Source organism: Nansenia antarctica (assembly GCF_963989245.1).
Source record: "Nansenia antarctica genome assembly, chromosome: 1".
NCBI classification, from domain to species: Eukaryota; Metazoa; Chordata; class Actinopteri; order Argentiniformes; family Microstomatidae; genus Nansenia; species Nansenia antarctica.
The window spans coordinates 59,456,580-59,528,268 of NC_137674.1; the positions used below are offsets into that span (position 1 = coordinate 59,456,580).

General features: G+C 44.2%; 5 protein-coding genes across 7 annotated transcripts; 2 read left to right on the top strand and 3 right to left on the bottom strand.

The window, feature by feature from the left end:
* Positions 1 to 9,437: 9,437 nt before the first annotated feature.
* rab15 (RAB15, member RAS oncogene family) lies at positions 9,438 to 19,120 on the bottom strand (the record flags this gene model as incomplete). Its single annotated transcript, XM_080544304.1, has 7 exons — positions 9,438 to 9,596; positions 9,943 to 10,008; positions 10,136 to 10,225; positions 10,708 to 10,785; positions 10,882 to 10,942; positions 11,227 to 11,287; positions 18,997 to 19,120. The coding sequence occupies 7 exons, from the start codon at positions 19,118 to 19,120 to the stop codon at positions 9,438 to 9,440; spliced, it is 639 nt and encodes a 212-aa protein (XP_080400430.1).
* An 838-nt stretch (positions 19,121 to 19,958) lies between these two features.
* Positions 19,959 to 27,996, top strand: fntb (farnesyltransferase, CAAX box, subunit beta). The gene is made up of 12 exons (XM_080544198.1): positions 19,959 to 20,105; positions 20,427 to 20,491; positions 22,020 to 22,101; positions 22,334 to 22,425; positions 23,420 to 23,566; positions 23,872 to 23,955; positions 24,182 to 24,268; positions 24,538 to 24,667; positions 26,187 to 26,319; positions 26,554 to 26,665; positions 27,034 to 27,148; positions 27,790 to 27,996. Exons 1-12 carry the CDS (start codon positions 20,007 to 20,009, stop codon positions 27,913 to 27,915), a joined length of 1,272 nt encoding a protein of 423 aa, XP_080400324.1. The 5' UTR covers positions 19,959 to 20,006; the 3' UTR covers positions 27,916 to 27,996.
* Positions 27,997 to 28,786: 790 nt separating this feature from the next.
* On the bottom strand, positions 28,787 to 35,791 carry max (myc associated factor X). 2 transcript variants are annotated; one of them, XM_080544283.1, is made up of 5 exons: positions 35,660 to 35,791; positions 35,080 to 35,106; positions 32,160 to 32,267; positions 30,478 to 30,616; positions 28,787 to 30,222 (listed from the first exon to the last, which is right to left on the bottom strand). In XM_080544283.1, the coding sequence occupies exons 1-5, from the start codon at positions 35,693 to 35,695 to the stop codon at positions 30,035 to 30,037; spliced, it is 498 nt and encodes a 165-aa protein (XP_080400409.1). In that variant the 5' UTR covers positions 35,696 to 35,791; the 3' UTR covers positions 28,787 to 30,034. The 2 variants fall into 2 exon arrangements, with proteins under 2 accessions (XP_080400409.1, XP_080400408.1); XM_080544282.1 differs by having other exon boundaries at positions 32,118 to 32,267.
* Positions 35,792 to 43,376: 7,585 nt separating this feature from the next.
* Positions 43,377 to 47,838, top strand: slc10a1 (solute carrier family 10 member 1; the record flags this gene model as incomplete). The annotated part of the gene is made up of 7 exons (XM_080524519.1): positions 43,377 to 43,454; positions 43,698 to 43,784; positions 44,616 to 44,728; positions 45,786 to 45,990; positions 46,148 to 46,332; positions 46,551 to 46,750; positions 47,774 to 47,838. The coding sequence occupies 7 exons, from the start codon at positions 43,377 to 43,379 to the stop codon at positions 47,836 to 47,838; spliced, it is 933 nt and encodes a 310-aa protein (XP_080380645.1).
* A 3,542-nt stretch (positions 47,839 to 51,380) lies between these two features.
* Positions 51,381 to 57,690, bottom strand: srsf5b (serine and arginine rich splicing factor 5b). 2 transcript variants are annotated; one of them, XM_080544262.1, is made up of 8 exons: positions 57,607 to 57,690; positions 57,010 to 57,141; positions 56,376 to 56,446; positions 55,367 to 55,516; positions 55,001 to 55,070; positions 53,382 to 53,455; positions 52,932 to 53,039; positions 51,381 to 52,731 (listed from the first exon to the last, which is right to left on the bottom strand). In XM_080544262.1, exons 2-8 carry the CDS (start codon positions 57,133 to 57,135, stop codon positions 52,356 to 52,358), a joined length of 975 nt encoding a protein of 324 aa, XP_080400388.1. In that variant the 5' UTR covers positions 57,136 to 57,141; positions 57,607 to 57,690; the 3' UTR covers positions 51,381 to 52,355. The 2 variants fall into 2 exon arrangements, with proteins under 2 accessions (XP_080400388.1, XP_080400387.1); XM_080544261.1 differs by having other exon boundaries at positions 55,001 to 55,073.
* Between the last annotated feature and the right edge of the window lie 13,999 nt (positions 57,691 to 71,689).

Consider the following 71,689-nt stretch of genomic DNA (forward strand, 5'->3'; position numbering starts at 1 on the left):
TCATTGCATCATTTAATTAATCCATTACATTTTCTCCAAGTAGGTTTGCCTACAACTGCATGTATAGTCTCTCTCTCTCTCTCTCTCTCTCTCTCTCTCTCTCTCTCTCTCTCTCTCTCTCTCTCTCTCTCTCTCTCTCTCTCTCTCTCTCTCTCTCTCTCTCTCTCTCTCTCTCTCTTGCGCTCTCCAAGCATTTATCAGTGCTGACTCCACAGGAAGATAGGCCCACACATTCTCCCTATCTATTCGATCTAAGACAATGGAGACAGATTACCCTAATTAAAAGACCACTAGTCCAGTATAACTGTGGATATTGCTAACACCCACTTCAATCTGTCATGGCAGAAATTTGTATGGGCGGTTGTCATTGTTCTCTCTAGAAAACCCCCTTCTCTGGATAAATTAGAATAAGGTATATCCATACGATATCCATAAAGCATAAAGGGCACATCTCAAAGACCTGCAAGAGTTCTATATAGAATTCTCTATTTGTTTTGCAGCAAAAACATTGCAGTTTCAACCTCCTGAATGGTAATCTAAAGATCAGGAAGCAGCAGATCAATAGGCAGAGTTGAAGACTTTTAACATGAATTCATCTTCCTATAGGATTATGACCTATGTTGTAACTTATCTCACTTTATTTATTATTGGAAGGGCAGTTTACACATTCTACTCAAACCAACTCATCCACTCCATGACACATAATAACAATTTGTCCCTCTCATCTTCTCAATTGTTGCTGATCCTATGGATGTGTATTCCAGTAGTACAATGTGGACACACCTTTAAGCCACAACGAACAAGTCAAGTGCACTGTGTGATCAATATGTCAACTTTTTCCTCACAAGACTGAAGCAGTTTATGATCCAGTTAGTCGGACTAAATACTAAGCCACACTATACGACTTACAGTAGTAGCCACAGTAGCCACAGTAGCCTTCCTTTCCCTCCTGGAGGATATATGACCAGAGTAATACAGGAGTGACCTCATAGTATGGAATTCCTGGCAATGGTTGCTCCTGGATGCAGTGGAATGGGAAGAATGGGCCCCATTCACAGAGTTCCCCTTGAGTGGCTCTCTTACACTAATAGAAATGGACATGAAAAAAGGGCGACAAGTTGTTTTTGCATACACAAGGCCCTTTGTTCCCCTCACCAAGGGGGACAGTGTGTCCTCAAAATAGACCATATGATTAGCTTCTTTTTTTGTAATGGTATGTAGTAACATAGTATTTTCTTACACAAGACAGTAAGTTTAGAGAAGCTCTTTGTTAATAGATTTCTTTGACTGTGTGATTGTGAGATTTACATATCCAATAAGAAGATTGAGGGTTTATTTGAACATGACGCATCGGATTTGAAATTCACTCGTTAGCATCACTGTCGAAGACAACCACTTGACAGATTGTAACGACAATGACCCAGTCATCATTACACTGCATAGCAGAAAAAGGGACGGGACATTGCAATCAAAACGCAGCACAGTATTCAGAGTTAGGTCATAGTTATTTAAATAATGCCACCAACTTTATAGGTTGTGCAATACCCCATGGTTGAAACAATAACCAGAGGCATTGATTGATTGATTGAAAACTTTATTAGAAGATTTGCAGAAGTAGGTACATGAAAGTACATATTACATACAAGGTCAACTAACAGGATAAAAACCCAAGAAAGCCACTGGCTTATTTCAATTGGGGTCCTTGATTCTCAATTCATCGTTACATGTAAGACAGACAAAAAAAACCTAGTACTATCTACAAGATAATACAGACAAATAACTAGTACTGTCTACAAAATAAACATACATCCATCATGGGAAGAACAATACAACAAAACATAAGGTATGTACAGCGGGTAGGACAGGTGGGGACATACACCACAGGTGGGGGCGGGGGACAAAACACAAAGTATGTACAGTGGGTAGTTCGGGTCTTTTAATCTGATTTTTGATTTAGAGGGTCCAGTTACGGATTGCAGCCTCCTGTAAATGTTTTTTGAGAGTGGTTTTGAAGGTGGGCAGTGTTTTGCACTCCTTTAAGATTATAGGAAGGGCGTTCCACATTTTTACTGCATAGTTTGCAAACGAGTTTAACCCCTTGTTTGTGGTGCAACGCGGTTGAACGTGGTTCGTGGAGCTTCCTCTGGTATTGTATGTGTGGACGTTGTTCACTTTTTGGAAGTATGTTGACAGGTACTTGGGTGTCTTTGTGGTGTAGCGTATCTTGAAGACCAGGCCCAGTGCAAGCTGCTGCACTCTGTCAACTACTCGTAGCCAATCAAGGCTCAAAAAATGAGCAGCGGTTAGATGTGTCCTAGGGTTGAGGCCTAGCAGAAGCCTAACCAGTTTATTTTGGGCTGTCTGGAGTCTTGTTTTATGGGCCTTTGTGGTTCTATAGTACCATGATGTTACGGCATAGTCGAAGTGACATTGAATGAGAGCTCCTGATAGGGTCCTCAGTGTGTTTTTACTGACAAGTGAGGATATCCTGTACAAGAATCTAGTTCTATGGTTCACTTTTTTGATTACTTTTGCTGCCATTTTATCTCCGGAAAGATTTGCCTCTAAGATGGAGCCCAGGTATGTAATATCCTCTTTTCTTGTGATATTAATGTTACCCACTTTTATTTTGAAATTTACAGCCTTTCTGAGTTTAGATGGGGATCCGTATAGGATGGTTTCAGTTTTACCTAGGTGTATTGATAGTTTATTGTCAGCTAGCCAGATGCAGATTCTACTCAGTTCAGTGCTTAGCGCTTTTTCCACCTGCAATATGTCCCTGTCAGAGACCAGCAGAGCCGAGTCATCCGCGAACAGGAACAAATTGCAATCACATGCTGATGACATGTCATTCACATATATTAGGAACAGTAAAGGTCCCAATATGCTTCCTTGTGGAACGCCGCAGGTCACTGGGAGGGGGGGGGACAGTGTTCCGTTCACACTAACCACCTGTTCCCTCCCCTCTAAGTAGGATTGCATCCAGCTCACCGATGTTCTATCGAACCCAATTGCTTTCAGTTTATCTAACAATATGTGGTGATCTACTGTGTCGAAGGCCTTCTGGAGGTCCAGCATGACCATGCCGCAGTACTTGCCCGAGTCCACCTCATGGTTGATGTGGTCGTTCAAATAGAGAAGGCATGTGTCAGTGGAATGGGATGTTCTGAATCCTGATTGAAATTCATACATCAGATTTTTTTCGGTAAGGTACCTATCAACCTGTTCATAAACTATTTTTTCCATAAGTTTCGAGATGGAATTAAGAATAGAAACAGGTCGGTAGTTGCCTGGGTCTAATTTGCTTCCTTTTTTATACAGTGGGGTTACCCTTGCTATTTTAAAGTCAAGGGGGACGTGTCCCTGTTTGATGGAGAGGTTTATTATGTGGGTGATGATTGGGGTAATGGAGGCAGCTGAGTCTTTTAGAAATCTGGCTGGAATATTGTCATGGCCCGTGGCCTTTTCTGAGTGTAGAGCGCCCAGTTTTTTTTAAACACCTCATCGTTTGACACCATGGAGAGTTTAAAATCATCTTTGCGTACACCCAGTTTATTGTAGAACGCACGGATGTGCTCTACACCATAACGCCCTGAGTGGGGTGGTAGATTGTTAACTAATTTAGTGGCTATGGTTGTAAAGAAAGTGTTTAAGCACTTAGCCACATCCAGCTTGTCTGTAAAGAGAGAATCTCCAGATTTTATGCTGATGTTTGTAGACCTGGTTTTGAGTTTTTGACTGCAACCTAGTTGGCTATTAAGTAGCTTCCAAAGGTCACGTGGTTTGTTTAAGTTTTCTTCGATTTTGTTATCGAGGTATTTTTTCTTAGCAGATTTGGTCATGGTAATTACCTGATTGCATAGTTTGTTGCATTGTTTTTTAATTTTCTCAAAGTGGGTTTTGAGATCTTCGTTTAAGTGTTTCACTAATTTTGATTTGCATTTTTGAACTTCAGAGCATTTTAGGTCTCTGACTTTCATAGCATTTAGAATGTCCGAATTCATCCATGGTTCCGATCGGGCTTTAACCCTGGTGGTTCTCATGGGGGCTATACTGTCAATAATATTTAGGAATTTGGTTTTGAAACCTAGCCATGCCTCCTCAACCTGTGTGCTTTTTAGTTCATCTAACCAGTCTTGATTCTCCAGTTTATGGTTTAAGGCCTCACTAGAATAGGATTTAAGGGATCTAGTGGTTACAGTTTTACAGGATATCATTGGCTCTGACTCAATTAGCTTAGAGCAGTTGGAGCTAGACAAATAAACCCAGTCATAGAGAAGGCCTATACATTTTTATTTGAACACGCCTCAAACTCTTACACATGAAATAAAACCTGAGTTGCCGAAACAAATGTTTGAAAGGGCAAATGCAGAACAGTGGGTAAGTAAATGATCAATTATCTACCATGGCTGTGTCTTCTGGTTGTAGCTGTGTAAATGTTAAATGTTATACGTATGAGAAAAATATGATGAAGTAAGGTAGAATGGGTCCTTCTCGCCTGGCAATCGCTCAAGCCCAGTTGTTCTCTGTGTCACCTTTTGACACCACTTTAGAGCTCTCTTTCTCTCGCCCTCTCTTCCCCCCCTCCCCCCGTCTCCCACTGTGCACCTGTCAGTCTGTCTTCCTTTCTACGCTACTCTCTCAATTTCCCTCCACCTCTCCCTCCGTTGCCTGCCTTCCTCTCAACCACAGACTGACAGAGATCATTAATTTAAACCAGATTATAATCCAAGCCTAATCATGCCAGTGGACTCCCATCCACATTCTGTTAACAAGCAGCCTGAGATTTGCAGCTCTTAATCATCCATAATTAATTTTGCCAAACACTTCACATGCGCTTTGGCTAAATTTGATGTTTTTTTTAAACCATTAGCATGTCTAGCATCTCTCTCTCTCTGTCTCTCTGTCTCTGTCTCTGTCTCTGTCTCTCTCTCTCTCTCTCTCTCTCTCTCTCTCTCTCTCTCTCTATCTCTCTCTCTAGAAAAAAAAGATCATCTAGAAAGCTCCAGTAGTGAACTGTGTGTTCAACTGGAGTACAGCAATTGACACTCAGACAAAAAAACAGCCTTTTACTTATTAAACATTTGCCTGCTTTGAGCTCCCTTATTTGTTGTAATTGGATAGTTTAAGAAAAGACCCTGGCCCGTGGCAGGCAGAGAAAATAAGATGTTTGTTTTTACAGAGAGAATAGAAGATATAAATGTAGCTCCAACTCTGTCCTGTTCTGTTTCCTGTTTGGCATTCCGCAGTGCACACCTCCCTGCAAGCTCGGAGGAGCCGGAGCTCCGAGTGACTCATACTGGTGTGAAAGCAAGCACAGCAGAGAGGTGGGAGGATGACATCACAACACTCGACAGAAGAGTGCCTTGAAGCTGAACCCCCCCCCCCTCCACATACACCCCACCTCCTCTCTACCCCCCACCTATGCCAAACTCCCCCGCCACATGCGCGCACATTTAACCCCCCCCCCCTGAACTGTGCCTCTCCAAAATAACACAGAACATATTTTTCTGGTTGTTCCTGAGGAGACGTCACAGTTGTTTTGTTTCCGATTTGTCGCCATGCTAACTAGGGGAGAGTGGAGAATGCTTTGCCAATGGTTGAGCAGGATATGGATATGGTTTGACATGATTTTGGGGCCTGAGGTGGAGGAAGGGGGGCTTCAAGCTGTGGCCTGTGTTGTGAAGGCGATAGTTCCTTAGATCTGTGTGTGTGTGTGTGTGTGTGTGTGTGTGTGTGTGTGTGTGTGTGTGTGTGTATGTGTGTGTGTGTGTGTGTGTGTGTGTGTGTTTGTGTGTGTGCTCGAGTGCAACCCTCCTTCACAGCACAGCTTGGGCCCAGCGCCAGGCTCTGGGGTGCCACGATATTACAGAGTGACAATAGCAGTGTGATTAATCTCAAACCCCTCCACACACACGCGCACACACGAACACACACACACACACACACAAGCACGCACGCACACACGTACACACACACACACAAACACAAACACACACACACACACACAAACACACCCCTCCTACGGTTTCAAAAGCGATTGAATGTAAACTGATGAAAGCGGTTTGGATTAGTGCTGGATCTTTGAGATGAGATGATGCCGTGTTTCTTGAAAAAACACCCTTTTTTTAACATTCAATGATGTTTCTCTGACATTAATGACTGTGAATAACCCATTGACACTAATCCCATGGTTTCTGGTTGCACTGGCGCGGTTCCCCATAGCAACCACTGCTTATAAACTTCTATCAGCCCTGTTATAGCCCTCTCACTATAGGCCAGATCCACAGACATAGATTAGTCCTGGTCCAAATAACATTACATTACAGTACAATAGAGAATCTTCATTGAAGACGTATTTTAGTCTACGACTAGGCTTAATCTGAGTCCAGGAAACCACTTAGCTTCCCCTAGCCACTGTGGTAGGGTTGTTCAGCATTGGTAAACCCCAAATGGTTTATGTTAGGATAGAGTCAGGATAAGATGATCCAAGATCTGTGCCTACATGGAGGGTGGTTATTAGCTCTGTGGTGGGCCTGTGACAGAGACAGGGGAGAGGGCTGTTTTTGGAAAGGCAGGCAGGAGGGTTTTTAATTAAAGTTGCTGGACAGAAGGACCTGGAGTGGGTGTAGTGTGAGGACACACACACACACACACACACACACACACACGCAAACACACCTACACACACATACATGCACACAGACACAAACACACACACACTCACTCACTTAATCACTCACTCTCTTTCTTTCAAGACACTCTCTACACACACACTCTCTCCCATCCCTCAATCTCCCTCAGGAATAGTTTTGGCTGGTGTTTGAGTGTCTGGGTTGAGGTTGGTGTGTGAGAGTGATGATGGGGCCTGATCATAGCAATACTGCAGTGTTCTGCCATGATATGACTCACAGAAATCAACTGCAGCCCTGGCCCAGTCACAGAGAGCTGTGTGTGTGTATGTGGGCTTGTGTGCGTGCGTGCGTGCATGCTTGTGTGCGTGCGTGCATGCTTGTGTACGGGTGTGTGTGTGTGTGCGTGGGTGGGTGGGTGTGTGTGTGTGTGTGCGTGTGTGTGTGTCTGTGTTGCTCAGAGCACAGAGATAGAGCTGCCATTTCTGTCACAGGAACACATCTCTGACACATGCATATGCATATTCATTATGCAGATTCATATGCCCCTCATTGAAACCTCAGTCCGTGATGATTAAATAAAATGCTCAGAGACTGTTGATATCATTGTGGTCCTCAAACTTGCCATTGTTCACAAGGAAAAGGAGGACAAATTAAAGTGTTTGAGGGTTCATAAGCTACATTACAGTATACCACATCAATAAAGCATGGCCATATTCATAGGACTTCCACCTGTACATCTATATATCTGTAGAGCAGTTTCAGTTGTGCTGTAATGTGTAATATATTTGTAAATAGTGCAACTCTGCTACCTAGTGGTAAGTAGCATAGCCTAGCCAGAACGTCAGGGAAAACTGCGACGTACGTTATATTCCTCACTGCAACATAGGATGAATAATGTAGGTTGTTAACTTCATCACCTAGGTCTAAATAAGTTACTGGAGGCACAGAGCTGTGCACCCATGCTCTAACTTCTTGAGAAAATAGACTTTAACTTTGGTCTTAGTACACACACATGCACACACACACACCAAACCAAATATTTTTTATATTTCATGTAGAAATGTTACCACAACATAATGAGTCATTTATCTGCAAGTTTATTCATAAACATTTGACTTTATCGAAAGAATTACAATGTTACGTTATATATTTCCACAAATGCAATTCAAGTAGTCTAAAAGTTTTTTTTTTCATCAAACACAGAGATACATTTTGTATCGAGAGCATAGTCCAGTATTTCATTCAATACAACATACCATAATATCACTTGCACACATAAACATTTTTTGAGTAGCATTGGTAACATTAAGTCAGTTGCAATAGGTAGCCAAGTTAGTCCTATGATCAGTCCAAATAGGGATCAAACAGGCCACTCTGGTCAAATACTGTTATCGTATCATGATAAGTTGAATATTAACTTCATTGAAGTTGCAAGAAAAAAGAAAGAAAAGATGACAAGCAAAGTTGGACGCATGCAAAACTCTTGCTGGTCCCTTGCTAGTCTAAAAAAAACACACAAAAAAAACATGGTAACCTTTCCATAGAGTCATCCCTGTACTCACAGAAGCTAACTAGTGGAAAATATGTCAGTAAAACTAATGAGAACACAAGACGTCATAATATAATCACAGAGGGAAAAGTTTATACCATCAATATTAAATGTTAACACTTTTTACAGCCCTGTATTGGTAATACATTAACTTCATGTCTCGTGGTTCTCTAAACTATAGAATGCACTATGGAATATTGTATGTACATTATCAGTAGTTAAATGAGTGCTAGTCTGTCTGGATATGGAGTATTGTAGAGGACAGTATAACCATTCATTCTCTCTAGATGGCTATCACTGCATCAGCCATTGAGAGTAGGAAGTAACCCAATGAAACAGTTTGGTGGGGAAACATTGGACAGTCATTTCAGAAAAACCTGCGTGTCCATGTTACGTAGGTGGATTGGATTTCCTTCATGATCAACATATTACATATGATCTTACATATGATTATTGATATGCTGTGTATGATATATACTATATGTCTATATCTAGAGATGGCTACCCCCTAAATCAGAAGAGGCTAGTGGAGGTAGAGGACTCAGGGCTCATTGTAATGCAATGCCCATCTTCTGATTTCTACCTCCGCCAGCCTCACCTGCCCTAAATGAAGTGCCTGTGTTGTCCAAAATGGAGAAGTGTAGGGAAAACAACGAAAATAAATATAGGCCTGCTTAAGTCAGTCAAAGATACAGACAGCATATTATCTCTTAACCACAGTTAATTGTAACTGAAATAACAGTGTAATGTCATCATGGACCACTTCGTCAAACTGCTCTCCGGTATCTGCTTTTTATACAATGCATGTAGCACCCTCTTGTGGTAAAAAAAAAAAACACAACTCACACAGAGACCATTGCCTACGATGGTGGAGAGAAAAATAGCTACGATCAATAGGTGGATAACGGATTAAAAACAGGTTCAATCAGTTGGTTACAAGGTGCTAAGGCCTATGACAAAAGCCTTAATACAAAATCAAGATGAATACGGATGAAGAGTTTTCAAGAGAAGATTGCCCACTTTCAAATCAAACTCTAGTGCCTACCTCTCCCAAGGCACTTCTTACAGATTGATTGGATAAGTGTAAGGGATATGATGTCACTAGTTCCACCTAACCTATCAGAAATGAACACCGTACTGCTAACAAACGGCTGATCTTTAGAGATCCACTGCATGTGAAACAGACAAATGGGGGGGGTTGATTTGTGATCGGGACCACTATGTTCAGCAGGCAGCGATGGAACTTCCTGTCCTCAACACCAGCACCCCTTGCGTGAGTCGGCCTCTCCGTCACAGAGTCCCTCCTCCTCCTCCAGGGCCGTAAGGTTGAGCTCGTCGGTGATGGACGCCCGCAGGACATCCAGGTCCTTCTTATTGGCCACCAGCACCTGCTCTGCCAGTCGTGTGAAGGACTGATAGGGGGGCCATGGTTATAGTGGTGGGACACGGGTACAGGGAGGGATAACAGAGAGATGAACCGTAAACAACAGAGGTATCAACTCATACTCACTAAAAGCACAGTTACACTAAGCCTACGGCTCTTTTCTAACATTACTTTATCGCTAGCATACTACGGCTAACACGGGTCGCTCGATACCATTCCTCATTCCGTGAATGAGCCCATCCTCCCATTTCTACCTCCACCAGGCTCCACCGATGTCTATTACTGGCTACAAATGTTTTGACATGTAGATGGGAGGTTAAAAAGACTCCCAGGGGACGCTTTGTTTTGATCAGCCCCATTATCCAATAACTCACCTCTGTGATGTTCTGGTTGGTAAAGGCACTAGTCTCAAAGAAGTCCATTCCATAGGTCTTGGCCAGCTGCAGGAAAAACAACAACAACAGCAACAACAACAACATCAACAGCAAAGCAGTCAAACTAAAGGCCAAATAGATAACCTTAATTGATGACTGTGGATTGGAAGATCAGAGCGTGTCCCAGGCCCACCTTGTTGCCCTGCTCTGTGGCCACCTGTCTCCTCTGTTCCTCATCTGACTTGTTGCCTACGAGTATCTTCTGGATGTTATCTGGAGCATACTGACAGAGAGCGTGTGCGAGAGAAAGAGAGAGAGAAAGAGATAGTCAGAAAGAGAGGGGAAGAGAGAGGGGGAGAGAGAGAGGAAGAGAGAGAGAAACAGTGTGGAGGAGAGAGGTTAACAGCAGGAGGCAGTGAGAGAATAGTAACAAAGAGAATGCCAGGAGATGGACACTCAGAGAAACTATTTATTTCAAAACCTGTTTGATATAAATGAAGGGGATGAGAATGAATTCAGGCAGGTTTGAAATTAGACGATGCTATTGTGCATCTGTTGTATGACAATCCTGTTTTGGAATAAATGCCACATTGAGTCGTCTTGACAACAGTGCAGCAAAAATGTCCATCTGAGTGTCACAGCAACATGCCATTTAGCTGACGCTTTCATCCAAAGCACATACATTTTTCAGTCTATATGGTCCCAGTGGCAACACTCCATCTCGATCCATAACCTCCCTCTGACCCCTAAAATCCCAGACCATACCTCGTCCACATCGCTGGCCCACTTCATGATGTGTTGGAAGGAACGCTCGCTCGTGATGTCATAGACCAGGAAGATGCCCTGAGGACATGAAGAAGAACACACACCTCCGTCATCTGATTCAGAACATGTCGTATTGTGCCAGCCTGTGTTGAAGGTAGAGGAAAGGTAACATACCTGTGCTCGTCTATAGTACTGCTTTGTGATGGTCTGGTATCTCTCCTGGCCTGCAGTGTCCCTGGGGGAAACACACACGCACACACGCACACACAGACACACACACACACACACACACACACACACACACACACACACACACACACACACAGGGTTTGAGGTGATTACATTTGTTAGGACATGACATTCATTGCAAGGGGAGAAAATGTCTTTTGTCAGAGCTGGTTTAGTGTAAAAGGTCATCGGAGTAGGCAGCACAGCAGGGGTAAAGACGACATCCCTGACGACAGGAAATCCTCCTGTGCATCGATAGCAACTGCTCTGCTACGGGCTTAGCCTACTTACCATATCTGTATGCGTACTTTGATGCCATCTATTTCTAGCGTCTTCATTTTGAAATCAACTCCTGTAAGAGAGGGACAAACACAGTTACTAGCTACATAGGCTGATACATAGCTACATATGTTCCCCGGATCTATGTTCCCCGGATCCTATGTCCCCCGGTACCTAAGTTAGCTCCCTCCCGAAAAAGGGTCACATGTTCCCCGATCCGAAAAAGGGTCCTATGTTCCCCGCTCCCTAAGGTTCCCCGCCCCCGAAAAGGGGTCCAATCGGGCAGGGCAGTCAGCATGTGGAGGTGCCTACGGTTGTTCTATATGGATGATCGATGACATTATTCTCTCATCCGACTTCGGAAGCTAACCAGGGTTGGGCAGGGTTAGTACCTGGATGGGAGACCACATGGGAATCCCCGGTGCCGTAAGTTTTTACCGGGTAGAGAGACACGCAACGGCCGGGGGAGAGGTGAGCCTGCAGTGGGCAGAGACACCTACAGAGACACCGGCAGAAACAACTTTGCTTCTTGGTCAGTCTCGATAGGAGAACCGGATCGAGTCCATTCAAGGCTGGTTATCTCACCCATTTTCATATGGTCACTGAGGTGTGTCGTTTTCGACGATAGCACCCGGGGGAAGTTCGCATCAAAGCGCAACTCCCCCAAGTAGCAGGTGCAGGGCCGCTTGGGAGATATGCGAGGCCCTGTGCGAAGTCAGATTTGCGAGGCCTTTAAAAAAAATAAAAAATAAAAAAACTTTGATAATGATGTAGGCTACTGTTATAACCGCGCGACACGCAGGCACCGATATATTGCAAGAAATGCGCTCACATGCTGTGCTGATAGACAATAGCATATCTACTTATTTAGATAGTTTACAACCATGTTTGTTTCATTTCAAACCTTTTATACTCGTAAACGATTAGGATTTAGGATAAAGCAGTCATCATACCCAACATTAAATACGCACAAGCCATTATTGACATGAATAGAGATGTTACTCACCATGTAGGCCTATCCTTTATGTTGAAAAGCTTACAGCAAAAGCAAAAAGACATGTCCCGTTTTTGAGAGTACAAGCCACTTTCTTTCTATTTTTTCTTTCTATAAGTTCCTGTTCTCATTATTTTTAGGATAACTAAATCCAGGTTTCATCTTTGGGGGACCTCTTCTAATGATCACTTCTGTAACTGTAGAGTCCATATGTACCGGCCAATTTACCAGGATCATCATACATGACATATCTAACACCGTAGGCTCGTCTTGCGTTCCATCACTCTCAGCCCTGCTGCTGCTCTGAGTAGCTCCATCTTCCGCCTCCGTATCCTCTACTTCGCCACTCCTGACCATCATCACCTGGGGCTGGGCAGCCCCACTGCTGCCGGTGTAGCAGTTGTCCTCCTCCACCTCAGAGACATCATCTTTGCCTCTCAGGGGGGGCTGTGCCGTGCTACTACTAGCATTGCTAGTGCTAGCAGTAACGTTAGCTTCTTCGGTGCTAACGGGAGCCTCACTTGTTTTTAGAAATGTTTCGAACGAACCTCTAAGCGAGGCCCTGAAGCCTTCCTTTCTTTTATTTGTATTTCTTTTTTCAGCACCCGATTAACATGTTCTTCCTCGGTCTCGTTCCCTCTGCATTTTGTCCGTTGCACTAAGCAGTCACTATGCACAACAAGTGTCAACGTGCGCCCAAAAATTCTTTTCACGTTTCACGTAAGGTGTCATAGGGGGAAATTACTTTTTTCTGTTGCTAAGAATCTCCCTGTCCTACAGGTATGCTAGATTTTAGATGTATGATTGACTATGATTATCACATGTGTGAACATTTAGAAATGTATTAAAGGCAAAAATAATAATATGGTCCCTTGTCTGGCGCTTTGGAGGGCCTCGCCAGCCAGGGTACCAAAAAAAAAAAAAAAAAAAATAAAAAATATTTTTTATTTTTTACCCTGCCTCACGCGAGGCCCTCCAAAGCGCGAGGCCCTGTGCCACCGCCCCAGCTAGCCCCCCCTTAAAGCGGCCCGCAACAGACGCACCTCTCGGGGCTCTGAAAGAGCACACCCCCTCGCGCCCATTACGCGTCTCACTACTGGGTAAAAGCTTATGGCCCCCGGTATTCCAAGGTGGTCTCCCATCCAGGTATATTAGTTTCCGAAGTCGGACAAGAGAATAATGTCACCGATCATCCATATTGAACAACCGTGGGCACCTCCACACGCTGCCGACGAGCGAGACTGTCCTGCCCCATCGGACCCTTTTTCAGAGCGGGGAACATAGGACATAGGACCCTTTTTCGGGAGCGGGGAACCTTAGGGAGCAGGGAACATAGGACCTTTTTTCGGGAGGGAGCTACGGTACCGGGGAACATAGGACCTTTTTTCGGGAGGGAGCTAAGGTACCGGGGAACATAGAACCCGGGGAACATAGGTTCGCTCCACCAGACACTATATTCTCTGGGGATGCTCTGCCAGACCTGTATTGCAGCAATCTTCAGTTAGAGGTCTTGTTTGGCTAAACTTTTATCATCACAAAATTAAATGTATGTTCAATTGGATTTAAATCTGAAGATTGACTTGCCAAGTCAACAATTTAGTTGAAAACGTCCCTTGCTATGGCTGTATGTTTGGGGTCTTAAAATATTATATTGTCTTACTGTATGAAGAAGCACCATCCAAAGTTTTGCCTATGTTTCTGAAAGAATTTCAACGTCATTATTCATAAGAACTCCTTCAGCCGGTTTCACAGACACGGCTTAAGCCTAATCCTAGACTAAAAAACATCTTCAATGGAGATTTTACATTGAAAGTGTGATTTAGTCCAGGACTAGGCTTAAGCCTTGTCTCTGAAACCGGCCCTATAGACTTTCATTGACGTTTCTTTGGTCCTCATGTTGACATTACGCCAATAGCAGACTCCAAAAGCAAAGCCTAGAATCAATACTAGCCAATTTTCAAATACTTTTGGTGCCCTGAAATATAGGGACTATGTATAAAAGGGTTGTAATTTCTAAATGGTGAAACCAATCTGAAAAAAGAAAACACTGTTGTATGCATTTTACACTCACAATCTGCGAACCTCTTGTTAATGCAGGAAGAGCCCCGCTGTAAACTGTCATCCAGACACATTATCTCAGTTTGAGCTTTTTAACACAAAAGATACTGAGAGAGATTTAATCTAATAGCTACCAGCCCTTTGAAGATAGGCCTAATGGTCTTGAGATATGAGAAGGAGGCAGAGAGAGAGAGAGAGAGAGAGAGAGAGAGAGAGAGAGAGAGAGAGAGAGAGAGAGAGAGAGAGAGATGAGAGATTGTTTGTAATGCTCCAGTGATCTGTGGGCCGATGTATCATTATAAGGTCACTATACGAGATTGAGGAGTCAGGCTAAGCAGTGAGACACGTATTCCTTTTATCCCCTATCTGTATCTCCATCTGTAGTTAATTCTAACTGTGATCTAACTGTCTGCTAGACTAATGGGTAGTGGTAGAGCAGCAAACATACATGCCATTTAAATTGATCCCAGTGAGATCAATATCCAGTTCAACCTAATTAACCAGAACCTCAGCAGCTAAAAGACACAAAACCCATTATTTACACGACAGCCCAGTCAGTCAAATGGTAACTGTGGCAAATCAATACCCAGTCCCTAGCATGGACTTAGATTAAAATGCCTGCCATGTGGCATTTTACAGTTCTGTTTCTTTCTGCTGAGCTGGAGTCCCAAGAGAGTCGACATAAGCAGTTGAGCTGACAGACTGCTTTTAAACTGCATTGTGTTTATTCAATGTAGGCTTCAGCTCTTATCTGAAAATATCGCTACCACAGGCCCAGACTGGGGTTCACGCCACTCCCAGCGAGAGGCCCACTGATGTGGTGAAGCGACCTCCTCTTTGACTGGAGCATTAAGACGGTGACACTCTGAAAGGCCGCCCTTGCAGTCAGTGGCTTCCCTTGCCTGGGGCTGTGAGGAGAGAGTAGAGGGATGAAAGCACAGCCTCTCTCTCTCTCTCTCTCTCTCTCTCTCTCTCTCTCTCTCTCTCTCTCTCTCAGTGTTCATGTGTTCTGTATAAGGACGAGGTCAGAAGTCATCCACGCATACAGAAACGGAGAGTGAAGTGCAGCTCAAAAACAAAGACTTCACCTTCATCTCGATCAGGTACATCTCGACTTCAGGAAATACTAGCAAAGAGAATTACAATTTTAAAAACCCACCACGTCACTCTAAGCTGTTTCAAAGCCGAATACAATTTTCCTCTGAGATAGTGTCAGCTAATTCGACATGGCAGCATTTTCACAAATATGCAAGACGGAAAAATCTGTGTAGAGGCTAATAGGTACAAACCCGAAAGTGTCTTATCTAATTACCTTGAAAGCAGTCTACGGGTGTTTGGAGTTGATTAGAGGAATGACACATGTCATAGAGTGCAGCAGGTAATGGTGACAGGCCTGTTAATGAACGCATTCCTGCATGCTGCTATGACAATGGGGACACAGTCACAAGGGAACAAACCTGTCATCAACAGCTTTCCTTACTAACGTCACACTCACTCACAACAGTCTTTAGGGCTCCCTAAGACATACAGAAAACCTTTATCGATTATAAGCTCCTAGAATAGCTATACAGAATTAATGGTATTATACATATACAAATAAGGAGAGAGGAGGGAGGAAGGAGGGACACACACACACACACACACACACAGTAGCATCTACTACATCATCACCAAGGGGGATGGAAGCAAAGAGAGAGGCTGCTCTGAATCTGACAGACTATGTGTGTTAATCATAATGGTTCTATATCACAGTATACTTATAATATACTTTTCATCAACCTATACATGCCCAACTTTGGCCGTTAGATGCATACGGACAACAATGTTGTCAGTTGGTGGGACTGACAGTTCTATGCATGGATAAGTACTGTATCTGTGTCTATGGGGGCCGTTTCCTGTCCCATAATGAACACTTAAGCCTTTGGTTGCTGGGTCTGTGACAGGTCTGGGTCATAGTAGTATATGTGGGTCAGGAATGTGGCCCGTGAGGATGGCTGCTTATTGAGCCATGATTTAGGACAGGGCCTTCTGGGTAATCCCTCACAGCCAAAGTGACAGCCAGCGGCTCTGAGAAGTCCATTTAAAACCTGCTCAGGTGAGGAGAGGAAGATTAAAACTCACAGCGTGATTAGATATCCTAAAACTAAATCATCCCTACAGCTGCCGTCTGTAGTGGGGGCCATTTGTAGTCAGAACTCGTCAGACACTCGTTAATGTTATTTTTCATGAATTTGTGACCATGAAACAACATGTACCCCAACCTGGACTGTGCTGGTTGGAGACATCTCTGTCAGGTTATGAGAGCAAACAGGGTATAGACAGGGTTGTTATTGATCCATCAATAAGTCTGACCTTGCACTGACCTAGCCATCATTCTAACCTTTTAGTGTTTTCCCATAGTAAGGGTCTTGGACTTTTCCCAAGTGTAGTCTTGAAATAAACCCTGTTTAGAGAAATAATTGGGTACATTATTGCTAATTGGCAACACCATTTAAGACATCATTAACTACTTGAGTATGAGGATTGGAAGGCAAACTGAAAGAATTATGGATCTATCGTTGACGGAAATGTTGTTCTAAGTCCCCAGAATGTCTGGTGTTGATTAATGGATTGATCTCAGTGTGGTGTGGGCTGGCCTTGGTCACTCTTGATCTTTACATCTCTGTGGGCCTTCTTGGGTTTGTTTGCACTCCAAGAGAGGCTCTGAGTTATTGCAGGCACATTAATGGACACCTACAGGTCAGCCTGTGGCCATAAGCGTGGATACAGACTTTCTCAACCATAACATCCTATTGAAATATTTTGACAGCAGCTTTATTTGACCTTATAGCACATTCTAGAACGGCACAAAGAACACTCTAAAGCGGATAGATATTTGCTTCTCTTCTCTGACAGCCTGGAGGGCAGAGAACAGTCATGAATGTTGGTATACTGTATGTGTGAGACTGCAGGAGGGAAGTCTCATGTAAGGGCTCCATAGGCGCACCATACCCCACTCACTGTGTACAAGTAGGCCAACTGACTGAAAATACAACAAGAAAAAACGGTGTACATGATGTTAGACATGCCTAGCAGAAGTGCATAGGCTACCGTTATGAACTCACAAGTTCAATCTGAAACCTCAAAATGAACTCTTTAGTCATGATAATGGTTGTATTGGAGGCTGGTGGAGGTAGAAATTGGAGGACGGGCTCTCTGTGTTGCATTGAATGGAATAAGGAATGGTGTGTTTGACACCATACTATTTCTGATTCCATTCCGTGCATTAGAATGATCCCATCCTCTGATTTCTCCTTCTACCAGCCTCCCCTCCATGGTTGGGCTTATGGTTAGCCAAACATTAAGAGCCCAAATCATGGTTGTTAGCAACATTGTATATGTTGTTAGTAATATGGAACATTTCTAAATATCTACATTCAGAATCAATGGCATAGCAGCAGAGGCCTAATATGACGACCGTGGCTAGTTGCATTCAAGGTAGATTTGTTATTTGTTCACAAAAGATTAGGCCTACATGACCAGTGATTCAAGATCATGTCTCTTCATATTTTTTCAGACGTCCTTGTCTAGAATAACAAACACTTTCATACAACTACATCTGTATCCCTTTCTCTATCCAAATCTTAGTGCAGAGGTATTAGATGCTCAGGCTTTTGTTTTCCCCTTAGTCCAAGCAATTACTTAAAACATAATAAATAAATAAAAAGTAGCTTCCCATTGGAGAGGGAGGCCGAAAATGTCTCTGAGATGATTTCAATGAGTAGTGACAGATAGTAAAAACCTGTCCTCAAAGACCCATTACAGAGACTGAGGAAAATACTCTCCTCACATCTTTTTCACTGGCCTTGAAAGCATTGAAGTGAAGTGCTTTTCGTGGTGGATGCACTGAATTATAACTATGGAGATAAGACAGTCCATATTATCTTAATAAGTTAGACCTATAGGAGGAGAGACTGCCTGGTTTAATACTCTCTCCAGTGGAAGGACTAATCCATGACAAAGGATAAAGGCCAGGTGAAATTATCCTACAGTACTGAAAAGGCTTTGATGTCTGGGATGTTTGATTCATAGAAATTAGGTGATGTGAATAAAATTAATGATTTTAAATGTAACTTAATGGTGATGCAATGCTTTCATGAAAATAAAACACATAGATATTCACAAATACTGAGTAACAAATGTGACCTAATCATCTTTGATATATAATATATTTAAAGAAAAATATGTTCAAAACATTCTACTAACAATTGAAATTATAAATGTTTCTTGACAATTTCCCATTTAGATCATTTGGGATATTCCAGCCATCATTCTGTAGGTGGCCAATAGTGGCAGTGTCATTTAGCCTGCATATCACAAGTAGGCTATAGTTTGATCTTGGATATACACACTCAGTTGGTTTTGTTTATTCTGCAGCTGCCCTTTACATTCCCATGAATTAAATTATAATTTCCCATAGTGTATGGAGGCAATATATAGTCTACATCAATAACAATACAAATAAATAAATAAAACAGCTCCCTATATGGGCCACACCACGTTCAAATACACATAGTTGTTTTGTTAAGGTTATTGAAAAATGCTACATTTGCACACAGGCAATGAGGTGCATACGATATGAGCATTTCAAAAATGATAAGGATACAGTAATCGATTGTTTAGACAGCCAGGTGTATAGGTTAATTGCCCAAAACAATGTAGCGCATGCATTAGAGAAAACCCGGTCTTACCGATTGTAGAAATGTGAGACGGGTGGAATGCGTTGTCCGTGAATCTGCATAATAAACATGTTTTCCCCACCCCAGAATCCCCTAGAAGCAGGAGTCGGAACAGAACATCATACTGCTTAGCCATAATGTCTTAGAATTAAGAACTGCCAGCTAACTCAGCAACACATTACCTATCCCACCCCATGTACATCCCATGTCTGCTCAAATCCAAATTCAGTCTTTAGCCTACTCCCTATTTTTGAGAAATTGGGGAGCCCAGCTATCTTGTTTATATTTTATAAACAAACCAGATGCTGTCTCTTTGGTAACAAAGCGGTCTGAAGGAGAACGGTCCAGATTCCTCCCAGCCAGCTTCCGATGGGTGCGGTGGCGAGGATGCGCTCAGCAGCAGCATCCGCCTTCCTCTCCACATCATCGACAACGCACGGAATGGGTGGGGATAAATAAAGTGAGGAGAAGAAGAACAAGACAATGTTTTCGAAAAACGGTTTTGTTAAAAGCTATAGTCTAGCTCATATATCCCGTCCTTTATTAGCCTGTCAATCAATTTGAAGTGTTAAGTGTTAAGTGAACACATCAAGTTGCAGTTTTACTTGTTGGCAGAGTGGGATGAATTGAGGCATTTCCACGCAAATCTTTTGATTAATTTGTACAAAACGTCACATCTAGTAAACGCATTACAATTCTATAGCAGGCTTTATAACTCTCTACAATCTCTCTCTCTCTCTCTCTCTCTCTCTCTCTCTCTCTCTCTCTCTCTCTCTCTCTCTCTCTCTCTCTCTCTCTCTCTCTCTCTCTCTCTCTCTCTCTCTCTCTCTCTCTCTCGCTTTTTACATTTTGGACTAGCTAGATTGTCCGATCTGACTTGCCGTATGCAGCGTAGTAACCACGCCCACGAGAGGAAATATCTGTCAAACTCTTCGTGGTTTCATTTGTTGTTCTAACAAAATATAGTTGAGGGATAATTACAGGACACTTTTCAACATACTTAGACAATTACCAATACTAACATGGAGAGGGTACCGCCGCCTCTACGGTGCTTTGGCGAATGTCACGCTGCCGAGTTATTCACAGACGACGGAGTTGAGACGGTGACTTCAGTGGAGCAGGTGAGCCTCTCAGACTGGCTACTTTAGTTAGCCAGCTAGCTGGCCACATGAGCTCACAAGTGAGATAGCTAAACACACAACACTTGTAGATGTGCTTTTATTGTGTGTTTTTTTTTTGCTCATTAAATTGCAATTGCTTAATAAGAGTAGCCAACTAAACCATGGTTGGCATTAGCCGCTTGTAATGAGCTCCTAGCTAAGAACATGAAACGAGAGATTAAGGGGGTAGTCTTAGCTGGATGTTGATTATCATGGCTGTTGGAAACTCTCCTTTTCTGTTTTGATTTGTCTTTCACTCCCACATCTTTTTATGTTATCCAGAGAAAAGTCGAACGAAGTATTCGAGAAGTAATCAGTTCTTACCAGCAACTACACAGTTTACCACAGTAAGTCATGTTCGGCGTCCTCTGGTCTTTGGCATGTTCACTAAGTTAAGTCCTAGCTGTGAGAATCTGTCATTGCTTTGAGTTTGATCTTACCATCTTTCTTAGGTAACGTAGTAACTAGCCCAAATAGACCAGTAAAACAGTGGCATTTCAAACTGAACCCTCGGATCAGATTTGGAAGACAGTCTTGGCCTTATTACACTCACTCACTTTCAAACGATGTTCATGGAGAGCCTTATAACCGTGGCAGCATGGGATTGACAAAGCAATATCTTGTTTTTTCTCTATTTCAAACACCTCATGATATTACCCTTAAAATGTGCACGACCATATAATTCATAGCTATTGGGTACTGTCAAATTAGTTAAGGCATTTTCATTTCTATGAAAAGTGTAATATCCATTTTCGGTGGGTATGCAGGCTATTGCTTGTTTTATTGCGGCCTTCAGACAGACCCCTCTATAATGGATGTCTTGATCCTCCGCCCACACACGATTGTTTTCCCTTGCTCCGTGCCATCAGTTATCACTCAACCAATAACAGGTTGACTCACCGGTTTCCATGACAACCACTTGGATACTCTACGGCAGTATAACATTTGGATGGAATTATGTCGTTTTATATTTGTTCACATTTGATCGCTCGCTAATATTGTGAGTCACCATTGTCATATCACATCAGTGCACTGTATTCCAGTAATGCCCAAAGTGACTGCCCCCTCGCTGCTTGGATACTGTAGTAGGGCTCGACCTACGTCCTCACTCGGAAAAACCGCCAGCCGTTCTGTACAATCCAACCCATAATCTACCCTTCTCCTCAATATCAAGGTAGACATCTGGACAGCAATGATGGGAGGGTGACTGAACTATCATTCAGATGAGCCTAGCAGTATTATTACCCGGCCTTGTCTGTCCTTCACTACCACGGTCCCGTCTACTTGAAAGGCTAGCCTAATGGAACACCTGGAACGTGCTGAGCCCCCTTGCTGAGACTGCGGGGGTAATGATTGCATGCCAGTTGATCTGGGACTGACTCAGCGCAGGTAGACTCTAATTACATGAGTCTCTGCACACCTCAGAGAAAAGGTTATCTACGGGGAGAGAGGAGTGAGCGTCACAAGGTTCTCTGTGACTCATGGTTACGCAGACACAGTTGCACACACACCAACACACCAACACACTACACACACACACACACACACACACACACACACACACACTGTTGGCGCTGGAAACTAAGGTAATTGGTAGAGAGGAGAGTGAATGTTTTTTGAAGCCAGAGGAGCCCTGAGAACAATCTTACACGTATGAAACTCTTAAGACATCATTAACTACAAAGAAAAAGTCTTTGTGCCTGGAAGAGAAACGCTTTAGTCGACCTGATCTACTCCATGTTATAATAATGTCCATTATTGGCATTTATTGTTTCAGTATCTTAACATGTGTATTTCTTCTCTATTATATCTGCTAGCAACCACATGTACATGTATTAATGACGTTAATCATGTCTACTCTATTACGGGAACCAGGTTAACCAGGCCTACTCTATTACGGGAGCAGCACTACCAGTATCTCAAGAAGGGCTTACGTAATCTCTCAGATGCATATGAGGTAAGTAACCATAAACACATTCAGATATTATGAAACTGATAACCACTAAACCACTTTGCAAGAATGTCTGAGTCACTTACAGTAGCTAACCATTAGTGGTAAAGTTCTACCATGCGTGTGTGTGTCTGCGTGCGTGCGTGTTGGCCTGCCTGCCTGCCTGTCCGTGTGTGCGTGTGCGTGTGTGTGTGTGTGTGTGTGTTGGCCTGTGTGTAATACCTGTGTGGTCCTGTAGTGCCTGGATGCCAGCAGGCCTTGGCTCTGCTACTGGATCCTGCACAGCCTGGAGCTGCTGGAGGAGCCCGTGCCTGCCGCCGTTGCCTCTGAGTGAGTACTGCTGCCGTGCTGTCACCCTGCTACCACACTACTACTCTACTGCTAATATACTGCTCATTTACTACCCCTTGTGTACTTCTACTGTACTGCTCATTTACTACCCCTGGTGTACTGTTACTAAATAGCTAATATACTGCTTATGCACTGCTAATATACTGCTATTTTACTACAGCTGGTGTAGTATTACTGAATAGCTAATATACTGCTTATGTACTGGTTCCGTAATGCTACCGTGCTGCTAATGTACTGCTACAGTACAGCTACTGTACAGCTACTGTACTAATGTCAGCCCACCACACTGTACCACAATCCAAACGCCTCACTGCTGGAACAAATGCCAACCCACCGGCACTGGCATCTGTTTCCTGAGAGTCGGTACTGTCAGGAATGCCAACCCACCGGCTGGCATTGCCCCTTGCCAACGTGAGGGCCTCGTGCCTAACCCGAGCCGCAGGTCCTGTTCAAATACGAACGTGTGTCTCTCCCTCTTGCCTCTTTCACGGGGTCATCATCGCTGATCTGCCCGTGAGGGTATGAGTGAGAGTACGGTTTCCGCGCCCACCCGCACTCCACCCATCCAGTCCTCTCAGATCTGTGGAGGGAGGGCTGTGTTTGGTGCAGTGTTTGAGCTGGGGCAGCAGACTGGTGTTAGGACTAGATGGGGGGGAAACCGTGGTTTAGATGCTCTTCCCTTATGCCACGTCAGCTTCTGTGACTAGGCGGTGGACAGTGAGCTCTCTGCACTGCGGCGGTGCTCACAGTGTGTCGCTTGCTAGTGCGGACTCTCTTAGCACACGAGATGGACCGCTTTTTGTTGTTGTTCTCAAATAAAGATGCTTTTAAGTCTAAAGCGGCCCTGTGTGTATGACGTTTCCTGGACTCGGTTTGTGTTATAGCTTGTCTGTCTGTCTTGTCTGTCTGTCTGTCTGCCTGTCTGCGTGTGTGTGTGTGTATATAACTTAACTCCTCCTCCTATGCCCTGCAGTGTGTGCAAGTTCCTGGCCCGGTGCCAGACTGCGAAGGGGGGCTTCGCTGGAGGTCCTGGTCAACATGCCCACCTGGCGCCCACCTACGCTGCGGTCAACGCCCTCTCCATCATCGGCACCGAGGAGGCCTACAGTGTCATAGACAGGTAACATTCCGGCACTGATGTTGCTAGGTTACCTGGCTTATGATGGATATGACCCCCCCAGGGACGTATTGACCGCACCTCTATTTTTTACATACACACACACACACACACACACACGCACGTCCCTGGCAGATTCACTCTTTGTACATGTTTCCATTTTGGTGCCTCAGAGCCTAGACTTAGTGATTGCGTTTCCTCCTGGATGTGCCTGAGGGTGCTAATTTTTGTTGTTGTTGTGTTGATTACTATCTGGTGTTCATAGTAACCCCGACAGCCTCTCTCCTCTTCCCCCCCCCCACCCTCAGAGAGAAGCTCCTTGATTTCCTGTTCTCTGTGAGACAGCCAGATGGCTCCTTTGTGATGCACGTAGGCGGGGAGGTGGACGTCAGGTGAGAGTCATCGCCATGGTTTCACTGGAGCCTTGGTGATAAGAACCTATCCTACATACCCTCTCTGTCTGTGTGTCTGTGTCTGTGTCTGTCTGTGTGTCTGTGTGTCTGTGTGTGTGTCTGTGTGTGTGTGTGTGTGTGTGTGTGTGTGTGTGTGTGCGTGTGTGTGTGTGTCTATCTATCTCCTGTGCATTAATAGCTGTGTGTGTCTCTCCCTCTCTCATAGGAGTGCATACTGTGCTGCATCAGTGGCCTCTCTCACAAACATCATGACACCCACACTGTTCAAGGACACACCTACGTGGATCCTCAGGTATGGAGGACACACACACACACATACCCCCCACCCCTCACTCGTCATCAACACCAGTTCATAGATATCTCTTTATTCATTTCCCCTTTACTTCACAAGTCATTGAGACTACATTCTGTTACAACAACAACCTAATTTCGTCAAAAATGTGAACAGCCTCACTAGTCGTGTTGGTTTATCATACGACGGCATTGCAGTGAACGATAAGACTGTGCTGTGTGTTAACTATCCCCCCCCCTTCGTGTGGTGTTTTCTTTCCCCCCCCCCAGCTGCCAGAACTGGGAGGGGGGTCTGGGGGGCGTGCCGGGGCTGGAGGCCCACGGAGGGTACACCTTCTGTGGCACGGCAGCCATGGTCATCCTGGGCAAGGAGCACATGCTGGACCTGAAGTCCCTGCTGGTGAGACACCGGCCATACCACCTGTTTACCTCACACTTGTCACATTACAGTTTCCAGGTTCTCGCGGTGGCATTAGGAACCATTCCGATATCCTCTATGATGGGGATGGGGGGGGGGGGGGGGGGGGGGTGTAGTGTAAACTAGGAAGACTACCTGACAGGACACTTCCCTAACCCTTTTTTCTTTTCTTTTTTTTTTTATCCCAAATTTCCACTTCTCTCCTTATTCTGTATATGGCATTCTGGCCTCATTCAGTCATATGGCCTACTGTTCAGGTAAGCCTAGCTAACGTTGCTCAGCAGCATCCAGACCACACATTATATCAACCGTTCACTGCAAGATACAGGACGACCTCTGCCGATGTGTCCCATGTCAGCGGCCCCCCGGGGACCAGCAGCATATAGATTTCTGTCGATAGAGGAGGCGTACAGGGTAAGGTCAGGGTCTCAGATAGGACTATAGGGATGAAAAGACACACTGGGTGGGTGGGGTTGGGGGGGGGGGGGAGGGGTCCTGATGTAAGAGGCCTAAAATACCCCTTCGTCGCCATCAACCAGCATCCTCTGGTCCCAGAACAGGCGTGACGGTACATTCGCAACAGCCTACGTGCAGCGGACGTCATTGAAGGACTGTGCCGAGGTCAGATGTAACCGTCACGGAATTCAGACTCGATCTGACTTCAGTGCTGTGTCATTCAGCGATAAGCAGCCCCCCCCCCCACCCCAAAGACCTTCAGGTCAGCCCCTGGAATTCTTCCCAGTTTTAATTTCTAGAAATACTGTGAATCAGCTGAACTCACTGAACCGATTTCCAATTGAAAACTGAGGTGAAAATGAAATATCGGTGAGTCAGGTGATTTTACTCATTGTCATCGTTCTCAATGTGAAATCAGGACGTAGAGCTGAATTAATTAACAGCATTCCACCCAGCTCCTCAGGACCACCCTAGCCCACAGGACACCAGATGGTATTTAAGCCCCTTTGATAATGATTCCGTTCGGCCTCATGGTTTTGGAGAGAGTCCAATTAGAAGTTGCCATGGCAACCGCTATTCCAACCCCCCCCCCCCCATCAGCAAATATCAATTAATTTTACCCTCTCTGATTATGGCCTCATGGGATCAAAGTGAAAGGCTAAAGGCCCCAAAGCACCGCACTGTACAGCTGGTTGACGGTGTTAGTTGTACCACAGAGAGCTTCCGTCTTCAGGGTTGATAAGGGATACACGTGCAGATGTGGGATGTTACGAAACCTTCTTATGTGATCACAGAGTACTGAATAGTAACATTCACAAGACGACGCCACGATAATATTTCCCTCTTGTGCACAATAGGGGAATATCAGTCTCCTGGCCACTGGGCTGTGAGGTCGTGTTTCACGTGTTTAAGCGCACGGAAGCCTCTCTTCCTGTACATTGTACGATCTACGATCAGGTCATTAGGACCCAAAATAGCCGCCGTGCAGTGCCTTTCACCAGTGGGACAGTTGGTCACCATGGCGCTGGTCTGTCCTGCTCCTCAGAGGTGGGTGACCGGCAGACAGATGCGCTACGAGGGGGGCTTCCAGGGCCGCTGCAACAAGCTGGTGGACGGCTGCTACTCCTTCTGGCAGGCGGGGCTGCTGCCCCTGCTCCACAGAGCCCTCTACAAAGAAGGTACCCCGACCCCCCCCTCCCCTGCCGCCAGATTGCCCTCTCAGACCACTCATCCATCCACACTGGGAGTTCTTGTTTGCTCATTTGCATTCACGAACACCCACGCGTCTTCACCTATAAAATGTTTGCATAACATCTATGCAAAACACGTGTAGTGCTGTTTTCAGATTGATTTTGCGTGTGCGTGTGTGTGCGCGTGTGTGTTTATGTGTGTGTGTGTGTGTGTGTGTCCAGGGGACTCGACACTCAGCATGCAGAGGTGGATGTTTGAGCAGCAAGCCCTGCAGGAGTACATCCTCCTGTGCTGTCAGAACCCCGCTGGAGGCCTGCTGGACAAGCCCGGCAAGTCAGTAACACACACACACACACACACACAGTGTACTGACCACAGTTGGAGGCTTTTTGACAAGTCAGCAAGACACCATTTGTCAGTAAGACACAAGTCAGTAAGACATACACACACCATACTGACCCCAGCTGGAAGCTGGTTTGACCTTGTTTGACAAGCCTGACAGGTCAGTAGTAGTCTACCTCACCAACACCAAATCCATACAACACTCATCGATACTTTCTTATACAGCACACATAAAACACACTGCGGTACACTTTATTAACACCAAACACCTTACCAAACCTTTATTTGACATAATGAATGTTTCATTGTTTGTGATCTTCACAAAAAAAAAATGTGTTCCTCTTCTTTCCACCCTCCAGGTCCAGAGATTTCTACCACACCTGTTACTGTCTGAGCGGCCTCTCTATAGCCCAGCACTTTGGCAACATGGACCTCCACCACGAGCTGGTCCTCGGCAAGGAGGAGAACCGTCTGGTGAGACCCTAGCAGGAATGGTTTAGCAGAGAGAAATGGCCTTTCAGATAGACAGGGGTTTAGACTTGGAGTGGGCATTTGTATAGTGAAATAAAAGTAGGGAATCAATTGATAAAGGATAATAAAGTTCTTAACAGTTCACCCTAGGCAACGGCCCTGTAAATGTCATTCAAAACTGATTTGACATAACACTAATGATATGATATATTGTTTTGCATGTTTTACGGCATCTCTGCTTTATTGGGATAGAGACCATAGAGATTGACAGGAAGGGTGGGTGAGAGAGAGGAGGGGATGACATGCAGGATAGGTCGATGGCCATTACGTGACCTGCTCCTTAGTGAGCCACCAGTGACCCACCCAGGTGCCCCGAGGGCTTTTTAAAGGTTTTGTTCTTACGTCACATTACGAGTGTAAGAGAGTAACATTCTTAGGCTTCGGGTCCTGACATTGCAGCATAAGGCAATAGGCATAATTCAAGATTAAAAAAAGACAATAGTATAGGACATAAGTGACAAATAATACAGGATACAATTAGCAGTATTCAGACAATTGGCAGGCAATAAGGCAATAGGAAAAGGAAAAGGAAAACCATGTTGTGTATTCACCCCCAGAGCATGTGTTCCTCTGCTCCCCACCAGGCCCCCACCCACCCTGTCTACAACATCTGCCCAGAGAAGGTGGCCCAGGCCATCCAGCACTTCCACCAGCTCCCTGTCCCAGGCCAGAAAACTAAGGCTAACGACACCACCGCCGACCAGTCCTAGAGAATAGAGAGATGTGTCAGTGCTTTGATGTCTGAATTGTGTTGGACATGGGTGGCATGTGTGTGCGACCGAGTTATTAATCAAGGCAAATAAAACCAGTACTGTTGGCGCTTTGTGGTTCTATCAATGTGCATGAAATGAAGAAGTTGGTCTCTACTGGTAGGGCATTCAGGCTGAGTAGAACTATGACGAACAGGGTTGGGATCAATACTAAAGTGGAAGGCAAATTTTTTTATTTATTTTAATCTATATGAATAGAATTGCAACTGAGCACCTCTTATTATTATGTGATTTTATGAAAGGTAATAATAGGGACAAACGGTATGTAACTAATTAACGGGGAGGTTATTTGCAGGGTGGAGCAAACGGCTCTCTAAACGGTGTCTGTTGAAGGAGTGAGTAACACATACCTGCGAGAGGAAACCAATTACATAAACGTCAATGTACCCAAACGTCTGTTCGTGACAACACAGGCCTGCATCACCGTAAACCAGAAAAACTTGAACCTGTGGAGTCAGTACACTAAGACACAGACCAGTCAGTCTCCAAAAAAGCTTTATGGACAGCCTGGACAGGTTTATATCTAAAGGGCATTCATATACTCTAGTCATGTTTTTTTCTAGAAGTGAAATGAAAATTAACTGAAAGAGTGACACCTAGCCGCTTCTCATGACAGTAGAAATTAAGTTGTGCAGTGTAACAGACCAGACGGTGCATTTAGTTTCTTTACATTTTGGAGGCAAAGCTTTATAAAAGACCCATTTGTTAGTATGTAATAGGATTATGTGATGTAATCGGGACTAAAACATTCACATGGCGCACATAAAGGATAAAATAGTTTTATTTATAGTCTCATAGTAAAGGTAGGCCTCAACTTGCAAGACAATTGTTGGCAGTATGTACAACATACCTGTAATTTCCATGGAATGGAATCGGACAAACAGATCTATTTAGTATACACTAATCATACCCTAGAATGGAAATAAAATGGAAAAGATACATACACACACATTTCCTAGACACGCAAATGCTTTCTTTTTTTTTCTTGGGGATTCAGCAACATTTAAGATTTTACTGTGTAATCACAACACGTTGACAGGGACCTTTTTTCCCCCATTGAAAAACATGGGAACTACCTTTTGACATTCAAGATCTAGTTCATACCCATAAGGAAAACTACAAGTGACAAATTGGTATTTTTCCATGAGTTGTGAGAATAATACAAAATGCATAACATATTTTTTGAGAACTTGAAGAGAAAACATCCAATCAATGATTTTTTAAAGTTTTTTTTTTTTTTAAACGAGATGCCTAACATATTCAGCCACCTAAATTCATTCACTAGTTCAAGCTAAAGGACGATATACGATACAAGTTAGGAATCTTCTCCCGTTTTTCAAAACATCAATTTCAACAAAGGGGTTAAAGTTTTTCTTCTTCTAACAAACGTGTCAAAATTGAAAACATCTGCAATCCAGCGGGCCTGAGGTGGGTTTCGCTTTTACATCAATAATTGCTTCAAAGTATCTTCACATTCTTTTGTGGAAAAGTACAAATGTTTAAAAAGGTAAACTTCTCCAACAGGACGATTCTTCTAGGCGTGTGTGTAAATTCTAAACAAATTCATATCAAGATAATCAACGAAAGAAACAAAAAGTAGATCTTAGCAGTGCTTGGAGGAGTACGCCTTGGTCACTCCTCTCCATGTTCTTTTTGGAGGAAGAAGTATGCTGAGGGTACAAAAGCATCGAGTCCTTATGTAGCAAAGCTGCCTCATTTTGGGTTTTGGAAGGTTGTGGTTACTGAGAGAGATACCAATGCTAGGGAGTCAAAGAGAGGGACAAAGAGGGACAAAGGGAGGGAGGGAGAGAAAAACAGAAGCTCTGCACGTTTTTTTTTTTTTTTTTGATTTTTGTTGTTTTTAAATCTGTCGTCTTCCACCCTGCTGTCTCCTGGGAGAGAGCGTGTGTGAGGGGACAGGAGAGATGGACCAGAAGGGAGGACTGGATGGATGGAGTCTCCAGAGACACCACACCCAGAGGGGGCGGAAGGGACGTGGAGACTTTCAGGCAGAGCTGAAGACTGCAGCACCCCTCCACACCAGGGATGGTGCTGCACTCTAGCTGGCCTCCACACGCAGCTTCTTCCTGTTGGGAGGTTCCTCTGGCTCAGACTCGGAGCTGGAGTCGGAGCCGCCGTCGAAGGCCGACACGGCGCTGCCCTTGGGGTTGGTGTACAGGCTGCTGTCTGACGAAGAATAGCTGGCCTGGAGCTGAGTCGACCCCTTGACCTTTTCCAGTGCACGCACTGCAGTTGGAGAGACGGATAGAGTAGCAGAGAGAGGAGAGGGGGGTGATGAAAGGTGTCAGACCACAGAGAGAAAGGGAGGGAAAAGAAGGGGGGGGGAGAAATACAGAAAGGTAGAGTCAAATTGGGGCTAACCTTCATCAAGGACAGAAAACTATGACCGAAGCCCACAGGGGGAGGACTGGCCATTGCCTTGTGCCTCAGACACACACAGGAGGTCACACATACTATATGATGGCGTTCATCACGACTCACCTTGCTGCTCCAGCAGAGCGTTCTGCCTCTTCAGGTCGTCAATGTCCTGCTGGTGTGTGTGGTTTTTCCGCCTCATGTATTGGATATACTCTGTGGCTTTGTCTAGGATTTGAGCTCGGGACGCCTGTTTGATAGATTGCTATCAGCAACAAAGGAAAAACTCAAATATAACACACGGTTGCAGTGTCCATATTACATTGCTTATTACAGCTCCTGTCCTCTTCCTCCACTAGCCCCCACTGAACTGCAGTCCGAAACCAAGCATAGGCTGTACTGTTACTAAACACAGGGCAATAATGTGACATTCAAAATAACCCCAACCCTATTCAGAATTCCCCTTTCTGAAACTTCAGAAAAGGAATAGAGCCTGCTTCGAGTCTGACAACTTCAGAATCCTCCATAACCTTAAACATAACAGACTCGGGGTTCATCGACTTAATGACATTCCGGGTCCCGAGTGGCCCAATAAGAGTGGGACAAAACAATCATGGGTGGCACTGGAGATTTCTACTCAGATTAAAACACAGTTTACTATTACTCATCACAACGTCTCCATGGGTTTAAGTGGGGAGAGAACACCGGCCTCTCTCAACAGATGCCAGCCTGGAATACAGACTTCACCCAACGCAAAAAACAAAACCTCACAGACTATCAGTGACCATTCAATTATCAACTGGGAGAGTACATCAGGAGCATCCTTGGTAATAACATAGGCCAACATTATCACATGACCTGATGTAACAGGCCATTTGCTCACCCGCTTTAGTCGACGGAGAAACTCAACAATCCATCTGTGTGCGCTGCTGTAACTTTACCTGCCATTAGTATTGACTTAACATCCGTCTGCGATAGCTAGCAGTTCCATCACCTCTATCCCTCTCTCTTCCCCCCCCGCCCCCGGCGACTGAGAGCAAACAAAACACCCTCGAGGATCGCTGCTAGCATAACCTAACGCTGTGATCTGAGGGACCGTTTCAAATGGCACGCACGCACACACACACACACACACACACACACACTGTAATCTACACCTGCATCTCTGCGCACTGAAGTCATCAACACACACCCACACGTCACCTTTAACTGTCCTCCCCCTCACCTCTCTCCTGACTGAGGAAAGACTGGGGGGGGGGGGGGGGGGGGCTGGCTGTTGGGTGCACTGCCTAGCCCTCAATGTCAGAGATGTCAAAACAGGAAAGTGCAACAAATTTGCTCATAATAACTTCCTAACGCTGGTCCTCGCCTTTAGGCTGTATGCTATACATGTTGTTTTCCATTCTCCCTCTCTCCCTCCCTCCTTCTCTCTCTTTTCATCCCCTCCCTCCAGCTTATCAATGCTAAAATAGTATGTTAAAGCATTACATTTAGATTACACAGCAATAACAGCACACATTAAATCATAAACATTCTCTCACATGAAATCAACACATTTCACAGTATTTAAAGCACATTCACTTTCACTTAAAGCACCCATTCCTTGCTACAAAACCCCACGTCCTAGCCCACACATCAGCTTAACAATTTCAATGACATTACATGACAAACAGCAACAACAACAACAACCCAAAGTTCCCCACCCCACAATATCATCAACAACATCAACATAATGAGTTTGGTAAGAGTGAGCCTGATTTTTTTACCTCCTGACGGGTCATACAGATTCCCGACCAGGCTTTACCAACCTTTTCCCCTTGCAAGGCGGGCACGGAATCACGGAGGCTGTGAAAGCTGTCTTTAATGTGGTCCCTACGTTTGCGCTCCAGCGCATTGTGGTGTGCCCGCTTGTCTGCCTGCAACGAGAGAGTGACAATGGACAGGCTTCAGCTGGGGCAGCAGGCCACCAGAGAGGACAGCAGGTCACACACACACGGGCCCTCCAACTTGTCCCTAGCCCAGTCCCCACCACCCCCTACACTCCCAAGTATGTGTGTGTGTGTGTGTGTCCACTACTGCAGGGCCAGGCTCCATCCAGCCAGCCATCTGGGCTATGTCTGGGGCTGGCAGTGACACAGTGAAACACGGCACAGCCAGAAACGTCTTCATGGAGTCAGCTAAGCTAGCTGGTCTGGCACCGTTAGATCTACAGTGGTTTCTATGACTGCCTGGCACCGTGGCAGTGTGGGCAGCCCCCTCCCATCAGTGTGCGTAGCGTAGCTTTAGCTGTTGCTAGAAGTTGACCCCGGCGCAGCCCCGGCCCTGTCCCATTGTGACTGTGTGAACGAGCAGGGCTGGGGATGAGTGACCTAGTTCTTGACCGGGCGGGGGGGAAGACACTAAACCCATTCAGATGAGGTGACTGAGCGGAGGACTGAGAGGCCAACCTAATGACATTGATTTTTTTTTTGCCGAATTTGACCACTACCACCACCACTACCGCTTAACAACACCACCGACTGATTAACAAGACTGCTAAATGTTAACTGGCCTTGTGTGTATAAATGTATTATATAAAACACAATAGGCAGTATGTTTTAAAAGGATACATAGATTAGATTATAATTGACGTCTTGGTGTGGATAGGACTATCAGCTACACCGCGAGAGGGCCCCAGACCCAACTGCTATGGCTGCCCGGAACTCGGTGTGTGTGTGTGTGTCCTACACAATCCTCTTTACATTGACATTTGCATTCAGTTTAGATGGTAAAGAAGACTGGTAAAGAAGGCTGCCAGCCGAGGTCACATGACAGGGCCAGGGATGGGCAGAGAGCAGCCAGGCGCCTGCCCTGCGGCAGCTCAACCTGTTTATGGCCCCGGCCAGGCCAGCATCAGGTCTGTGACTCATAACAGGCCTTAATAAACCCTCTGCATCGGCATAACGAAACCGACACTCAAACACCATATATAGGCATACTGTTGAGACTTCATATATGCCATATAGCTGGTACACGGTCCCAGCGGGAATCGAACCAACAACCTACGAGTTGTTAGCGCAACCCTCTACCGACTGAGCCCACAGAACGAATGCAACGTCGCGCTCAGTGGGTCACATGCGTGGATGTCAGGGGGTTAGCACAGTACTATGTCCAAGGTTCCATCACAAGTCCATGACTAGGCATTATAGGAATGTTATACGGGAGGGAGCAGAGACAGACAGCTGTTTATTGCACAACAGTCATCATCCCCAGTGCACTGTTGAGACACAGGTGCACTCTCCACAGCAACAACACAACCACAAATCCACTCCCTCTATATGGCGTAGCACATAAACAAACATGTGACAGGTATTATGTGCAATTATGAGTGTGGTGGCCATTTTGATACCTTCCTGTTCAGTGACTAGAGGCCTGGCATAGAAACGCCCTGTGGACGCCATGCATCCAACTGGGAATCCACTGGGGATAATAAGGGCATGGCATACGTTAAGGCCTTAGAGAGGGGAAACGGCAGAGTAGTGCACTGCACACCTGGGACAACAATAGTTGTCGATGCCAGCTGAACCTGGAGGAGGCTCAAACAGCATAATTCATATTGGTGGTCAAACAGTTGGAAAATTAGCCAAGACAATTTGTCTTTTTTATTGGTAGCTTGGTTCAGGCCATAACTAGGTGATCAGGCTCAACAAATGTTTATAATATAATCTCTTTTCCAATTTGAGGACAAATTACAGAATCATATCTTGATTGTGCATGCAGACTCTCAGCCAAATCTATATAGGCCATGGAATATAATATTGTCTAAATCTGCAGCCAAATGTTAGTCAACGTGAATTAGTTTTGATAGTGGCAGCTGGGGGGTGGGGGTGCATTATGTGCTGTTTTGATAAAGTATGTCGTGCGGGGTGTTTTTTTCGCCAGTATGCGACGTGGCTACGTCATTGACTTGGCGCGCGCGCACACACACACACACACACACACACACACACACTGCCCTGTCGAGAAAAGACGCCTCTAATCACTAGCTGAAACACACAGGAAAACATCCCAACGGCACCCTTCCTGACATGACGGCTTATTCTAAATGCAGATTATATTCCGTAGCTAATGCATTCCATTGTAGAAAACATAGTCTGTGCGATGCGATGGCTACTTCTGGTCATAAACGCGCGGTATTTCTAGAAATTGTCCGGGAAACTGGTTGGATGGCAAAGCCTTGTGACATTTCTATAACCGAAGCTCGAACTGTGCCTGGCTGCAGGATAGGCTTGATTCTAAATATAGATGCCGTGTCTCCAGCTCCCTATGGGCCACATAGAAATTGGGGATACCCTGCAATGCATGAAGATGTTCGGTGCACAATCAGTCCTTGATGGATTTACCGCATGCATTATGCAAAGGTGGGGAAATGCACGATATGACACGATTACAGCCCCCTTCCAAACCCCAGCTCTGCGAGCACCGTGCACAGATCCTCCAAGTGCCATGGCCTACATTGAAGGGGAGAGTCTGGATAGGTTTGCATGCGGCTCCAACAAGGTTGATATGGCAATGCGGACAGCCGTGTCCTTTTTGCATCGCTATAACATAGGCTAATACGCTTCTACTAGTTATGGTTAATCAACCGAATATTATAATTATTTGATCAGACATCATTACTGCACATTGTCAATCATTTCACAAATGTCATGGTATAATAAGGATAGTTCTCATGTCGACATTACGCACCACATCGTGATATCTCGGTGATTCCTCCTGCAGAGAAACAGAACAGAAAAGTACAATTGTAGCTACTGCAAGAGACTTTAAATCAATAAACTAACGTTTTTCCTTTTAATATCATAATTGAAGCTGTGTACAGGAAAGCAACTATCCGGTAAACAGCACTGTTTGATGAAGGATGGCTAGTTCCTAGTCTGGGTCGAGTCTGATCTTCTTGCAAAAAAGAGAGTTCGATGCTGACAGGGTCTGCCTAATCACTGAACCAAAAATGTCTCATGCGATACTATGAATAACTACCTAGGCTAACATGCAACTTGAATGCATTTCCGTACTGATCAAAAGTTCCCAAGTGGAGACGGATTATCTATAAATGGTCAACTTTTGTGGCTAAATGTTTAAAGCCTTCCATAACGGGAATATTCCATTCCAGCAATTAGACAGACCCCTTGTGAGTAACTGGCAGTCTCTCAGGCTCATATAAATATCGCTAGCAGAGGCGTTTGACTTGCATACAGGATGCTAGCTCTCCAACTAACCAGCTAGAAAAGTAACTGATAGCTAACTCGAAAACATTAAAGCTACTCACGTCACTATCGACTTCGATGTCATCGTTATCACTCATTCTTCGGTGAAATGGTAGATTTCAAATGAAAGGGCTGCTCAAAAACCACATGAAGCAAACACTAGCTAAGCAAACGCACAGACAGACCAGTCTCCCTACACAGGCGAAGCCAAGAACGAAACGAGATGCTACGAACAATCTACACGTGACTGGCCTCCACACGGACGTTTACCGTTCCGCGACACGCCTGTTTGTTACGCCCACTTGTTACATGGGACTTGTAGTTTTCTCAACATGATATCACTGTGTCTCAAACATGAATTTGTTGTTTATTGCCTACATCTCCCGTCAGTCATAACATTACGCGCTCTATTTACCTCCCGACGTGCACAGGGATTTGTAGTCTAGACAGTAGCTGCGTCAGTGGAGCCATGATTGAGACACGTGGATTATCACAATAGCAATATTGATCGTTCTTTCTTTCTTTCTTTAATGTTGTCTGTCTGCATTTTCTGTCTGTCTGTCTGTCTGTCTTTCTTTCTTTCTTTCTTTTGGTATGCATGTTTTTCCTTAGTCTAAAATAAAATATAGGCATAGCCTATACGAATAGTACAACAAAAATACATATTACACTAATTAACTTTAGCAAATACTGGTGAGGTGGCCCTGACGGAAAAAGCAAATAATCTGTAATTTCTTCACAAAATAGTGCTCTAGATAAAGAGCTTACACAGTGGATTATTTGAGCTGCTCCAACATTGGATCAGCAAATGTGTATAAACAAGTTGAGAGCCGCATCCATTCCCCCATCAGGTCAGGAGGCCACGGCAGCTGCTGACGACACCCCCCTCCCAGCCACCCACCCACCCAATCACATAGATATACAGACTCACAATGACCGCCCTCCTCCCTCTGCCTCTCACTGTCTATTTTTCCCTCTACCTCCTCTCTCCTTCCCTCTATACCCCCCCTTTCTCTCTCTCTCTCTCTCTCTCTCTCTCTCTCTCTCTCTCTCTCTCTCTCTCTCTCTCTTCTTCTCTCTATCTCTCTCTCTCTCTCTTCTCTACCCCCCCTCTCTCCTCTCTCTTTCTCCCTCTCTCTATCTAGTCTATATGCTGTTCTCTCTTGCTTCCTCCATCTCTCTCTCTCTTCCTTTTGTGCTCCTATTCTCCCTCTATTTCTCCCCCCCCCCCCCCTGACTGTCTGTCTGATTATTTTATTAGATTCAACTTTATTGTAATCGCAGAGTACACGTACACTACAACAAAATGCAGTTTAGCATCCAACCAGAAGTGCAAATGGTGATATAAGGGCATGATATAAATAGAACAAGTCTCTGTGAGAGAGACCAATAGCATATAGCATAAGAGTGGACACTAACACTACTCAACCATTTAGAATGTTTAGAATCAACCATTTAGAATGAGAACAACATGACATTCTGTCAAATCTGTCATTTTAATATATATATATATATATATTTATTTTTTAAAGGTAATGGGGACAGCACTGCACACATAACCAGATCAGTTATCAAGATCAAGTTATGTTTTGCTGTTTTTATCTTGTAAAAATACAGACTGACATAAACACTGCAATGTAGTACTCAACTACGCGCAGCACTACAGAATGAAATGAGTGTGAAATTATTCTAAGGGCACCAAACTAAGGTTTTCTCCACTGGTTTCAATGTTTCATATTTCACCTTTATTGACACTTTACCCCCAGTGCTGTCAATGAGTTATGATCCGTTTTAACACTCCCAGTCTGTTATTGTCAGGCTGCAGAGGTCCAGTCAGCAGCAGGCAGCAGTCATTACATTGGCCTGTAATTATAGGAAGGCTGAAGGACCAGTCCTGCTACAAGGCTCCCCTCCCCTCCCCCGGTTTCTTTAAAGGGTTGGGTCAAGTAAACCTTGAAAAGACGGTTCTTTTGTCCTTTCCTCCATTTGTAGACTACGCAGTGGAAGGCCCCAGTGCTCAGACAAATGTTAGGGGTGGTTTTGTTCTTGCTATTGTTGTCTGGCAGGACTTATGAATGGGCGGGAGAGAGAGAAGGGGGGCACTGTTATCTAGGGCATTGGATTGTGGGTACGGTAGTTTTGTATTGTATATTTTGACGAACTGAGTTTCTAGACTAGTTGAGGTGATCGTAGAGGTGACTTTTTAATAGTTTTCTTCAGAAAACATGTCTTGTCAGATGATGCACTGTACATCTGAGGGATAGGGGCACAACCTATCTATTTAAAAAAATATCAGTTTAGTATGTTTTTAGACTTCTTCAAAACACCAATCATGGAAGGTAAAAATGACTAAGAAGTTGCAATAAACTGTATGTTTGTGTGCCTGTGCCTCTTTGTAATTTTCTAGTTGGATGAAACAAATGTACACTAGATGGCGCCTGGGCACTCAGAAACCTTTCTTATGGTGAGAAGAGACATATCACATGGTGATTATATGTGAGATGGAATAAAGCCATTATAAACATTATTATGATTGTCTTTTGTGATATGTCGTATGTGTTAACTTAAAAACTGTTCACAGAATGTCTGATGTATTCAACAAAGATCCCCTGAAATATGCAGATGATAAAATTATCAAGACTCAGATATGTACACATGCTATTCTTCAGCAGGTTAAGACTCTACCTGAACTCTACCCTGTGTGGGTTTACAGTGCAATTACAATTTGAACCTTGTGGGTAGGAACTGATTGCCCTGCTTAGACATTTATGACTCTGACAATAATTATTCAGATTCGGACATAAGAAGCTGTAGAAATACCTGAGGAGCTCATTTGACACAGAGAGCTGAGGAAAAGAGAAACAACCATCAAAGGTAAAATCAAGACCAACAAATGATCCATGAAATTGAAAATTATTTACATTCTCATTCTCAACAAATATTCTCACTATGTTTTGAGAGGAACAATGCAATTAACTGTAAAAGTGCACATTGTGCTACTGAATGTAGTTAGACAATCCACTGAATATTAGTGTGTAAGTGTGTTATTTTTGCCATAGAACAGCACCGTCAGTGACATTTGTAATGTCTTTATGGATTATAACATAAAAAGCTGCCGTATTTTGCGTACTTACAAAGATTCTGTGGAGGACCACCCTTTAGTGTCAAGAAAACACATGTGCATAACACTTCTCCAAAATGAGAGTGGAACATTTTTAGTACCATATGTTCATTCCACACTGCAAGCTCTTCTTGACTTCAGGTTTCACATTTTTTTATTGTCACATTACACAAGTGTAGAGAGTAAGTCTTAGGTTTTGGTTCCTGACATTGCAGCACAAAAAGTGACAATAGTACAGGACATAAGTGACAAATAAGACAGTGACAAATAAGACAATAAAAGATAGTTCAAGTGGTAAAGTGGCTGTGAGCTTAAGGTTTATGTAGTCTGTATACATGGGGTGTGCTTGGGGATGATAGTCAATATTGTCTACAGTAGGCTTGTTCATGAGCCTGATCGCCTGGGGGAAGTAGCTGTTGGTATGTGTGCATGGCAAATAAACCTCTTGTGACATAAGAAGCTGTAGAAACATCTGAGGAGCTCATTTGACACAGAGAGCTGAGGAAAAGAGAAACAACCATCAGGTAAATCAAGACCAACAAATGATCCATGAAATTGAAAATTATTTACATTCTTTTTACATTGTGATACCAAATGTGAAAAGGTCCGCATGTCGGCAATTCTCGCGCAAAAGTTGCGCAAATGACCAAAAAACTTTTGAGGACTGTGTGATCATCTAATTACAGTTAGGTATATATTTGGACACAGACAGAATTTGTGTTATTTTAACTGACCAAAACATCTTCAGTTTACAGTTATATAATGAATATGGGCTTAAAGTGCAGACTCTCAGCTTTAGGGTAAGGGTATTCACATCCAAATTAAAGGAAGGGTTTAGGAATTACAGCTCTTTAATATGTAGCTCCCTCTTTTTCAAGGGACCAAAAGTAATTGGACAATTGACTCAAAAGATGTTTCATGGGCCAGTGTGGGCTATTCCTTCATTATTTCTTTAGCAATTAAGCAGGTAAAAGGTCTGAGTTGATTCCAAGTGTGGCATTTGTATTTGGAAACTGTTGCTGTTGCTGTATACGCATGCAGTCAATGGAGCTCTCAATGCAAGTGAAACAGGCCATCCTTAGGCTGCGAAAACAACCAAAACATCCATCAGAGAGATAGCGGGAACATTAGGAGTGGCCAAATTAACTGTTTGGTACATTCTGAGAAAAAAAGAACGCACTGGTAAGCTCGGCACCACAAAAAGGTCTGGACGTCCATGGAAGACGAGAGTGGTGGATGATCTCAGGATCCTTTACATGGTAAAGAAAAACCCCTTCACAACATCCAGCCAAGTGAAGAACAGTCTCCAGGAGGTAGGCAGGCATATCATTATCCAAGTGTACCATAAAAGAAAGACTTCACACAAGCAAATACAGAGGTTTCACCACAAGGTGCAAGCCATTCATAAGCCTCAAGAATAGAAAGGCCAGATTAGACTTTGACAAAAAACATTTAAAAAAAAGCCAGCCCTGTTCTGGAACAGCATTCTTTGGACAGATGAAACTAAGATCAACCTGTACCAGACTGATGGGAAGAAAAAAGTATGGAGAAGGCTTGGAACTGCTCATGATCTGAAGCATACCACATCATCTGTAAAAAAAAAACGTGGAGGCAGTGTGATGACATGGGCATGCCTGGCTTCCAATGGCACTGGGTCACTAGTGTTTATTGATGATGTGACAGAAGACAGAAGCAGACAGATGAATTCTGAAGTGTTTAGGGACATTCTGTCTGCTCAGATTCAGACAAATTCAGCAAAGTTGATTGGATGGTGCTTCAAATACAGATGGACAATGACCCAAAACATACTGTGTAAGCAACCCAGGAGTTTTTTAAGGCAAATAAGTGGACTATTCTGCAATGGCCAGAGTCAATCACCTGATCTCAACCCGATCAAGCATGCATTTCACTTGCTGAAGACAAAACTAAAGGCACAAAGACCCACAAACAAACAACAACAACAACAACAACAACAACAACAACAACAACAACAACTGAAGACTGCTGCAGTAAAGGCCTGGCAAAGCATCATAAAGGAGGAAACCCAGCATTTACCACACCTCCACAGCCCTCAGACTCAGCACTGGGTCCCCCCAGGGCTGCGTGCTAAGCCCCATCCTCTACAACCTCTACACCTACGACTTCACCCCCGTCCACCCCAGCAACTCCATCGTAAAGTTTGCAGACGACACCACCGTGGTGGGCTGCATCTCGGGGGGGACGAGGCGGCGTACAGGGATGAGATAGAGCAACTGAGCAAGCTGTGCAAGGTTAACAACCTGCTGCTGAACCAGTCAAAGACCCAGGAAATCATCGTGGACTTCAGGAGGAAAAAGTCAGAGATCCAGCCTCTGCTCATCGACGGAGAGAGCGTGGAGAGAGTCTCAACCCTCCGATTCCTGGGGGTGCACATACAGGATGACCTGTCCTGGAAGAACAACACAACAGCCACCATCAAGAAGGCACAACAGCGGCTCTACATCCTGAGAGTCCTCAGGAAGGAACACATCAAGCAGGAGATAATGGTGGCCTACTACCGCGGCGCAGTGGAGAGCATCCTCACCTACGGCATCTGCAACTGGTTCTCCAGCTGCACAACCGCGGAGAGAAATGCGCTACAGAGAGTCGTGAGAACAGCCCAGAAGATCACCGGCGCCCCCCTCCCCTCTCTGGAAGAGCTGTACAACACACGCTGTCTCAGGAAGGCCTCCAAGATCTCCAGAGACCCAACCCACCCTGGGTACGAACACTTTACCCGGCTGCCCTCGAAAAGGCGGTACAGGACCATGGCCGCAAGGACAAACAGACTGAAGCACAGCTTCTACCCCAGGGCCATCCAGGCCCTGAACACAGCAAAGACCTAGGTTCTGGGCCCTGGACAGTCTGGACGGATTGATGGCAGCTGCTGGACTGCAAAAAATTCAGGTGTAGTGCTGAGGCGCAAATATGTACATTTCTAGCCTGCAAACTGCGACACTTCAAATGAATGTGCAATAACACTATGTGCAATATGACAACCCTAGTCGTCTATCTGTACAGTATAGTATAGTGGATAGTGTACATAGCCTTTATTTATGTAAACCAGCTCCTTCCCTTCTTGTGTTTTTTTTTTTTTTTTTTTCCTAGCACCAGGGGAGGTCTCCTGTGCCCGCCCATTTTCAGTGATTTGGCCAATCACATATTGCCATGAAAAAAATTGCATTACATTGACTTCTATGAGAAACCACTTTCCTAGGGGAGGCCTGGCCTCCGTGTAGTACCTTTTTCCGCCACACGCGTGTATGAGTGCTGTTCTGCAGGATAAATATTAGAAATGGATGAAGTATTGTTCTGAATTGTATGTTGTGTGTCTGATAAAAAATATACTTTTTTAAATCTCTCTCTCTTCTCTCAAATTATTGGGGAGGCCAGGCCTCCTCCACCTCTATGGAGGAGCCTCCACTGGTTTCATACAATATTTTTGTTCAACCCCTTGAATTAAAGCTGAAAGTCTGCACTTAAATTACATCTCAATTGTTTCATTTCAAATCCATTGTGGTGGCATACAGAGCCAAAATTATGGAAATTGTGTCACTGTCCAAATACTTCCGGACCTAACTGTATGTGTAGTTATGTGTTTTTAGCATGTTGATGTTCTGTCAGTATGTTGTGATGTGCTAAACATGCAGTTAGATGTTCATAGCGATCTTCCTTTTTAAATGACCTTGCCCTGCTTGAAGACTTTTTCACCAGACCCTGTCACAAATGTATTTAGTCCACAGTCCACTGAAGATTAGTTCGAAACAAAGTATATGTGAGTGTGTTATTTTTGCCATAGGACAGCACTGTCAGTGACAATGGTGTCTTTATGGATTATAACATAAAAAGCTGTTGTACCCACAAAGATTCTTTGCATGAGCACACTATTTTGTGTCAACTCTAACACACCTGCATAACACTCCTCCTGAGTGTAAACCTTTAGTACCACATTAAATAGTTAAATCCATACTGCCAGCTCCTGATTTTGTGTAGTAATGCAGGTAATAGAAACCTGATGTAGTGGAAACAAGTGTATGTGTAAACTATAGGGTTAAGTGCAGGCTGTCCACACACCATTCCCAGCAGTGGTAGGAGGATGTGGTTGGGCGCTGGGGTGTGGAGAGGGAGGAGGTTGAGCTTGGCATCAACGAGGTTGAGGTAGACAGCGGGGGTGTTGGAAGGCTCAATACTGTCTGCTATCTCAGAATGTTGCAGAGAATGATGTGTCATCATCAAATCATCATTAGGCCTTTTGATGAAATGATACACGTCAGAGAGGCTGTGAAAACTCCAAGATCAGATTCAGTCTTTCTTCCCAGTGGGGAAGCTCATACATGAAACAGTGTGTGTCATGCTATGCTAAATCTCTCTCTCTGCTAAATCTCTCTCTCTCTCTCTCTCTCTCTCTCTCTCTATCTATCTATCTCTCTTTCTCTCTCTCTCTTTCTCTCTCTCTCTCTCTCTTGAAGGGTCTAACCTGAGATCCTTTGGAAACCGGCGCTCAAATGAATGACGACACCACCAACTACACCATGACGCTGTTCTCCAACCAGAGCCAATGGCAAGATGGCGCACTGTTCAACAACACCTCCCCTAACAACACCAGTGTCCTTCTCATCTCCCCGATGCTAAACAAGGCCATGAACATATCCATCATCATCATCCTCTTCATCACCCTGGTGTCCCTGGGATGCACGATGCATGTGGACAAGATCAAGGTGATAACACTGGTCGTCAACTTGCCTGGTAAAATAAGGGTGAAATAGTAGTTATACCCCTATTTTGGTTATATCCATTTTTGTTGTTGTTGTCTTAGTTTATTGTTTTTGTCTATTCTCTCCTTGTCTACCTAAATGTAAATGTATATTGTGGCATTTCTGTCTTAAATATACTATACATAGCTAACATTTTGGGTTTGGGAAAAAAGTGCCATACAAAGATGCATCCTTCTTCCCATTCAGGCCCACATATTGAAGCCCAAGGGATTGGTCATTGCAGTGGTGTCCCAGTATGGCATTATGCCTCTCGCAGCCTTCTGCCTGACCAAGGTTCGTACAGATTCATTCATCATTCCTTTATTAGCAGGAAATGTAGCCTGGGTGCCTGTATTATTCTACTTATGGATCTCTTTTTGTCAAGAAATGTAGCCTGTATTATTTGAGACAGATTATTCATAGACAATGTAAATATGTTGCAACTGTGTGGTATTTCAGGCTAATGTAGAACGGAATTTGACTACAATCCGTTTCCGTCTATTATATATGGCAGAGATTTCTGGCTAATGTTTACTTACAAAACACATCTAATGTTGATAATCTGACTCCAATTAATTATCACTGTGTGCATAGAAATGTTGAGTCAGTGCTTATTAGGACAACAAGGTAAGATGAGGTAATAGAATGAATAAATTAGGCTTTAATATAATGTATAGTTGTACATATCTAGTACAGAGCAAATCATTAATAGAGAAAAGTTACATTCTAGTATGTATATACAGTATATAAATATATATATACTGTATATAGAGAGATGATCAATGATCATTACAACATACTTACAACATGAAGACAACAATGCATTGAAACCAGCATTGAAACCAGGAGCCATTGATAAGGACCAGCCAATCATCATTCATTCAATCATTCACTCATTGAACTCAACTCATAACATTACAGATTTGACACCTCAAGACATTCCCCTCTGGAGGGTGGTATTTTGACTTCAGGGAAATTGCCCTTTTACACTAACAAGAATAGCAATAGCAAGCTAGTGATAAGACCATAACTACTCAGTTACTGTATGTGGTTGGGACCTGTGTGTGTGTGTGTGTGTGTGTGTGTGTGTGTGTGTGTGTGTGTGTGTGTGTGTGTGTACTCCAGGTGTTTCAGATAGGCTCTCTGGAAGCAGTATCGGTGCTGATCTGTGGCTGCTGTCCTGGGGGAACAGCCTCCAACATCCTGGCTCTGGCTATAAAGGGGGACATGAACCTCAGGTACACAGCACTCTCAACTACTCTTATCCTAACTATCAGTGCAGAACTTCATGCACTGAGAATAGTTTTGACACCTTAGTGTAAATATACAGTGCCTATGTAATGTCACTGTATCATTATGTGGCATTCTGGGATGACAAGAAATCAAGAATGCAGAAACGAATTTCCATGCAACCAAGCACTGGTATAGATTGTTGACCCTATAGATAAGTCAGACATTGAACAAGATAAAACCCCTTCACATTAAACATAATGTTCCAGCAAACAAACAAAGGAGAACGTGTTGACTATGTCGAGTTCTTAAAGAGGTTTCCTGGTATAAGCCTTAAAAGAATAGTATTCATGGTGGAATGGACATCTCATCATGTGGATTCATATTATGATAATACTTTTATGATGTCGCCAAATGAGGCAGGCTATTCAACTCTGTGTTATTGGGTGAGTGCCAACTGTTGTAGAGGAGAGGTGATGACCTGCTCTCCAGATCATTCAGCAAATCATAACATTACAGTAACCGCCCAGTCAGTCATTAACGCCTTACCTAGATTCACCCCTTACCTACTGTATAAACCTGCATAGGAATGAGGCATGTAAGTTTGTGTGACACCTTGTATATTGAGCCGATAACAGATTGTCTGATAACTTTTGCTCTGCTATCTGGAATGGAATACAATGCCATAAAACCATTAACCAGGGCCAGAATATGATGCTGTGTCTTAGCACACTATGAAAAAACCTGCTTCAGTAAAACAGAAAAATACAATAGGGACATAATATATGAGCTGGTGATAAATGTTATGTTCAGTGTCTGTTACCTGCTGCAACTATATAGACAATTTGTCAGTCTTAACAAGAGGATTCTGACCCTGTACCTCTCTCTCTCTCTCTGTCTCTCTGTATGTGTGTGTGTATGTGTGTGTGTGTGTGTGTGTGTGTGTGTGTATGTGTGTGTGTATGTGTGTGTGTATGTGTGTGTGTGTGTGTATGTGTGTGTGTGTGTGTATGTGTGTGTGTGTATGTGTGTGTGTGTGTGTCTCTCGCTCTGTCTGTTCCTTAGTATTGTGATGACCACCTGCTCCACAGTGCTGGCGCTAGGCATGATGCCCCTGCTCCTCTTCCTATACTGCCAAGGCTACTCCAACCTGGCGAGTGCTGTGCCCTACACTGGCATCACCCTCGCCCTGGTCATGACCCTGGTGCCCTGTGGCATCGGCATCCTTATCAACTACTACAGGCCGCAGTACTCCAACATCGTTACTAGGGTACACCAGTTGGGAATACACGGCACACAAATCCACACACACATGCAAGCAAGCACACACGCTACACACACATACAGTACATACAGACTGTTTGTAAAAAAGTGTTGTGCATTGGAGAGTATGTGACCATTGCGCTGTTCTGTCCTACCCCTCTCAGGTAGGGTTATCCATCATGTCTGTCTTTATGGTGTTGCTTAGCATCGGGACCAGCTACTTGTTCGGTGGCGCGATCCTGACGGGGTCAGTGCTGTCCCCTCCTCTCATAGCTACTGCAGCCCTCATGCCCCTCATAGGGTACACCTTAGGATTTGTCCTCTCCACCATCTTCAAAATCAACCAATCGTAAGTTGTTGATGATGATGATGATGATGATGAGGATGATATGCCTTTTCAATGGCTGCATAACTAATAATGAAATGATCTGTCTGCTACGCTTGCAAGTCAATTCAGACATGTTTTTAAGTATTATTTTTGATACACATCGCCGGATCAAGATATGTAAAGTAAATTGATGCAGCTATGAGTCAGTGTCAGTAAATGACCCCTATCCTCTTCTTCAGGGGCCGGAGGACAGTCGCCATGGAGACGGGCTGTCAGAACGTCCAGCTGTGTCTCACCATCCTGAAGGTGGCCTTCCCCCCTGAGGTGATTGGTGCGCTCTTCCTGTTCCCTATGGTGTTCTGCGTGTTCCAGTTGGCAGAGGCCTTCATCATCATCCTGCTGTTCAGGTGCCACCAGAGGCTCACAGCACCGGCCAAAGGTAGGCAAGACCGTCTGAGAGTATGACATACCTCAAACCAGGGGTAAAAAATGTATGGATTCCTGGTGGGACCAAAGGCAAAATAGAATGCTGAAATAAAACTCACTTTCAGAACTCTGTTCCTGTAGCCCCCCTCCCCCCATTTCCACCCCTACCTCAGTCATATAGAGTGTAAAAAAAGTGTACCAGTGGAGGCTCCCCTGATGTATACTGTATATGTATATATGTATATATGGCTTTGACATACAGTACTATGGAGTGTTGAATGTTTTATAGATGTTAGGATAGACTCAGTGGCGTACCGCAAAATCCCGAGGCCCCCCCGCAAGGTGGCGGCGGGGGCCCTTTCGCAACGGAGGTTAAAAAAACGTGTTTTTTAGAATTCAATTCAATTCAATTCAATTCAATTCAATTCAATTCAATTCAATTCAATTCAATTCAATTCAATTCTACTTTATTCGCCATGTGCAGTGCACTAGGAACATGACTTGGCATTCTACCATGCTAAACAAGCTACAGTACATACAACAGCAAGACGACAACACAAACACAACAATACTCAAGACAAAATATTCAGAACATCCAGCTGTGTCTCACCATCCGGAGTTTATCAAAAAATCTGGGCTTATTTTGATAAATGTCGCAATATTTCTAAAAACAATGTGGGAATATTTGTATATGACTTGCGAGATTTATAAAAAATAAGCCTGGATTTTCCGTTAGCGACGTTGATGGAATACCCCCCTGGTATTATTATATATTGTATATATGTGGTCTGAAGTGGCATAAAAAAAATAACGGGGTGTAATACCTGCTTGGTAATTCTCTACATCAGCCTCATGAACCCAATCAACCAGACTTTATTAATAGAGCACATTTCATATTTCACAGATGTGCTTGACAGGAAAAATAAAGCTGATATAAAAGGTTAAAGAAAGTATAGAATGGAGTTAGACTGACTGTGTGATATCTCTCTCTCTTGCTCTCTCTCCTCCTCTCTCTTTCTTTCTTTCTCTTCCACAGAGAAGCAGCTGTACCAGAAGGTCATCGGGAAGCCAGAGGACATGAAGGAGCCAAATGGCGTTTGAGCTGAAAGGATGTTCTTTGATTGTTACTCAACAGTGTTCTGTCTCTATGGTGTGACCTCAGTCTGTGCATCCATGAGAGAAACTGACACTATGGCCCAATCCCATTTATCATTTTTACCCCTACCCCTCGTTTTGGAGTGCCCCTCGCTTTTCAGCTTGCCTCTCGGGAACAGAGTTACAAGGGGTAGTGGTTGAAATCTTCCCCTATGAAATGGGACAACCCTTCAAGACACTGTTACGTCATCAGTAGTATCATAGAAAAGCATGGACACTCACGATTTGTTCACAACTTAAGTTTCACGCTATTAATCCATCAAACAAGTCATCAAATAGAAAAGAACAATGCTTCATTACCAGGCCAGTTCATGACAGAATAGCGGTGCTCTGTAGGCTAGCAACCCGTGCTCCTACCCTGTCAGTCTGCACTGATATTAGAGGAGCGGTAACAAGCGGTAACTTCGCGGCTGGAACTTAAATTACATTTTGGGTGTCAAATGCCATCAAAGGGGGGAAATGCAACATTAAAATATGTCAAAATGCGGTACACAAATCAGCCTTAAAACATTGTTGTAATGTTAGATAGCTAGCTAGAGCTACTAGCATACTAGCTACTAGCATACTAGCGGCATACTATTGTTTTTGTTATGCTTGTTATAAAGAAAATGTCTATAATACATTGAAATGACATTAAAATAAGATAATACGATGGTTATCATCATTTAAAAAATCTTTATTAACAAAGAAAATATTTGTTTTATTTTGTTGCTTGTGCGTTTGCCATTATCTTGCAGATGATTCGCAAGGCATTCTGGGAGATTTCAACACTCGATTTTAACCCTCGCTTTGGTGTGCCTCAGTTTGGTGGGCCATCCCTCTCACTTCGCCCTCTCCCTCCAAGCCAACAAGAATCGGGACACCCTGGCCTAACCCTACACGTGAACACGCAAAATGGAGGAATAGGGCTTAGTGGTAGGGCCAAGGGGTGAATTGGGATTGGGTTTTAGCTTGGAGTTAAAACTGAAAATGTAATACTGACAACATGTTTACTGACAACTTGCCGGGGACTACAGCTGGAAATTAGCCATGATTTAGCTGCTCCTTTTACGGCACAGTTAATTAATGGGGACTGTCCACGAAATTATAAACTAATAAACTAATACTTGGCTGTTTGTTTTATACTGATGCTCACTGATGCTTTTCCTTGCTGAGAATGAAAAGGACTTCTACAACATGCTGAACATTGTTCATGTGTACTGAAATGGAGACTTCGAGAATCAAGAACAAACACAGATTATGCATTTTAGGAAAAAGAGTGACCAGAGAAGCCCACACAACTTTTATTTTGGTCCCACTGATTTATTACATTATACAGTATATGACCTTCGAAAATGGCATTAGAACACTTGCAGAGTCGGCAGGGAGAGTATTGGGGTCAGTCTTCAACACATGTTAAGACCATGGATACTCCTTTATAGATCTTGTATACTGTATGTCCTGTAGTGGTGAAGGTGTCTGTGGATTCAGAGAAATGTAATACTGTGCAGAACAGAGCCATCTGCTGCTTTATTGGTGTGCACAAACTGACTCTGAACGTAGCCTCCTGTGGAGACAGGAACCCTGTATGGTTACTCTGAACGTAGCCACCTGTGGAGACAGGAACCCTGTATGGTTACTCTGAACGTAGCCTCCTGTGGAGACAGGAACCCTGTATGGTTACTCTGAACGTAGCCTCCTGTGGAGACAGGAACCCTGTATGGTTACTCTGAACGTAGCCTCCTGTGGAGACAGGAACCCTGTATGGTTACTCTGAACGTAGCCACCTGTGGAGACAGGAACCCTGTATGGTTACTCTGAACGTAGCCACCTGTGGAGACAGGAACCCTGTATGGTTACTCTGAACGTAGCCACCTGTGGAGACAGGAACCCTGTATGGTTACTCTGAACGTAGCCACCTGTGGAGACAGGAACCCTGTATGGTTACTCTGAACGTAGCCTCCTGTGGAGACAGGAACCCTGTATGGTTACTCTGAACGTAGCCACCTGTGGAGACAGGAACCCTGTATGGTTACTCTGAACGTAGCCACCTGTGGAGACAGGAACCCTGTATGGTGACTCTGAATGTAGCCACCTGTGGAGACAGGAACCCTGTATGGTTACTCTGAACGTAGCCACCTGTGGAGACAGGAACCCTGTATGGTTACTCTGAACGTAGCCACCTGTGGAGACAGGAACCCTGTATGGTTACTCTGAACGTAGCCACCTGTGGAGACAGGAACCCTGTATGGTTACTCTGAACGTAGCCACCTGTGGAGACAGGAACCCTGTATGGTTACTCTGAACGTAGCCACCTGTGGAGACAGGAACCCTGTATGGTTACTCTGAACGTAGCCACCTGTGGAGACAGGAACCCTGTATGGTTACTCTGAACGTAGCCACCTGTGGAGACAGGAACCCTGTATGGTTACTCTGAACGTAGCCACCTGTGGAGACAGGAACCCTGTATGGTTACTCTGAACGTAGCCACCTGTGGAGACAGGAACCCTGTATGGTTAGGCATAAAGGTGATGGAACAGACTAGTAAACATGCCAGATATGCCACAAATATTCTCTCATAATTTTCCATGGACCAGGGCACTATTAGTACCCTGAACCCTACTTAGGGTGACTAAACCTACAAAAAAAGAAGAAGCTACGATCAGACACTCTGAATCCTAGAAGAGGATATATTATATTTATTATGTGATCATGGGGAAGTTGAAAATGAACTGCATTTTATGTTTTACTGTCCTTTGTACAACGATTTAAGAACTAGGCTCCTGTGGAAACCATACTATGGAGGACGGATCGTGCCACAATGAAATACAATACACACATCAAAATGCAATACGTGTATTGAAATGCAAATGCAAAAATACTGAATATCTGTGGCAAAATGAAATCAATACAGCCGTATTGTATTTCGAGATGAGTGCATTGCATTTTCGATGTGTGCACATTGCATTTCGAGATGAGTGCATTGCATTTTCGATGTGTACACATTGCATTTTGAGATGTGTGCATTACATTTCGAGATGAGTTTTAGCACAATAGGCACGTGATGAAGTTCTAGTGATGTTTTGGCTGGTTTTGCGGCTTGGGGGAGTGGCTGTAACAGAACGGTCGTAAGGTTATGGACCTTACCAACTACATCTACCTGGAGGACGCATGAGGTGTGACATGGTTGTTCACTGAATGCTCTGCAAGATCAATTCAGCAGCGTGTTCTAGAGAAAACCAGTGATGAATTGATACTTACATCCAACACATTGGGCGAGTATGTGTTACATTAATCAAGTAAAGTATTGTGAAAACATTATATATCCTCTTCCAATTCAGTTTCGAAGAACTTCTAACGACAAGTGGCACAGATTTCTTGGTGGAAGTTTCACTTTAATTTCAAATACCGACATTCACAAAATGTCTCACTCTATTTAAAACTGTTTTTATTGGTCAACGTGTCTAATCATTTCAGTTTTCCATACAAATGTACTCAGAGGAAAAAAAGACAAAAACACTATGCTTAGCGTACAAAAGGTTTTTTATTTGTCCAAACTATTGTCTAGGAGTTTGTGTTCAAACTCTTCTGTACAACAGTACCATTACGCACAGTCCTTTTCGTAATTCACAATACATTGTAAAAAGGAAATCTAAATGGTTTACAGAAACGAAAAGTATGTATTCATGCAAACACTCAATACAATGGGTAAAAAAGAAAAAGGCATGTACATCTATGTTTCAAAGTGTTATTGTTAACGGAATTTAAAACATTTTACCGCCCGCCAAAAAAACAAAAAAACAAAGAAAGATCACTGACACTAGAAAAAAAAACTCTATATAAAAAAAAAAAGAAGAAAAAAAAAAGAATCACAGCATAAAACAACCCCAAACTGTCACATCCCAACATTAACATTAGAATGGCTCTACCCAAAGCCTTTGTCAGACACATTCATAACCATGCAATGGATTTATATCAACAGCTCATGATATCTGAGCTGCAAACCGCACAGGCCACTGAAGGGAATCACATATGAGCTTTGATAGAAAATAAACAAAATTAACAACAACATTCCATCCACTATTCCATGTAAAAATACTGACTGAAACAAAGCAAATACAACCCTCTCCCCCTCCTTCGAAGGTTATATACTAAATGCTCCAGCTCAACAAAACCCCAGACTCAGAATCAGAGAAGGCCAGGCTGTTCCTGAACACATCCCACGTACAGTATAGGTCAGCCATATCTAGAGGGGCGGGGGGGAACGTTGAGGAGAAATACAGGAAGGGAAGCCAGTACTGCTGGGTAAAATAGTTCCTGGCCTTGTAGTCTTAATAAAATGGTGTGGTTAGTGTGTGTGTGTATCAGTATGTGTGTATACGAAAGGTGTATGTATCCACGTCTATGTGTGTATATCAGTATGTGTGTATATGGAAGGTGTATGCATCCACGTCTGTGTGTGTGTTTTCACATTAAATGACTTCTCAGTGGCGACTATCTGTGGACAGGGAGCGAGAGCGGGAACGAGAGCGGGAACGAGAGCGTGAGGGTGAGCGTGCGCGCTGCGCAGGCGGAGGGGAGGGGGGGGAGGCAGACTTGCTGGTCTTGGAAGGGCGCTTGGCAGGCTCCTTGGCTCTCTGGACCGGGGGAGAGCCGCGGGCTGGCGGGGAGCCGCGAGGCGGCGGGGTGCCGCTGCGGGAGCGGGAGCGAGAGCGGGAACGGTTGTAGGTCTTGGGGCTGCGGGACTTGGGGCTGCGGGACCGGGAGCGCCGGGGGGTTCTGGAGCGGGACTGGGAGCGGCCACGGGAGCGGGAGCGGGAGCGAGAGGAGCTGCGGGAGCGAGAGCGACTCCTGGAAGACCTGGTGGAGGAAGAGAGAAGCCAGTCAGTCCTACTCTTACTATTGCACTGAGGCCCTGTTTGCATATTTTGATTTAACATCTTTACCCTGTCTTGCCCCCCCCCCCGGCTCATGTTACAAAACAGGATAGAGAAGCCAATGGTAATGGTATTATTCTTTAATGCTAATAGCTGGGTGGGGACGGAAAGGGTCGTACTCACCTTTTCTTAGCTGCCTCAATGAGTTTGATTTTCCTTCCATTGATTTCCTTCCCAGACAGTTTATCAAGGGCATTTTTCAGATCGCTGTAAGATGCAAACTCAACCACCCTGTAGAGAGAGGACAACCAGGAGGAAACAATATGAGGACTGAGAATAAAATGATTGTAGAATGCATTAGAAAGGGACTTGGGAACAGTAGCTGATGAAAATAAGCATGTACACAATGTGAGAGTATGGAGAAGTGTGCATGTCCACAATGTGAGAGTATGGAGAAGTGTGCATGTACACAATGTGAGAGTATGGAGAAGTGTGCATGTCCACAATGTGAGAGTATGGAGAAGTGTGCATGTCCACAATGTGAGAGTATGGAGAAGTGTGCATGTCCACAATGTGAGAGTATGGAGAAGTGTGCATGTCCACAATGTGAGAGTATGGAGAAGTGTGCCGTACCCTTCGTTGAGCTTGGGACGGTGGGCGTCGGCGAATGTGACCTCTCCGGCCTGTCTCATGAAATCTTTCAAGTCCTACACACAAGACAAGCCAAGTCAGGGCTGCACTCACACACACAAGCTACAAAGCATGAATAAACCCAAGAGAGAAAAGGTTAGGTAATACAGTAAAACTCTAGAGGCAGGCTACCGAAAGGTGACGAGGAGAGGGGTCCAACAATCTCAGAGGTGACATCCAATTAGCTTTTTGGCTGGTTCATCAACACAAAGTAGTTGATTTTTTATCTGATTTTGTTGACTATCTGTACTATCTTGTATCTGTTAGCTCCTTTTTAACTGCTTTTGGCAATATCATGTGTGATCGAGTATGTGTGTGTGTGTGTGTGTGTGTGTGTGTGTGTGTGTGTGCGTGCGTTTAGTACAATGAGTGCACATCAATAGTTTGGACTCCAAAATGATTGGACCCCCCCCACTCTCTTTACAACTACACAAAGCAAAAATAAATAACATCTGCATGAACCTGCAGAGGAGCTGTGTGGGCAGCATATGGCACTACAGAGCCCCGCTTTCTCTGGCTAGGAGGGCACAGGGCTCACCGCCTTGGCCGCCCCGTCTTGGCACCCCCCTCAGTGTAGAGAGTGAACAGGGTGGAAGAGAGGAAACTATATACCTGAGAGAGACCCCATTGGAGCGGGCCGCAGGCTCTCCTAGCCCATCATAACCACGGGATAACAGCAGATTTTATCCTCGGGCACCTGGGTGGAACTCACTCTCGCTCGCGTTGTGCGGAACACCAGGGGGGAAGGGGGGGAAGATAGATCGATCGAAGCCTCTCAAATTAACGAACCCATCGATCAATACGCCACCACCACCGACTCTTTTTCTCTCTCCTCTCCTCTCTCTCTGCCCCTCTCTGTATGTTTTCTCTCTCCCTCATTCAGCGCGGCGCGCCCGCCGTTGCACCCCCCCACCAGCGGGGGCCGGCGCGTGCGAGCGAAGGGGGCAGCCAGCACCTCTAGAGGGAGGGGGGGCAGGGGCCCGCCAACCCCCCCCCAAGCGAGCGCTCATAGGACCAGCTGGACTAGGAGTGGAACACACTGGCTGGCACGACAAGCTCAACCCAGAGAGAAGGACCCTGAAGGGGTTAACTCCGCCATAAGCGAGCTCTTCCATACGAGACAACAGTCAGGCTGGCAAATAAAGGGGTGAAGAATTGGTTAAAATTAAAAACAGACAAATTAGTTGTGTTTTTTCTTCTATTAAAATCAACTGCATTTCTTTTGATGCAGAGCTATGTCTAGTTTCACTGGAAGCCCTCGAGAGAGCAGTGATCATTCATCAGAGCAACTTGGGCCTATCACAACACAGTATAGTGCTGATGTTTGACACTTATTTGCTCTCAGCCCATTATTACCACCACTGTTAATTCCAATATTTTTTTTAGATCTTTATCATAACACGGAAATGTTCATGAATACCAAAACTGGAGTGAACCAGACTGTTGATCTGAGATCATTACTAGAGTAGGTAAGCTGAGCAGTGGGGCTTGGTGTAATCAGAGCTACTGGTTTGAGTTACTAACAGGCAGGCAGAGGGACCACGCCCGGGCTGAGGACTCACCTGCCAGCTGACGCGTGACGACAGGTTCTCCACGATGAGCCGGTTCTCTGTGCGCATCGGAGGGGGGTTCCTACTGGAAGACAGTGTTAAGACAAAAAAGGCCTGCAAAAAAACCAAACAACCAGCTGACGGGCTGACTTTTTGTGAATCATAAAGACAGGAAGGCAGTGATCACTCCTGGAGGGCCACAGTATTTTGCTCTAGATCAATAGTGACACCTGGTTCAGCTCATCAAGGTTTTGAAGCTCAGCTGATTGAACTGATCAGGTGGGACGACATATGACTGGGACAAAGACCTGGACCCTCCTGCAGCTCAAGAGCAGAATATGAGTATCGCTGGTCTCCGGCGTGAACACGCCCCCTTACCTCCGACTGTCCTGGGAGCCGCGGCCGTAGCGGTCGGGGAAGCGCCCGCCTCCTCCGCCTCCGCCTCCGCCTCCTCCTCCTCCGCCCGCTCCTCCGCCACCTCTGCCTCGCCCACCACGCAGACGCACACGGGCGTGCTCGATGGTCACCCTGGGAGACGGAGCAAAGAGGACGAAAGACCTTGAGAAAAGACCACCAGACTGAGGACAATCTTTTTTTAATCAAGGTTATTCTCTGATATTGGGCAGTCACTGGATACACACGCTAGAATGGCATCTAAAAAGAATTAGCTATCAAACGCATTTCTTCAAAATCGATAGGCTATTTTGACATTATGATTGGATGATCGTAACTTTTTTTGTGGATTCTGAAAGAGTGCGTGTGCATTCTCTAACTAGCTGCAACATTAGATGGATTTGGTGGCGCCAGCGACGTGATTTAAATGTATTGAAATGTGGCCGATACAAAGACAGTGATTGTCTGATCTTCCATTGTGAATGGGTGGTCAATAGAGTGCAGCAGTGTGTTTTTCTTGTCACGTGTAACCTGAGGATTCCCAGAAATGGCAAAATGTCAATGAAGAAAAAGGTCAACTTGTTCTTGTCGTTTTCAATGTCAATGTCATCAAAATTGATTGCAGCTACCATGCCCAGATAGTGATAACCTTGGTCATGGAGCCAGCCAAGGTGTTGATTACCTCAAGCTCTTGTATAAACATTCACTTTACATTCATTTAATTATACTCACTATATAAAAACCGTATACAGTAATACCATGCACTGCCTACATTCATATTCTACATAATATAACTATACATACCATATTGATATCCAATGTATATTCACTTTATATTCATTTATTTATAGTCACTAATACCATGCACTGTCTACACTATCAAGTCTTTTGCACCATGTCACTATTTGCACTCTGGTTAGATGCCAAACTACATTTCGTAGTCGTAGCAATGACAATACAGTTTAATCTAATCTTATCTAGTGCCTAAACCTACCTCTCATTGCAGAGCTCTTTGCCATCTAGTTCATATACTGCATCTTCGGCATCCCTGGGATCATCAAACTCCTGGGAAAAGAATACAACAGGAAAACATTCAGACATATTTGACATTAGATGGGTAGATGAACTCCAGGGGGGACTTCAGGTGTATAAACTGGTCAGACAGTTAAACACAAAATCTCAATATATAGGCTACAATACGAATACAGATAGTTGACATAACAAATACAAAATAAGTACAATGTTCAATCAATGTTAATTTAAAAGTCTTGATGTTAGCACAACACTGTTAAGGGTTCTCTTGGTCCTGAGAGGCAACAACCTCCAGTATATCTACATGGCAACACCTCCTACTTGGTGTTCAGAGGTCAGGCGATATCTCCTCACCCATGTGTTGAGGTCTTTGCATATCTCCACGGGCCCTTTGTTTGTACCCCACTATTTCCCCCTACTGACCTGTGCAACTCTCTAGACTAGAGTGTCCTGATTCACAAATAAATGCGAGTAATAAGTAGGCTGAAGGTTATGTTGAATAACTACTACATTGTAAAGCCATGTTCTCATTTAGAGTTCGGTGTGTGCATCATGTGTGTGGACTTGAATGAATGAATGAAACATGGGACACGGACCACAAATCCAAAGCCTCGTTTCAGGTCGATGTCTCGGATGCGGCCGTATCCTTTGAAGAATCTCTCCACATCCTTTTCCCTTGCAGAGGGATTCAACCGGCCAATAAATATGCGACAGCCACTCATTCTTGGCTGAAAGTTAAACAGTTAAAACACATGGTCATTAAGTGAAGACAGCACAACAGCAGGACAGACATTGCCTCAAGCTATTGCAAACGGAGACCGTTCCAATGGTGACGCCCCATCGGCGGCTAGGCCTGACTCTCACAGCACTGGAGCTAGCTCGCTGGCTAGGCTACCAGCGTTTTCACTTTATATGAAAACTAAAGTCTTTCGACGGGTTTTGCATAATCAAAACATCATGCCTAAAACATCAATACAAACAACTACTCGCATCATGGCAACCTGGCTACATTTCGCATATGCATTTGTGTCGCGCTTAAGTGAAACCGAAACCCTCAACAATTCGCAATTGTAACATCGATAACATACCTTGATAGCCACGGTCAATTGAATTTAGCGACCGACACGAGTAGGTCAAAGACATTCTACTATCAATCGACATATTTGCTAACATTAGCGGTGTTGTAAACATACCTTTGAGTTGTCTTTCTCCGGAGGAATAACCTTGCTAGCGAATACTTGAAAATCCACTGGTGAGACGCACACAAAATGGAGCCTGCTTTTACTTGGCTGTGCAAGGACACTGTCGAAGATATTCACTTACAGTCGGTCCTTCTGTTATTTGGCCACTAGGTGTCGCTCAGACACAAGATTCACGACTGATGCCCGTAACAAGGGGGATGTCATGAGTGTTACTTTGTCTTTGATGTCGGAGACCCCAGTCACACCACCCCACCACGGCTATGCCACTCAAACAAACAGGATCATTACAGCCAATCACCAACGCAATCATAATCTAACCACGCCTCCCTCTTTGCAAACTCACCACACCTGTTACTATTCAAGCTAATGAGCAATCCTCTCCTTACATCACCCTATATATTAGTGATATCTTCTGTGTGTTTGTATAATATGTAATTATGTCAGCTGTGTGTGCGCATGGTGTGGTCTCCCTTCATAGTCTTATGTTTGACAGTTTGTTTTGTTGTGCTGTAAAGGAAATGATGTGGGGTTGGAGTGCCCTTGAAAGGTCAAATAATAATAAAAGCCTACTAGTTGGACAGGGCCTACCAGTCTTTGAGAAGGTAGCCTCATATCATCAGCTTTAAAACATGTTTGACCTTCTGTGGGCTGGCATTCTTCCCAAGGTGTTAAGTATGTAGGTCTATGGTGCATGTCAATGAGAGCTGAAGTAGGCTCTGCCCCTTTTGTTTTTGTTACCAGAAGCACATAGTCAGTTTCACTATGTTTCAATTTAAGCTTTCGTGGGATTTTTTTGGGGATTTGCTATTCTATACATTTTTGGAAAGGGCATTGTATGAGGAATCAGAAAAGATATGTTTCCATTTGCACAGATGTCTGAAAGGCGGCCATCTTGGCATTTACAAAATGGCCGCCATAATACACACGTTTTGTAATATCTTGGCTTCTAAAAAAGCTAGAACATTGATTTTAACTGCTAAACCTACATTTTCAGGGTCAAGGAATCCAATGGTTGTAGTTGCAAAGCTATACATGTTAGTTATTATAACTATAAGGAGACTATAACTATACAACTATATTGTAACTATAATGTTAGTTAGTTACCTGAGGACTATAATGTTAGTTAGTTACCTGAGGACTGCGGCCCCCCTTGTAGCCCCCCGGGGAACGGGAGCGGGAGCGGAAGGTGCCGCCGCCGCCCCCCCCTCCTCCGTCGCCGCCCTCCCAGCCTCCCCGGTAAGGAGGGGTGCGCGGCGAGCCAGACCGGCGGTAACCATAGGAGCCGCAGGAGCGCGAGCGGGACCGGGTGCGGGAGCGGCCGTAGCTGCGGCTGCGGCCCCCCCGGCCGTTCTCCCGGCGGAACGGGGAGCGCGCGTACGAGCGGGAGCGGGACCGGCTCGGCGTGTAGGAGAACGACCTGGACCTGGATCTGGAGCGGGACCTGGAGTAACTTCTACTGAAGGGGGAACGACTGTAGGACCTGGACATGAGAGGAGGAGGAGGGGAGAGAGAGAGAGAGAGAGAGAGAGAGAGAGAGAGAGAGAGAGAGAGAGAGAGAGAGGGAGAGAGGGAGAGGGGGAGAGAGAGGGATATATAATAGAGAAGGGGAAGATCAAAACGAGGTAGAAAGGAATACAAGTCAGTGCCGTTTGATCAATCTGTGTGTAAGTCGTATGACATCGTTCCAACAATCTGTGCCTCTCAGGAGAGGGGGGAGGGGGGGGGGCGTCACCTGGAGTAGGACCTCCTCCGCCTCTTGGGGGCGCCCCGGTACTTCAACAGCTCCTTCTCAAAGTCTTTGGTGAACTCGTCCAGCTTTGACGTCACCCTGGCAAGACACACACACACACACACACACACACACACACACACACACACACACACACACACTAGGGATGGACGGTTTCCAATTATTGAAACCGAAAAACCGTCAAAGACTAAAACCGCGGTTTTCCGGTTAACCGAAAAACGACCGAAAAAAAAAAAAAAAAAAAAAGAGAGCGACAATTTCAAATAATTGAGACCTACTGCTACAATACACTCATGTCGAACACCATTAAAACACCGTAAGCACAGTCGCAACACATTTAGGCTACTTAGTTTCACAAATATAAGTGGAAAGGCAGACTTTTGTAAGCTACACCATACATGAAAACACATGAACACTTAACACACCAGCTCCGCTGATCCAGGGTGCACGCCTGCACGGAAGATCATCTCTTGGAACAGCGTGTTCATTGAATGAACTGCTTTCTCAATATCTTGGTTCTTAGACAAAGTTTCAGCTGCTGCTCAATGTATTTAAATATTTGAATACTGCTCAATAATCACTGAAATATTAGACTTAGAATTATGCAGTGAACATACTTAAAGCTTTTCATAAAAACCACATGCCGCGAGACTGACTCGTCCTGAACTGTCGTAAGTCAATCAACAAAGAATGCCCCATCAAAATAAAAGTGCCCATGGTAGAGCTGTCAAAATAGAGCTTTCAAAATAAATGTACTAATACAGATAGAGATAAATACAGAACTACCTTTGCGTCACTAAGTGACCGCGTATCTTCTGAGACATGCGTTCTGTCATCACTTTCAGTAGCGCCTTCACACACAGTGGTGCTGTGCACAAACACTCTTGATCCGTATAGCTCTTGTTTTATTATATTGTGGTTTAGTAAATACTGCACTTGGAGTTACATTCAATGCATGATTTGTGCTATAGAACATAAATAAAGCTTGATTGATTGATTGATATCAAATCAAATCACATTTTATTTCTATAGCGCATTTCTCACAAAAGTGACCCAATGCGCTTTACAGAGAGCAGCGAAAATGATCTTATTAAATGTAAGCGAGTAATTGTAAAAAAAACTTTCCTATCTACCAATAACTGAAGGCAACTATCTTTCCCATAGAGTGATTTGTTACCCTTAAATATAATCCCAATTAGATATTAATCCTCAGTTATTCTTCACAACTGACCAAACCTCTCACTCATTGCGCGGCAGATTCAGACTGTATCATTGTTATTTTCACACACGACAAACATGTGACATGTTCCAGTTTTATTCTTTGAACAACATAGGGAAAAAAAAAAAAAAAAAAAAAATCCGGTTTCAGACGGTTTTGATAAAAAACCGTTTCTATTTTTATAAACCCCGGTTTAAAACCGTCCATCCCTAACACACACACACACACACAGAGAGAGAGAGAGAGAGAGAGATGAGACCGGACATCCCATGAGAAGTTGGGCACACTATGGGCAAAATCTCACATCACAGAAGCCCCCCGCCCGACCCCCTCTACGGCGGAGTAGTTACTCACTCCTCCTGATGGTGGCGCCGCTGCCTGTAGAACTCCTCCTTGGAGAGAGGGGGTCCGGTGAGGGGCAGGGGCCCGTGGCTGAGGGGGGGCTGGGGGACCGGGGAGGCCCAGGGGGCGCTGACTCCAGGCGGCCCGAGGGGGTAGAGGGACTGGGGGGGGTAGTTGACAGGGGGAGGGGGGTTACCCGGGCCGGTGGCGTACGGAGGGGGGTATGACTGGGGGGGCATGGAGAGGGGGGGGGGCGGGTAGTGGGACGGGGCCTGGAAGAGGGGGGGTGCGAGGGAGGGGGCGGGGGGCATCTGCATCCGTGGTGGGGGGAGGTCACCTCGAGGCCGGAAGGGTCTTCGCCCCTAAGGGACCAATCAGAGAGGAAGGAAATTCATGTGACCCGTTAACTGGACTTGCAGTTGAGTTTGTTTTCAGTCTAATTACCACACATCACTTTCTGAAATGCACACAGATCAGACAAAGTATACAAAGGCTTCTATGACAACTTATAACAGGTCATAAATCCTCTATAAACACTGTCATAAATCCTCTATAAACACTGTCATAGCCTCTATAAACACTGTTATAGCCTCTATAAACAATTCAAAGTCCTCATCCTCACATACAAAGCCCTCCATAGCCTGGCCCCCCCTTACCTGACTGACCTCCTTCTCCCCCACCGCCCTACCCGTACCCTCCGATCCTCATCCATTGTTCCCCTCACTGTCCCACCCTCAAAACTCAAAGGCTTCGGTCACCGTGCCTTTTCACGAGCTGCACCCCGCCTCTGGAACTCTCTCCCTCAACCACTCAGAGACTCACCCTCACTCCTCACTTTTAAATCCCACCTCAAAACCTACCTGTTCTCCCATGCCTACAGCCTCCCCTACCCCTAGCCATCTCCCCCATCCCGGCCACCCCCCCCCCCCCCCCTGGACACGCATACAACCTCCCCTACCTCTATAAACACTGTCATAGCCTCTACAAACACTGTCATAGCCTCTACAAACACTGTCATAGTGTTTAAATTGGAAGAAATATGACCACTGATGTCACAGATTCTACTGACAACCACTGGGCAAGGTTAACATTCAGTTAGACTTCTTTTTAAGTCCCTACTACTAATACCTCCTACTAATCCCTCCACGCCTTCGCCCCCCAGTACCTAACTGACCTCCTCCCCCAGCATACCCCTTCCCAGAACCTGCGGTCCGCAGACATGGGCCTGCTATCCACCCCCCGCACCAACCTACGAACCTTTGGGGACAGAACCTTCAGCGTGGCCGCACCTACTCTCTGAAACTCCCTCCCCACAGTGATCCACAACGCCCCCACCCTGGACTCCTTCAAACTAGCCCTCAAAACTCATCTGTTCACCAAGACATTTGGCCCCTAGTCAATGTTTCAGTTTTGCTTTGTTTGTTTTCTGTTTTGTCTGTCTGATCATTCTCCTTTAGAGTTGTAAAGCGTCCTTGGGTCTTTTGAAAGGCGCTATAGAAATGAAAGTTATTATTATTATTATTATTTTAAGAACAAACCTTGCCAGATTGAACAAAGCGAGGCCCAGTACAGTTGATGTGTTGTGGAAGGCTTATTCATTGAACTTGACCAACCTGACTACTCTGTAATTTGATTTTCCTTTGTACGCTCATTCTCCTGAAAAGCGATTACAAGATAGATGAATGAAACCCGTAGCATTAGCATTACCTACAGACAAGTCACCACTGAGCCACCTCGACATGTAACCTGGTGAGAGCTGATGAGAGCTGAGGAGAGCTGGTACTGACCATGCGCGACGCCAGCTCAAGCAGCTCCTTCTTGGCCTCCTGCACCCCCTGGGGATCCCCCTCGATGCGGATCAGGTTGCTCTTCTCGTTGTCGGGGGGTATGCGGACAGACACCTTATGCAGATCTTTGATGCGGTTTACTGAATAGGTGGGAAATTATATTCAGATTTGTTTTGTGCACAATTCAGTACATACACATCAAACACTGGTAAACAAAAAAGTAACAAAAGCAACTTACTGTTGGCACCACCTTTCCCAATAAGGTGTCTGTGGAATTTGGGATCCACACTGATCTCGGTATAATCCATACGGTTAACCTGAAAGACAAAACATGTTTAAGATTACATCTACATTGAGCCTAATGTTACCGTAATGTTACATTAAGCTGAATGGTTTGGGTAACAACCTCCTTTAGAGAATGAACATAAATTAATGGGCTGTTTTTTTGAATGGAGGGGATTCATTTTTTATTTAATTTAGCCATTTAGCAGACGCTTTTAATCCAAAGCAATTTACAATTGCGAATTACAGGGACATCTGATTTTATTTCAGCTACTGTATTTTTGTGTTTATTTTAATCATGACTGTATCTATATGATGTGTTTATTTTAATCATGACTGTATCTATATGATGTGTTTATTTTAATCATGACTGTGTCTATATGATGTGTTTATTTTACCCCATAATCTGATTTCTTCCATTAGGAAATGTAGCTACTTCTGGCAGGGGGACCACCAACGGAAATTAGCCTATGGCTATAACTGGGTACATTTCCACTGATGATATGTGCGCATTCCATTTAAGTGTTCATTAATGTACTGTGTCCCCCTTGAACAAATAAATTAAAATAAAATAAAATAAAAAACCTGGAAACCAATGTTCACTTACCAGGTCATCGATGATCTCCAGCATGCGCTTCTTGGCGGCCTCCACACAGTCCGTGGCGCCCTTCAGGGTGACCTTGTCGCTCTGGGCGCCGGTGCGCGGGAAGCTCACCATCACGCCGCCGTACTCCTCCGCGATGTCCCTCAGCACCTGCCCGCGGCGCGCCACGAAGTAGCGGTGGTGCTTAGGGTCCACGTTCATAACGTCTTCCACTACGTTATCCTGAGGGACGACAAGGATTTTTAAAATTATTTATCTATTTATCTGAGTTCACACTCATATTTTTCATTTTATTGGACAGATAATTTATAATTTAGCCATTTAGCAGACGCTTTTAATCCAAAGCGACTTACAGTTACGAATTACTGGGACATTCCCCCTGGAGTAACTGAGGGCTAAGTGCCTCAAGGGCACACTAGTAGTGGTATGGTTGAACAGGCGGGATTTGAACTCACAACCTTCCGATCACAAGTCCAACTCACTATCCACTAGACCACCACTAACCCGGACAGATATAGTGAAGACAGACAGGAAAGTAAGGAGAAGAAGGGAGAGAGGTCATGTCAGCAGGGCATGGGCCGGATTCGAACCCATGCCGACATGCATATGTGTGCACTGCATATGTGTGCACTGTAGACCACGGTGCTAGACCACCGGACCGCCATAGGACGAGATGGTTTTTAATGACCAACTGTTATGAAATTCACCAACTAATCCAGTGAATATACAATCATGTGTGAGTTACATTTGTGAGTTTAATTTGCAATAACGGCTTGTCACATCCCTAATAATAGATGTACATATATATATAGATGTATATTGTAACATGGAAGACAACAGTTTGGATACAATGTTGAAAACATCTTAATTTCAAAGGCCCGTCCCTAAATGACCTGAGCCTTACCAAACCTAACCCTAACCAAACCTAACCTAACCCTTACCAAACCTAACCTAACCCTTACCTAACCTAACCCAACCCTTACCTAACCTAACCCAACCCTTACCTAACCTAACCCAACCCTTACCTAACCCTTACCAAACCTAACCCTTACCAAACCTAACCTAACCTAACCCAACCCTTACCAAACCTAACCCTAACCCTTACCTAACCCAACCCTAACCCTTACCTAACCTAACCCCAACCCTTACCAAACCTAACCTAACCCTTACCAAACCTAACCTAACCCTTACCAAGCCTAACTTAACCCTAACCTAACCCAACCCTAACCCTTACCAAACCCAACCCTAACCCTTACCAAACCTACCCAACCCTAACCCTTACCAACCCTAACCCTTACCAACCCTTACCAAACCTAACCCAACCCTAACCTAACCCTAACCCTTACCAAACCTAACCCAACCCAACCCTTACCTAACCCTTACCAAGCCTAACCTAACCCTAACCCTTACCAAACCTAACCTTAACCCTTACCCAACCTAACCTAACCTAACCCAACCCTAACCCTAACCCTTACCAAACCCTAACCCTTACCAAACCCTAACCCTTACCCAACCTAACCCTAACTAGGGGTGTAACGGATCACCTAACTCACGGATCGGATCGTGTCACGGTTTTTGAGTCACGGATCGGATCATTTTTCGGATCAACACAAAACATTTTTGTTTTTATAAAAACTGCTTTTTCCTTGAATTCTGTAAAAACACCACTTTTACTATGTGACAAAAACCAACAACATTCAAGATGTCAAAACTGGTAAAATATATATATATACATACATATATATACATATATATATATATATATATATATATATATATATATATATAATATATATAACATATTCTACACTCAAACATTACATAATTATACTGAAATACACTCAATTTAAATGATAGGAGAGAGGGAGGAGGCGCCTGGTTGCAGCAGTGAATCACTGGGCTCTTTAAAGCAGATGAATAAACATGTTTTATGCCACTTTTAACTAAATAATAAAGTGAACCCTTATTTTGAACATGGTATGAAAAAAATGCCTACATTATCAGAAGTTGTCGAGCTACCTTTTTCGTGCCTCCCGTCATAGTTGACAGAGAAGTGTCGTATATTTTTACACATTAATAGCCTTCTTATATAATGTATATCTTACACATATATTCACGTATATTTTACACATATTACACGTATATTTTTATTACTTCATATATACTTTATTAAATACTTTATTATTTCATTACAAACGATCTCGGGAAGATTTTCAATTGTCGCACATGCGCAGTCACACACACACGCACATGCACGCCCCCGAGGGTCTAGGCCAATCAGAGGCCTAGAAGGAAGGATCATGATTGGCCAAGAACATACTGTGATGTGATTGGCTGAGGGCCGCTATAAAACCTCTGTGCTGAGTCTGGAGCGGTCTGTCTGCTGTCTACCTCGAATCACGTTGTGACTGTTTCGTGTGCCTGTAATCTGAGGACCCGATCTTTTTTGAATAAATACTTTTAAACTTTGGCCAGGAGTTTTTATCACTGAAACAGAGAAATATTCGACATAAGTGGCGAGCCTAAGCAGGAGGATCCATAGCTTTGGAGGACCGGCCGTTTTGCAACTCTTCAAGTCAACAAGGGTAAGTCTCTGCTGAATTCGCAAGGACAAGGCGGAGCTGTGCAAAATAGACTGTGTATATCGAATAAGCTATATTTAAAACGGATCTTGAAGTATATAACTGGGTAGAGGTTAGTCAGAGAGAGCCGGGTTGTAAAACCTGTATTGGGAAAAGCGTTTTAATTGTACGATTTTTATCGTGTGTGTGGTAATTGTGGTACAGCAGAGAAGGAGCTGCTTGTAGTCTTGTTTTGAGAACAAGGTATTAGCACAAAAGCTAGGGAGAGACGTTTTCCTAGCGGGCTAATAAATGTGGTTTGTATCAGACAATAGTCTGATGGAGTGTAAAAGCTTGGTTAATGTGGTTTGTAAGTAAGTGTTTGTCAGGAGATAGCTCTATTCAATGGTATGGAATCGGAATTCCTAGTTTGAAAGAGCAGAGTCCGTGCTAGTGAGCAGAAAATAGCGCTATTTTAAAGATATACATTGTTAATTTACTTGAGAGCACGGAGGAAAAACGTGGCTTTAGTAAAAAGGGCGCCAATTTTTTTCTTTGTCTGAAACGCATGTCAGACCCGCTGACACAGGCCCCACGTTGGGCGCCATTTTTTTTCTTTGTGTGAATGCATGTCAGACACGTGGAGACAGGGCCTCTGGTTGAAAGGGCGCCAATTTTTTCCTTTGTCTGAATGCATGCAGACTCAGTGGACACACAGAGCCTAGTAGAAAGCATATGCCATTGTAGGAGTATTTGAATAAGATTATCTTGGCAAATAATACGTTGAACTGCATTGAAAGATATTCTTGGAATTGCTGTGTCGTGGAGAATAATAATTATTGTGGAAAAGCAGTGTTGTGTGAAGATTAATCTTACAGTCCACAGCGGTTTGGTAAGTAGAACAAAGGAGTGTTGGGTGGCTTCTTTCCCCCCTGACATCCATTTTTTCAAATACACACGCGCGGGTTTGATAGATTTCAGTACTCATCTCTTAAAGATAACGATAAAACCATACACATAGACTAGTATTGAAAAAGACAGGGATATAGTGAATTGATCTCGGGGTATTTCAAATAAGTTTAAAGGTACGGTTACTCGGAAAACAGGAGGGTACACGGGGCCAGCACATTTCAAACACAGAGAGAGCATGCGGAGCGAATAGGCCCGCTTACAGAGTATTGGTGAAAGAATCTAAAAGGTTAATGCATAGATTGATGTTGTGAATGACTTTTCAGTATTACATTGATTTAATTAATTACTTATCAGTTGAATTAATATTCAGATCATTCATTTTCTGTTTCCCAAAACAATTGATTGATTCCATAAGTTTTAAATCAATGTATATGATGATATAGTGAATAATTCTAACTAATCATTCATTCCTTTCACTTAACAATTGATTTATGTATAGATTGTAAAAGTAAAAAAGATAGATTGTGAGTTTTAGGTAAGATATAGTCATTCTGTAAGACATTTTCGGTGTGGCGGCCTCTACTGGTCGAAACACGATGGGACGTTTTTAATTATTTACTGCCATCTAGTGGAAGAGACACGATAGGACGTTTTTAATTATTTACTGCCATCTAGTGGATGAAACAAGATAGGACGTTTTTAATTATTTACTGCCATCTAGTGGATGAAACACGATAAGACATTTTTAATTATTTACTGCCATCTAGTGGACGAAACACGATAATACATTTTTTAATTGTTTGCTGCTCTCCAGTGGACGGAATACGATAAGACACTTTGGAACACTGGTCCTCCATCAGTGCATCCGCCTGAGGTCGACGACATAGTCTTTTACAATAATAAATGGATGGTTACTTCAATTAATTTAAGTAATTACAAATTGATTGAATTAATTATTCAGATTATTTCATTTTCAGTTTTCACAAAACTTTGATCAATTGGTTTATAGTGGTCTAGGGATGACGTTTTCTTTTACAGGATTACATCAATGAAGTGTAAATGACTAAGTCTAGTTGATTGTATGTTCCTTTCAAATAACAAGTCGATTTCCTTACAGATTGTAATTGATAAGTAATCATTTTATTCCTTCCAAATGACAAGTCGATTTCTTTACAGGTTGTGATTAATATTCGTGTTTTACATCTTTTTATTTGAAGTTAAGTTCTTTTTTCACAGTTCTTGATTAAAGAATAGCAGAACAGTTTCTATCTGAGGATTGATCAAGCAAGGGGTTGTGGATCAGAAAGACTTAGAGCGTGACCTGCTTTTGTAATTTGATAATTGTGTTGAACAGCCTTTGTAGTTTAATAATTAAGTTGACCTGAACTATAATTAGTATTGATTGAGCAATTAAGTGACACACATTCATACATAATAAGGGAAAAAACCATTTAGATTAAAACACATACACATAGATTACATTTAAGTCAATAATACACAATACCACTGAAACAATCCGTTGTTCCGGAGTTGTAGTGTTCTGTGTGGACAGTTGACACAGTTAAGAGTTGGACTAGCATCTGTTTAGCAGATACAGCAACAGAAGGTGGGTTGTAAGAAAAGTACACCTTATAGCATATTTTCAGCATATTAAGCAGTATAAATATTTCAGACATGGGAGCCAAACCCAGTAACATTGTGAGGGCTGTTAATACAGACAAGGGAATATTAGCAAATTCATCCCCTGTGGCTATAGTGGAAAAAATGAATCCTCTTGTTAAGGAGATTAGCAAAATATCAACGAAATGGAATATTCGTTGGGCAGACATTGAACAACCATGGCCAGCAGAGGGCACCTTTGATTTACAATTAATTACAACATTGGAGATACTTATCAATGCACATAAGGCGCATCAAAAAGGAAAGATTAGATCAGAGAAACGCAGGTTAGAGTTAGCTATTTTAGACCTCTTCAAGGTAGAGGGGCAGAAAGTAGCATTAGCTTGGAATGAGAAAACAGCTCACATGGATCCAGAAAAAAGAGATGAATTGGCCAAAGCCATGGAAGAGAAAGTGAACATTCCATTCTCACACACAGCTCCAATCTCCAGTCCTCCTCCCTATGCCAAGAGACTGGAGGACAATTCTCAGCGGATCTACCCTCAGGTCCCTGTCCTAAGTACGAGCGGAACCTTCACTATCCAAGATAAGGATGAAAATGTACTAGAGAGGGGAAGAGCGAGAGTGACCGTGGACTTCGAACCAGAGAACAGGTCAGGTGCCAAACAGAAAAAGAAGGAGGAGCCGAGGGGAAAAGGGGACGACAGGAGGGACAAGACGGATGACGGTGAAGATGGCAGTGGAGGTGATAGCAAAGATTCCAGTGATGACAGCAATGCACAAGGAGGCTACAGTGCTCCGATAAGAAAACTACTAGCCAGGGCTGAAAAGCAGGGAGGGAAAATACGCTATAAGAAGGGAAAAGAAGAAAATAGTTCTGAAGATGAGCAGAAGTCTCTGAAGGTAGGGAAGAGAAGAGAGAGCTTAAAGCAAAAGAAGAAGAAGCTGCAGGAAGACAGGGAGGAAGAGGAGGGAGAAAGGAGGGCAAGAAAACTCCGTGCGAAAATCCTAAGAAACGAAGAAGACTACAGACAACAGCTGCAGGACCTAGACGTAGAGAGAGAAACGTGTCGTCAATCTCAAGCGGCAGCATCACCTGCATCCCGGTTGAACTCCCCAAGGTCCGGAGCGACACCAAGGCGGGAAGTAAAAACGGAGCCACAAGTAAGCGATTATGAAACAGCATCGGAAGAAGAGGAAACTCAGGGGAACTTCCCAGTGCTGATTCGAGGTAACCAGATGGAATATCGTCCTTGGAATCATACAGATCTGTCAGAAGTGATCGAAAAACTCCCAGTCCTGGAAGATGGTGGCCACCCCTGGACGACGCAAGTCGACGTGAGATTGACAGGAACGCACGCTGCTATGGGAGACTTGAAAAGACTCTTAGCTACCATTACAGGATTGGACACCATGCAGGAAATATTGATGAAGGCGGGACTTCATAGATATATCGATACATCCGTTTATGATCCAGAACTCTTCGCAGCAAACAGAGGCAAGCTGTGGAAGGCAATCAGAGAAACATACCCTACTCACATTCACCCAGACAATGTCATTGTGAAGCCACTGGGGGGAGATGAAAATCCCCGGGGGTTTGTTGCCCGTGTGCACTCTCAATGGAGAAGTGTGACAGGGAAGGATGCCGAAGATAACCCGTTAGAAAAAGCCATAATCAGGGAAAAGATTCAACAAGGTCTCCCTACCCCAGTTAAGAACAAGTTAGCAGAAGTGGTGGGCCTACGACACATGAGCAAGGCTGTTTATATAGACAACATAGCACACCAAGTAGAATTATTTAGAAAGAAGATTCAGGCACAGAAGGCACAAGACGAGGACTCACTCAGAAAACTAACTCAAGTGCAATTGACAGAAGGCAAGAAAACCAGAGAGAGAGAGCAGACTATAGCCCTACAGGTCCCATCTCAGCCACAGCAACTGCAAATCGTCCCTCCCCAGTCATACCCACAGGGGCCACAAGGGGGGAATCCATACCCACAGGGGCCACCAGGGGTGCAAGTGGTTCCATACCAGCCATACAACCAGCCTGGCCAAGGACCACCACAAGAGGGATGGACCGCAGCACCGAGGAAGGTACTAGGACCATGTTTCGTATGCGGCCAGTATGGACACTTAAAACGTACCTGCTTTAAGAAGAACCAGGGGGGCGCAGGGGGGAAACAGAAAGGAGGATATAAGCCCCCTGCTGCACCGGCTCCAGGAGTGGTGAACCCCTATGGAGGCCCAGCAGCTGCGATATAGGGGTGCCCAGAAGATCCGAAAGGGGGGTGCCAGCTGGTGGTGACAAACAGGCCTGAAGATGAACCTACAATATGGGTGTCGGTCAACCAACGTCCATTAGAATTGATGGTGGACAGTGGAGCAGCCTACACCTGTCTGAAGCCTGAAGACGCCACGCACCTTCCTATGTCTGGGAAATATGTGAAGACAATCGGATTCGAGGGAATTAAACAGCTGATCCCTACCACTGAGCTTGTAAGCTTAGAGTACAAAGGACAGAGAGCAGATCTGTCAATACTTGTATCAGAACACACGCCAATAGGGCTACTAGGGAGAGATGCACTATGCCAGTTAAATTGTACCGTGAAATGCACACCGGACGGCTGTCAGGTGACAGTGCCACAAGAGAACAGACAGCTGTCTGTCATGATGGACAACAACGCATCTATGGTATATTGGGTGGGAGGGCTTAGCCCAGACCTAATGGAACCAGCAAGGATGTGGGACAATTATATCCTGGCACACATGGCAGAGGCCAGAAGGCCTACTGATCCATTGCATTGTACACTCCAGTATTTTAGAGAAGTTGCAGATGCAACCCCAGATGAGTGGCTGAAGCATCAGCCAAAACAGGTACAGCTTAGTACAAGTTGTATAATCCTAGGCCCTCAGGGAGTGGCTATGAAGATAAACAGTGACACTTATCTAGATCAGGAGCATAAGATTGAGGGTAGCATCCCTCATGTGACACTTATG

Coding starts and splice junctions, on each gene's coding strand:
- fntb (XM_080544198.1), top strand. CDS start 20,007: ATGGAGAGGGTACCGCCGCCTCTACGGTGCTTTGGCGAATGTCACGCT. Junction 20,492..22,019: donor CAACTACACAGTTTACCACA/GTAAGTCATGTT, acceptor TACGGGAACCAG/GTTAACCAGGCCTACTCTAT. Junction 27,149..27,789: donor GCAAGGAGGAGAACCGTCTG/GTGAGACCCTAG, acceptor GCTCCCCACCAG/GCCCCCACCCACCCTGTCTA.
- max (XM_080544282.1), bottom strand. CDS start 35,695: ATGAGTGATAACGATGACATCGAAGTCGATAGTGAC. Junction 32,268..35,079: donor CACCGAGATATCACGATGTG/GTGCGTAATGTC, acceptor CTCTCGTTGCAG/GCAGACAAGCGGGCACACCA. Junction 30,617..32,117: donor TCTGTATGACCCGTCAGGAG/GTAAAAAAATCA, acceptor TGTTGCTGATAG/CAATCTATCAAACAGGCGTC.
- srsf5b (XM_080544261.1), bottom strand. CDS start 57,135: ATGAGTGGCTGTCGCATATTTATTGGCCGGTTGAATCCCTCTGCAAGG. Junction 56,447..57,009: donor AACGAGGCTTTGGATTTGTG/GTCCGTGTCCCA, acceptor TTCTTTTCCCAG/GAGTTTGATGATCCCAGGGA. Junction 53,040..53,381: donor CGTCCCAAGCTCAACGAAGG/GTACGGCACACT, acceptor CTCTCTCTACAG/GGTGGTTGAGTTTGCATCTT.